General features: G+C 34.6%; 6 protein-coding genes and 1 long non-coding RNA gene across 13 annotated transcripts; 2 read left to right on the top strand and 5 right to left on the bottom strand.

Annotated features, from left to right (window-relative positions):
* Positions 1-15,732: 15,732 nt before the first annotated feature.
* LOC120150442 lies at positions 15,733-17,214 on the bottom strand. Its single transcript, XR_005518528.1, has 3 exons — positions 17,175-17,214; positions 15,973-16,108; positions 15,733-15,903 (listed from the first exon to the last, which is right to left on the bottom strand). It is a non-coding gene; the product is annotated as an uncharacterized LOC120150442 (long non-coding RNA).
* A 9,816-nt stretch (positions 17,215-27,030) lies between these two features.
* LOC120150382 (probable xyloglucan glycosyltransferase 5) lies at positions 27,031-30,106 on the top strand. Its single transcript, XM_039163069.1, has 5 exons — positions 27,031-27,921; positions 28,041-28,349; positions 28,442-28,732; positions 28,985-29,098; positions 29,183-30,106. Exons 1-5 carry the CDS (start codon positions 27,199-27,201, stop codon positions 29,813-29,815), a joined length of 2,070 nt encoding a protein of 689 aa, XP_039019000.1. The 5' UTR covers positions 27,031-27,198; the 3' UTR covers positions 29,816-30,106.
* Positions 30,107-31,994: 1,888 nt separating this feature from the next.
* LOC120150429 (serine/arginine-rich splicing factor RSZ22-like) lies at positions 31,995-34,075 on the bottom strand. Of its 2 annotated transcripts, none has more exons than XM_039163121.1 (6): positions 33,986-34,075; positions 33,748-33,863; positions 33,512-33,600; positions 32,635-32,851; positions 32,453-32,566; positions 31,995-32,270 (listed from the first exon to the last, which is right to left on the bottom strand). In XM_039163121.1, exons 2-6 carry the CDS (start codon positions 33,834-33,836, stop codon positions 32,243-32,245), a joined length of 537 nt encoding a protein of 178 aa, XP_039019052.1. In that variant the 5' UTR covers positions 33,837-33,863; positions 33,986-34,075; the 3' UTR covers positions 31,995-32,242. The 2 variants fall into 2 exon arrangements, with proteins under 2 accessions (XP_039019052.1, XP_039019059.1); XM_039163128.1 differs by having other exon boundaries at positions 32,453-32,557.
* Positions 34,076-35,223: 1,148 nt separating this feature from the next.
* Positions 35,224-42,456, bottom strand: LOC120149526 (early endosome antigen 1-like). Its single transcript, XM_039162283.1, has 8 exons — positions 38,776-42,456; positions 37,598-38,483; positions 37,165-37,508; positions 36,823-37,035; positions 36,246-36,387; positions 36,045-36,126; positions 35,800-35,914; positions 35,224-35,575 (listed from the first exon to the last, which is right to left on the bottom strand). The coding sequence occupies exons 1-7, from the start codon at positions 42,439-42,441 to the stop codon at positions 35,812-35,814; spliced, it is 5,436 nt and encodes a 1,811-aa protein (XP_039018214.1). The 5' UTR covers positions 42,442-42,456; the 3' UTR covers positions 35,224-35,575; positions 35,800-35,811.
* A 1,378-nt stretch (positions 42,457-43,834) lies between these two features.
* On the bottom strand, positions 43,835-46,205 carry LOC120150394. Of its 6 annotated transcripts, XM_039163112.1 has the most exons (5): positions 45,994-46,205; positions 45,307-45,441; positions 44,562-44,886; positions 44,283-44,519; positions 43,835-44,146 (listed from the first exon to the last, which is right to left on the bottom strand). In XM_039163112.1, exons 2-5 carry the CDS (start codon positions 45,355-45,357, stop codon positions 43,908-43,910), a joined length of 852 nt encoding a protein of 283 aa, XP_039019043.1. In that variant the 5' UTR covers positions 45,358-45,441; positions 45,994-46,205; the 3' UTR covers positions 43,835-43,907. The 6 variants fall into 6 exon arrangements, with proteins under 6 accessions (XP_039019043.1, XP_039019007.1, XP_039019035.1 ...); XM_039163076.1 differs by having other exon boundaries at positions 44,283-44,886; XM_039163104.1 differs by having other exon boundaries at positions 43,835-44,135; positions 44,287-44,886.
* Positions 46,206-53,725: 7,520 nt separating this feature from the next.
* Positions 53,726-54,730, top strand: LOC120150328. Its single transcript, XM_039163023.1, has 2 exons — positions 53,726-54,205; positions 54,320-54,730. Exons 1-2 carry the CDS (start codon positions 53,919-53,921, stop codon positions 54,672-54,674), a joined length of 642 nt encoding a protein of 213 aa, XP_039018954.1. The 5' UTR covers positions 53,726-53,918; the 3' UTR covers positions 54,675-54,730.
* A 1,589-nt stretch (positions 54,731-56,319) lies between these two features.
* On the bottom strand, positions 56,320-61,535 carry LOC120150308 (coatomer subunit beta-1-like). Its single transcript, XM_039162999.1, has 5 exons — positions 61,367-61,535; positions 58,375-60,436; positions 57,547-58,056; positions 57,145-57,230; positions 56,320-56,799 (listed from the first exon to the last, which is right to left on the bottom strand). The coding sequence occupies exons 2-5, from the start codon at positions 60,418-60,420 to the stop codon at positions 56,595-56,597; spliced, it is 2,847 nt and encodes a 948-aa protein (XP_039018930.1). The 5' UTR covers positions 60,421-60,436; positions 61,367-61,535; the 3' UTR covers positions 56,320-56,594.
* Between the last annotated feature and the right edge of the window lie 9,979 nt (positions 61,536-71,514).

The raw sequence follows: 71,514 nt of genomic DNA, 5'->3' as shown, positions 1-71,514 counted from the left end.
TTTTGTCTCGCCGGATCATTCAGTTGGGGCTCGACAGTTTTGACTTTGTTGTACAGGGAGATGTGTGGAGCCACTGACTACAGGCGTAATGCTATCGACGGATGTCTCCTACTGCTGCAGTCTTGGGTATGGTATCGATTGCCCTTTTTATGTCCCGTTGTGAAGAACTCATTCGTATTTCCACTACTTCTGAGGTAATTATAAAACTGATTTTGTATATTAATAATTTTATACAGCGTATAATAATTTTTTTCCTTGAATAGGTGGTCTACTAATAAGAAAAATCATCGGGAGCTACCTGATGATTTAGAAAAAATTAGGGTGCTAATCGATCAGAAGGCTGGCACACAAGTATGAATTTTAATGTTTAAAAATCGATTTTAGATTATAGTTATATAATTAGATTATTATTTTGATAAAAATTATATATTATTTGTTTTAGTTTGAATGGGTGCCATATTCTACTGATGATGTGAGGGCGGTGATCCCACCTGAGTTGAGGGGTCCATCAGATGTTTGGATGGCGATGGCCCCTCTGATCTGTTATGCGACCGTCGAGTGACACTCCACTGATCGTGTGCTCCGGCAGTTTGGTTGTTTTCAACCAATTCTGGAAGCACCTCGCAATATGGACGAGTTGTATAACTTAGATAGACACGACAAGACAGATACAGATTGGCTGGTGAGGCATCATGAGTGGGTCGTGTTGTGAGAGGATCGACATCGGCGCCTTCCCCATAGAGAGCCCATTTTTACTAACTTCTTGATGTATGCTGACAGTTATTATGAGTGGTTCAACAGTAACGAAAAACTGTTTCTGCTTCCCGAGGATGCACGAGGGCAGACCTTTCCGCGACGTCGACAGAGACGTGATCCGACACAGCACCATCGTCCCCCGACTTATGGACAGAGAGCAGGTGCTTCCGGTTCATCCTCAGCTGCACCAGCAGGACCTTCACAGCAGCCACCGCAACCATTTATGATGCTACAGCCATATATGATGTTGTCATTGCCTTCCATTACCAGATGCCGCCACCGCCGTCACAGATGACCCCTCCTGGAGGCTATTATGGGTCTATGTTTGTAGATCCGACTTGGGGTTCATATGCTGGATATTTGGCGGGTTCAGCCTCATCACCCATGGCCGCAGCACAGACATCTCCTGTACAGTTTTCACACTCAGCGATGTTTGGGTTTTCCCAGTTTTCACAGGCCGGTGGGATAGTCAGTCATACACCTTCAGGGTCCTTATTCTATGGAGGTGCTTTATCGTCATCAGCTCCTCATCAACCTAATGTATCTGCTAAGGACGACGACGACGACGACGACAATGGTGATGATGATGACATCGAGGAGTCAGAACCAGTGATACGAAGAAATCATCCTCGAGACCGACAGCCACCGCCCTGCGGAACACATTCGCGTCGCAGGCATCGATATATTTTTTTTATTATATTTGTATTTACTTTATTTTGTTAAATTGTAATTTTTTATTATTTCTCATTTAATACTTACTTTATTTTGTTAAATTTGTTGGACTTTTTTTAATGTATTTCAGTTAATTTTTTTTATTACCATTTAATATCAGTTATTGTAATTTGGTTATCATTTAATACTTATTATAAGTTTGTTGTATTTAAAATTATATTAAAATACCAATTTGGTTATCATTAACTTGAAGTAAATGCAAATTAAAGTACAAGAATTATTATTTGATAAACAAATACATCATTTCCTCATCAATTGTTACTTGATGACAACAGAAGTGAACATGTTTTTCTCGTGTGTCCTGGGTTTCTACAATGCCAAAATCTTCTGTCTTGTCTAGATCTTTCTAGAATATCCATATCGCAATGAATTCGATTAGATTTTAGACGACCAAGCTCCCTCAATAAACTCGAATTTGGTACAATCAGAAGCCAATCTTGAACCTCATCAGGGTCTTTGTTATTACCTATGGGGGAAACTCAAATTCATATACCTTAAAAACTTCAGATAGTAGGTATACGGGATCTACAAAATGGTTATAGTATTGACGTGTGTGCGAGCAAGCTGCTATCACATGAGAGCATGGATACTTCAGAGCTTGAAAAAACTCGTAGTCGCACGTTCTGTCCCTTAGATTTACTCTTAACGACACAGCTTCAATCCCTTGAAGAGGCCGCGGCAACTCTGTGACACGAAACATTTCATGCCTTCTAGAGAAGCTTGTTACAGACATTCCATTTGATGCAGCAATTTTTTTTCTGTAGATCTGCAACTAATCTAGGGTGATAGACATGACCGCCTTGCATCTAGGTTTGAGCTTGTCCCCCGAGCTTCGCAAAAAGTGCCCCTAAACAAAAATATGTAGTTTTTACCAAAGCCACTACATGTAAGTGACGTGCACCCTTTAAGGTTGAATTGATTGCCTCAGCCAAGTTGGTCATCATGTGTCCATATCGATATCCACCATCATATTTGTTCGTCCATATTTCTTTATCGATGAGACTGATGTAATCGTATCCTTCCTCGTTCTTCGCCTGCAAATCTTGAATCATTGATTCAAACGTTCGAGGAAGTAGTTCGTAACCTGATCAAAAAATGTATAACTTACTAACTTGCTTTCTTTGCAAAATTAAAATGATCAAAAAATGTATAACTTACTAACTTGGTTTCACTTACCCATGCGCACAATTAATTGACGCTCATCATTCTTCTTGTACCTTCCATGATAGTTCACAACAATGTGTCAGAGACAATACCTATGTTGGACAAAGGGTGGTTGTCACATTGGACCCAAAGACTCCATTGCTGCTTTGATCCCAGCTCTGCGATCTGAAATGACACAGATGTTTTCCCTCGTGATAACATGTGCACGCAAATTTCGGAGGAAAAAAGCCCAAGAATCTGTATCTTCTCCTTCGACAAGAGCAAAAGCAACTAGAAGAATGTTGCGATTGCCATCTTGGACAACTGCCAATAATAAAACTTGCTTGTATTTTCCATACAAGAAAATCTCGTCGATATGGACCACAGGCTTGCAGTATTTGGCAGCATTAACGCCTGTGGGTAACTCCAAAAAACTCAGTAGAATTGGCTTCGATCGCGAAGAACTCGATCATTATAGTATGCATAAGAGGTTTCAAAGTCCACAATTGTCCCAGGATTCAACGTCCGCACCAGCCTAAACCAACCTGGATGTTCATTGTAAGATGCATCCCATTCGCCATGAAGTTTGACAATGCATTTTGTTTTGCCAACCAAGCTTTTTTATAGGAGACAGTGTACCCATATTGCGATTGTATAGCTGAAATCAACACTGCAACAGTTATATGAGAGCTTGCTTTTACCATGGGCATGATGGCTTGGCATATCATTTCAGAGTCCAAGTTGGGATAATCTTGGTTGACCTCTCCATCACAACATGTGTGAGGACCGTTGTATACTGTTAGTTCTCATATGTTATTTTTCCTCTTCATTTTCGATACGCGAACCATCCAATTGCATCCGTTTTCGCGTCGGGCACAATAGTATACATATTTTTCGATCATCGATCGGTTGACTCTGGACTGAACAGAATTACGGATATTGTAATTTTTGATAGCCATCATCACTTCTTCTTTGCTTGAAAACTCCATGCCTAAAGATAACTCACCATTATTTATTGATGAGTAATATCTATAGTCACCGAGATGAGGCATATCCGCAAATTCTGGCCCATACATTGCACCATAATCAGCTTCATACATGTGTGCAGGAGGGTCAGTTTGTGTCACATTTCCTGGAACTTCATCTACATCATCATCATTGGAATTGAATTGCGGTGATTCTGGGTGAATGAATAGTCCAGTCTCAGCACCATCCGCACCAGGCTCACGAAGTGGTTCTTCTGGTGGAGATGATGGTTCCTCCATGCGCTCCACATTTAGGTCGAAGAACCTACTACTTTCATGTCTTCCCCTTGAACTAGAAGGCATATCGACATTGAGATCGAAAAAGCTCGCAGTCGAATGCCTCCCCCTAGAGCTTGAAGCCATCGTGTCAAATGGAAACTGTACAGATTGTTGCGTCGATGACATCTCCATATTAAGGTCAACAATGTCTTCCCCTTGAACTGGACGCGGTGTTGCCATACGGATTGTTCGTGGACCCACCTCGGTACATATCGTAAGGAGTTGCGGATGAATGTCTCCCCATTATGGCATTAAAATCATTACACATTACTGTAGTCGGGCTGTCAACTTGATCAACTTGTTCAGCCAGCCCATAGTGGGAGCTTAATGATTGACCCCGAACAACACGCACTTGAACAAAATGTGCATACATCTCAATAACGACGTCTGAATAATTACTTTGAGCTTCAACCATCATTTGAACATCATCATTGTTCGAAAGTTCGAACGATGTATAAGTTAATGGCAACAATGATGTTGGAAATCTGTACTGCAACGAAGACATTCTTCTACTACTTCCAACATGAATCTTCCTCGAAATCTTCGTTATCATCTCCTCAAGAGTTATGTTTCTCTTGAATGATATTTTAACAATCTCATTTGATACAAAAACAACGCCGGTTTCATCTTCTCGAATTTCACCATCACAATAAACAATGGCTGAAAGTCGCGTCATTCTTTGAGTTTAAAAGTGCGGCAATATTATATCTGCAAAAAAAATAACTGAAACAAACCTGATTAAATAAATTATATATGAACAAAAATATAACACAATAAATTTTTTACACATCAACGTAAATAATTTAAGTAATATAATATTATATTATTACCTGTACCGTAAAACTATTTCGACGTATGCTCCCGCTTTTCAATTTTACAAACATAAAAATTAATTGAAAATAATTAGTATAATATTTTTTCAAATAATGATAATAAACAATAAGTATAATTAAAAAATTATAACAAAATTACCTTATAACGAAAAATCGCACGAACTTCTAAATCAAATATGATAAGATTGCCTGAATTATTACTCGTTGACGGAATTGTTGTATTAATTTATAAGTTGAGAGGAGAGATGCCAGGAGATGTGAGAAACTTAACCTGCGGAGGATGGTATTTATAACCATATAAGGCGCGGTACCTACACCGCGTCATATGTAATTATTCATAAAAGATATAGCGCGGACCAGGGACCGCGTTAAATATAATTCTTGTACGTGGCGTATAGCGCGGATCAGGGGGCGCGCTATACACACGTGTAACCCATGTCAGCGTATAGCGCGGTACATGAGGCGTGTTATACCCCACGTGATGCCAAATCATCATATAACGCGGGACAGGGGGCGCGCTTTACTGCTACGAATGTTAGATCGAGAAATATAATCTGACCGATGTTAGATCTATAAATATACCGATCACCGGTATTTTTCGAGAAAAATACCATTGAAAACGCCAATTTTCCTGGAAAGAGAAAAAAAAATGTTGACTCGGGATTTGAGCTTCGTTAATTTAAATCCAACGACGGCCGAGGGCGGCCCAGTATCAGCAGAAAAACTAAAGTAACTCATTATTTATCTCTCAACCATACATTACTTACTTCCGCTCCGCTGACAGTATTGATAAAATCCCAATCCTTAGGATTTTGAATCGATTTATTTTAAATAGAGATATTTTTTTTTCCTTTCAAAAGAGAATCTGAGTGGTATAAAAATGTTCTTTTTTTGCAAGGAATACAAAACGATTATAAAATTTATTTATTTATTTTTATTGTATTAATTTATTGTTTTATTTATATAATTATTAGAAAATATAATATAAGAATATGTGTTTAAAATCTTTTATATCATATGTTATAAGTTTTCCGCAATCGTAGAAGATATGAAATTTAAAATATAAACAGAAATTAAGTAAAAATAGTACGATACGAGAATAAATTATTTTTCAATAATATAAAATAATTATAAGATTGTGTATTTTTAAAATATTCTTTTTATAACGTGTACACATTTACGCACACAACTTGTTTACACATATGTTAGAACTCAAAATGTTTAAAAAGAATAGTATTTCCTCTTAATAAGTTTAACATATAAAAAATAATAGTAATTTTTAATATTATAAAAATATAGTGATGGGTGCAAAAACAAAACGTGTCCGATTATAGTAAACCTTCGAACGACCAACAGACATTTTTTGTTGATAATATACCATGGGAAAACAATTAAGTTGAAGATTTTGTGGAAAATTGTAGGCTACGGCCAAGATATTCTAAAATTCGATCCAAAGTTGCTTAGAATTAGTGATGGGCATGAGTTCAGTTAATCCGACATGATCCGAAAATTTTACATTCTTCATCCGACTCGACCTGATCTGACCCGAAAAATATATACTTTTCGTCCAACCCGACATTTTGAGATAAAATTCGAACCCGGTCTGACCCGACCCGAAATAAAAAATATATTATTTTTATTCAATAAAAATAGTGATTTAATTGAAAATTAATATATAGAGGGGTATTATTGTAATTATTCTTAAATATATAAGGTAAAATTATTTTTTGGGTCGGGTCGGGTATTTTTCACCCTAAACCTGAATCCGACCCGTCCCAAATGTAGACACTCATTTTCGTCCATTTTTTAAATTTTATTTATATATATTATATAGTTTGAAATCATTTTGAAAACTATATAATATATGATTTTTTTAAAAAACATTTTGAAAATATAATATATAGTTTTTGAAAACATATTATATAGTTTTGAAAACATATATATTATATAGTTTTGAAAACATTTTGAAAACATATATATACTATATAGTTTTTTAAAATAACTATATAATTTTTTTTGAAAACATTTTTAAATATATATAGTTTGAAAATGCTTTTGAAAATATGTTATATAGTTTTAAAATATTTTTTTTTGGAAAACATATGTTGTATGGTTTTGAAAACAAGGTTTTTGAAAATAAATAATATATAATTTCAAAAATGATTTTTATTTATTTTTTATTTATTTATTGTTTTTTAATATATATATATATATATTTTATTTGATCAGGTCTAAAGTTGAGGTCTGAATAAAAGGGTCCAAGTCCAGAGTCCAACAAGCCCAACCGAGTGGCCTGACCCAGTAGACTCGGTTGGGCCCAAATGCATGAGGTTACACAGTAAATTAGGGTTTTTGGAACTCAAACGATTAGTGACGCATAGTCAAACCACGAAGAGTTACAAGCAACTAGAATCACACCGGCCGAGGGAATCGGGACTGATCCATCCCGATATCTCCGGCCAACGACGGGTCGGTTACCGTGTTAATCGGAACGAACGTGCACCGGTGGTGGGTATAAATACCCCGCCACCCATCATCGAGAGGATCATCAACAACGAGCCACAAGAACAAAGCAGGGAACACGAAAACCATCACAGAACTCACGAGAGAACCCATAAGCACAAAACAACCAGCACAGTGAACAGAGCCATCATCAAGTAAATCGAAACCAACAAAGAGCAAAAGTTATCGAGAGTTACAACCAAACACAAAGCCAACAGTAATCAAGCATAACAACCAACACCACGAAAAAAAACCCAAAAAAATAACAATAGAGGAGAAAAGGTAAAGGCATCGGAGATGAAGGATCGACGGGAAAACGAAATGTTCGTCGGGAAGGTAAAGAGTCGGGGTTTTTCTTTTAGATCTAGGCTGATTGTGGCCATTTTGTGGGAATCGAGTGGTGGATTTTGGTTGGGGACGTTGAGAACAACATTCAGGGTATTTTTGGTTTTCTCCAACCGCCGGCGGTGGCGGCCAGAGGCGACGACAGAATGCGGATAACCACCGGAAGAGTGGTCGGATCTTGACCGGGCTAGAGAGAGGCGAGAGAAATCTGATTTCTCTCATTTTTAGAGAGAGGATGAGAATAAAGAAATGAGGAAGAATAAGAGGACTTGGGCCTAATGGGGTATTTATACCCTCCCAAAACAACGTAGTTTTGGGGAGAGATGTGGTTGTAATTTCGCGCACAGGTGAATTTCGTGCATGGTCCCTGTAATTTTTGTTCTTCACATTTTGGCCACTAAATTGAATTTTCAGTATTTCAATTTGGATTTTGAATTTATTATTTTTTTCATTATAGTCCCTAATTCATGTTTCATTCGAAATGGCCCAGATATTTTTTGGCAGGTTTCAATTTAGCCACTATTCTTTTTTTTTCCTTTTTTTGACTCAACCACTGTTTGTTAAAATTTTACATTTTGATCATTTTTACTTATTTTTCGATTTCTTTGTTAAATCTTATTATTTTTAACGTTTTTACATTTCCATTTTTCCCAATATTTAACTTTTTTCTATTTTTTATTAAATTGTTTTTTTCTATTTTTTTTCTCTCTTTAATTTTATTTTTTTAACTTTTTTTAAATTGTTTTTTTACATTTTTCCAACCATTCAAAGGTAAGTAATTAGAATCTGGTTTTTAAATTTCAACTTAAATTTTTAATTTTCGTAATTAAAGATAACCGACAAATTAATTGGTACCGAAAGGGCGGTTCAAGGGTGTTAATCCTTCTTTGACCGTAATCGACTCCCGTACTCGACACATTTCTGGTAAAACACATATCAGGTAAGATAGAATCCAATCTACCTAAATTTCGTTTTAAAACGATCGGTGGCGACTCTAACCCAATCATTTTAAGTCGAAGCCCAATTCCGGGCCCAACCGAAAGACGGTTCCGACACCAAACATCAACTTAAAAAAACTCAACCCGGCCCGAATCCAATTTTTTTAAAAAAAATCTAACCTAATCGGGTCGGGTTCGAGTACTATACCCATCCTACTTAGAATGGGAGCAGACGAGGACAAAATGAAGAGGAGGAGAGATACTGGTAAATTATAAATCCGTGCAACCACAGAAAATCCATATAAAAAAACCAAATAAATATGCATGCTGGAATGAAATCCAAACCCACAAATACCGGATGTTACCCGTTCGGATCTACCTTTAGATTTCATTTGGCAGACAAATTTTTTGCTGTTGCCTATGCCTTGGACTTTCCCCATCTTTTCTACTCGTGTTACAAAACATTCATCTCATCGCTTTCTCAATTCTCGAAAGAAGAAACTACACTAACAGTGATTATATCATTAGTAAGATTATGCTTTTATCAACTGATTTCAAAGAATATTATTTAGCTACTGGGTTCATTAAGATATATCATTTTTTGTCATTTACAAACATTGAAAACTAAAAATATTATTTACTGATCACTGAGCAACCATGACATTTACAGTATATTGACTGCAATTCTGCAAAACATTAGTCCAATAATAAACATGTAAATTGTTAACAAGTTTAAATAACGAACACGTATTAACAAGTCAATAATCGTGATTGTTCCATTTTGTTAATTTCTTCAACTTGTTTTCTCTCACCTCTTTCTCATCATTGTGTCTATTAACATTAAGCACGTAAACAGCGAATAAACTGCATGAAAAAACACTCAGCTAATCTTCATGTCAAATCAAAGTGATGAAAATAAATAATGGAGGTCTAATATGCCCTAAGACCCAAACTCTTTGCACGTTATATATATATATATATATATATATTGTTAATTTACTCATGGCAAATATTACATGCATGAAAAGTCAACTCTGAAAATAAATTTATTTCTATAAAAATATGGAAAGTGAAAATAATGTTTTTCTTCACTAAAATCTTATTTTCCTTTTATATTAATATTCATAGATGCCAATTTTTTTCACTTATATGGTTTTATCTATATAATTTGAAATTGGTCACAAGAATAATTTTCATTTAAATTTCATATGATTTAGTTTAGAAGATTATACAAATAGTGTTAGAGTCCGTTATAAGAGATCACTTTGAGCCATAGCTGAGGGAAATGGCGGAACATAAGCTGGTCTAGAGGGGCTTGTCATCCTCAAAATTTATAAATTTAGACCAATAAAATTTTCAAAATATTTAATGTCCCCAACTTTTTTTTTATAAATTTGGATTAAATTTTAATTTTTTTTTAATGTTTTTAATTAAATATCCTCCTAATATTTTTAGAAATTCTCATTAAGTCTCTCAAATTTTAAAAAAATTAGTTAGACCCTATTTTTTGAAAAACTATAAACTAAACCCTTCAAAATTTTGAAAAATCTTAATTTAAACCTCTGACGTTTTTAAGGTTTTAAGTTGACCCTCACAAACTCTATCACTAAGTTCTATCATTGGTTTAGGGCCTCACTTTCTATTTTAATGTTTTTAAGGATGTCTATTTTTGTTTTCAATTTTATAAAATTTTCTTCAATTTCTACCTTAGTTATTAAGGACTTCTATTTTTCAAGTTTATAAAATAATCTTTACTCTCTACTTTTAGGATTGAGGGCCCTTGATTTTTTTAATTTTATAAAATGGCCTCACTTTCTACTTTTATAACGGAGGGCTCCTATTTTTTTTTTCCAATTCTATACAATTATATAAAATTATTCTCACTTTCTCTATCTCTCTCTCATGAATTCATTCAACTATTAGTCTTCTTCCATCTTAATCTAACAATAAACTAATATACTAGTCTTCATTTTTTATTTATTGTTCAAAATCAAGCTCCATATCATATTCACATTCAATTTTTTTATTCTCTCTTACTTATATTTAAGGTGTTTTCTTAACAAAACAATCAAAATAACGTTGTCGTCGCCATCTTTCGAGTGGGCTCGGAATTGGGCTTCGACTTGGATTAAACGAAATGGAGTCGCCACCGATCATTTATTTTAAAGCAAATGGGTTGATCAAATACCTTATTTCTTACCTGATCTGCGTTGTACCAGAAATGTGTCGGATTCGGGAGTCGGTTACGGTCAAGGAAGGATTAGCACCCTTGAACCGCCCTTTCGGTACCAATTAATTTGTCGGTTGTCTTTAATTACGAAAAATAAAAATAAAATTTAAATTTAAAAATTCAATCTAAATTAATTACCTTTGATTAATTAAAATTCCATTAAAAAAACAAAAATTTTAGTTAAGAAATAATAATTAAATAAATGAAAAATAATAATAAAAAAATATTAAATATTAAATAAATCAAAAGGGAAAGTTAAAAGTAATAAAATAAAACAAAAGTAATGAAATAAATGAAATAAAAAAAAAGTCCATAATAGATGAAGGACCATATGATGATTTTACCCAAAGTTCAAAACCATTGTGCTTATTTGGTTTCCACGTTCCCACACGAAGAATGCATTGAAATCAAAGCTCGCTCCAGCACGTACAAGTCGACTGCTTTGTCTTCTGGGAGCGTTGATGTAAAGCTAAGACCGAAGTCGATAAGGACGAGCTTATTAGTTCCATCTCTGATTAACATGTTTGACATGGTGAGGTCACCGTGAACAAGTCCACAGTCGTGGAGTTTGCCTATTGCGTCGCCAATTTGGGTGGCTATATGGGCTAAACATTCTTGAACAACGCCGTTTGACCCGAATCCGAGGAAAACATCTTTGACGAAAGGCCCTTCCACGTACTCGTAAGTCAGGGTATGGAGCACAGGATCGACAGCGTAAAGAACCGGAGTCAAAACGCCCAACCTTAATTCGATTTCAGTGCAGAGACTTCACTGCTGCTAACGTTAGAATCAGGTCCCCCTTGGTAATTCATCCTGTGTGGTGGCAAGCTTCGCCCTCCTCATTCGTGAAGGACAATTTTGATGCTCGTTATTCACATGCATAGCAACATGCATGGGCAGATGTTGGTATTAGACGTGAAAATGGTCTTATAATGGGTGGTTGTAAGAAGTGGAGAAAGTAGGAGAATTACTTTGGCGTTTCAAGTTGAGGCGATGGCGCTGAGGAGATGTTAGAGAAGCTCACATGGCGCTAAGGAGATGTTAGAGAAGCTCACAAGCCTTGTCCAAGATGCTTCTTTGTGCTCAGTTCTGATGTTCACCATACTCGAAACAAGCATTTCACGAGAAGAAGAAAAACAAGGCTTGATGTTTGCCATGTAAGAACCAAGAGCTGTTGTCGTAACTTCCTCTCTCTGTGTATCAAAGTGGATTTTTTTTAGAGAATAGGAATGGGAGTTTATTTCAGCCGAGATTGATCATTTTCCCCTCATTTTCTGATTTTTGTTCCCCTTACGATGATACTGAGCCTTGCTTTTATTTTGAGAATTAAAGAGGTTTAAAAAGTGATGAAAGTGGGAGTAGTGGCCAGCAAGTTCTTTAGTGGTGGGGTAGTGGTTTAGTGGAAATAGTGGGAGTTGTTGGGTAGTTGAGGGCTTGGACCGGTTCACGCGGGTTGCAGCTGGTTGACCGGTTCGTGTGTGCTGCTGGGCCACTTGTTCTTTACACAACGGGCTGCAGAACTCTTGTACTAGTTGTGGGCCTGCAACATGTAAAATAATAGAATAAATGATATGTAATATATGCTTGTTATAATATATGTACATAAATATTATAAATGTAACGCATATATAATTGGATGAAATGGGTTGTCTACAAACGTGTTGGACAAAATTTAATCATTTTCTATAATTTATTCATATAATAATAAATTGATTATTCAAAGTAATAGAATATACTTTTATTTTATATGACCTATTTTTAAGTTTTCGCTTAAGGCTCCAAAAATATCGGAGACGACTCTGGGTGTTATCAAAAGAGTTTTAATTTTTAAATAAAAATATGTAGGAACTAAACTTCAAACATTTAAAGAGTACAATGAGTAAGAACATAATTTTCCTCCTCCCCCCGAATTCTTTGCTTTTGGGGTTTATAAAAATGGGTTGAGTGGCCAGCACCACTCCGGGTTTCCTTGCCTACTATGGCCCTAACCCTAACGCTTCGACGTCACAAATAAGTCGCATGTCCTTATCAGTGTCTTTACCATGTTATAAAACAAAAGGCCTTTGCAAAAAGGGTCAAGGTTTGCATTGACGAGTGATGACCAAAGCAAGCAGAAACATTAATGGAACCATCTCTTTCTTTAAACGAGGCTGCCCCTCCTCTCTATAATGCAAGCCAAAGAAATAGTTTTTTTGGGTGATATTTAATTGTAAAAATATCAATTTAGAAATATATAATGGAGAAATATAGGTGGGAGAGCTATGGGAGTATATAGACGTTTGCGTCTTTTTCGAATCTTTTGCATTAAAAGATACCTTCCCCTTTCCATATGAAACAACTCTTAATTAATGAAGAAAACAAGGCATTAATTCTTAAAAATGACAAAGAACTTAAACAGGTTTCCTTGAACCAAATTAATTAGGTTGGTGTGTTACTAATTATTGCACCCGTAGCATGTGATTTTTCTTTTTGGTTAAGATTAATGATTTAATTACTTGAGATACACTTAATACAACAAATCTTAGAGGCCAAAACAGTGGGCTGCTTTTACTATACCTATATACATGGAGGAAACACTAACAAAGTTTTTCTATCGTTTCTCTGGATAATAGTGAGGGTGGACATGTATCTAGTCGGTTCTAAATTTTATTTAAGTTGAATATAATTTAAATATAATTTATTCTTTTACTTGTTATTCAATTTGACTCGAGTATAACCATATTCTAAAATAAAATTAGGTTCAATCCAAACTTTTTGTTTCCTAAAAAATCCCTAAATAATAAACATTCAAAGTTTAATATTCTCATCTTTTGAACACATTGCGAACTCTATAAGAATGTAAATTTGAACATGATTCAAATTAAAAGAAACAAATCAAATATTTATAAATGTCTGAATTTATATTATCTATTATCACCTCTATATGGTCTTCGAGTAAGGTTTTTTTCTCTCTAAAAGTATGTTATTATGTTTGGCATCACTACAGCAGAACTGGCTTTTTGCGGCGTTTGTTTTGACCTATAGCGACGTTTTTAAGCGTCACAAAAAGCACGTGCGACGTTATGACAAACGCCGCAAAAAATGTCGTTGCTAAAGTTTGCGACGTTTGTGAACCAAAAACGCCACAATATGTAACGATATATAGCGGCGGTTGTTCGACAAACTCCGCAACAAGTTCTGATCTTTAGCGGCGTTTGTCTTACAAACGCAGCAATAGGTTTTGACATTTAGCGGCGTTTTTATTGTACAAATGCCGCTAAAAATTTGGTATATAGCAGCGATTTTAGGATAAAACGCAGATAAAGATCTGGTATATAGCGACGTTTTTAGGATACAAATGCCGATGATGGTCTGGTATATAGCAGTGTTTTAGTATACAGACACCGATAAAAGTTGGTATATAACGGCGTTTGTAACAAAAAACGCCACTATAAGTGTTAATATTTTACGACATTTTTTTGATACAAACGCCGCTAAATGTATGATATATTGCATCATTTTTTGTAACAAACGCCGTTAAATAATACAGAATTTAACCAGTTAAAAAATTATTATCTATTACCCCAAATCTATTTTTTCAACCTGTTCCATTATCCAACAAATATAACGGCAATAACATCAAACTCTATACCCATAACAAGAAACATCAAATCCAATATAATAAATAAAAGTTTTCATTAACATAATATAAGTTCAGTTATTCAGTAACAATAACATAATGATAACATAAATGAGACTATGATGATGGATTTTGAGGTTAAGTTTTCTGTATCATATTCATCATATCATTGATTTGTTTTTCAAATTCTTCACATCTCTACTGATATGTTGCTTCTCTTTGTGTTGTCGTTACTTCCATTGCTTCATTTTCCGCTTTCATGTTAGCCATTTGTTGATCCATCTCAGCCAACAGTTATTTTAAACAACTAACTTCTAATTGAGAAGATTGAGACTGTGATGACATTTACTGTGATGAACTGGATCCAAAATATTTGGTGGAAGTAACAAATGATCATTGACAACACACCCGACCATATCTTTCAGGACCCAAAATGTCATTAATAGCTCAATTTTCAATGTCATCATCATTATGAAGACTGTGACTCGAACCAGTAACATGATATTCCGCCCTTTTCTCCTTCAATTTTTTCTAATAATAAGGTGAATAATTAATTAAAATAAAAAATGTCATTGTACAAATATAAATAAAGTCAGATCAATTTAAAACATGTACCCAATAACCGTACCATAATTTCTGAAGCTTCAGCACTCATAGGAGTTCCATCATTTTTCGTATGTCATGTCGAATAGTTGGATTCGTCCAACTTTAGAACCGGATGTATTTTCTTACAATATATCATAATATAATTACTATGAGTTACTATGTACATGGAATACAAAAAACAATGTCAATAATCTATAATACCTCCTCATTAGCTATACAAGCAAAACTCTTTAATCCAGTCGTGTGCGTAAACTTTTGATGTTGCCTACTAGCAACACCAACATGCTATCGGTCCTACAATGTCAAACAACCACTTTTAATGATGATTTATAATTCGTTACAATTATTTCTGAAAAATACATCATACCTGTTCTTTTTGTGAATTCCAAAATCTGACTGCATCTTCCTATTGGTACCTGAGCATTCCAGGTGGGACTGTTTGCAGCTTCTCTTCAAGGCTGAGATCATTCTTGAAGTATTTCTTCTTTAAGAAGCTCTTATGGTCCCTTCATCTCTTCCCTAACGCTTGCTTTACATAATTGTCAGAGACATGTAAAGAAAATTTCTCCTATACAACAAATAAGTGTGCACCGTAAGTATACGTTAGTATTGAATTTCTATAGAATATATACTAATAATGACATTATTACCTTAACAAAATCCAAAGCCTGATTTTTGTTACTATTAGGCATTTCACGCCATGACTCATAATTGATCGGTAACAGATTCGCATTACGTCCAACTATGCCTACGTAACCTGCTAGAAGACGTGCTTCTGGGCCAATAGGTTGACCGGCATCGTTTCTTAAAACTTTAACACGATGCTCATGAGGAAGTTGATATAATTCTTTCAAAGTTGTACGTCCTCAAGTCTTGCGCGTTCCAGCATTTTCAACTATATAAGAAATTATTAAATGTCAGTTTTGAAAATGAACAAAATAGTAAATAAATTTTCAAAGACTACCTTGCATTTCTACTTCTTCTTCAACAATTTCAAGAACTTCGGAAGACTCAAGTGCATTCCTTATTATTTCTTTCTTCATGGTCCTCAGAAGCTTGAAAAACCCGTAAATCAGTTATTTTTCTCATCGGCATGATATCTGTAATAAACAAACATGTGTAATAAAAAAACTAATTAATTAATTAATATATTGGAAGAGAAACCTTGTTAAAGGTTATAACATTATAAATAAATAAATGAAGAAATAAACTCGTACGACATTCTTATGTAATGTCAGTTGTCATAAATATCTTCATCAACGTCCTCTCGAACCCATTGAAATTGTGTTGTATTTATGATAATTTCATCTAAGTTTTGTGGTAGTAGAGGTAAACATTCTGATATTGTTTCAATTTCATCTCTACTTCCATCTCCGATGTCTATCATATCTCTAGGAGTATTTCGGAACACAACATACCAATCGTCATCCATTGGATCGTGACAATAAAATACTTGTTTCACTTGAGAAGAAAATACATATGATTCATCCATCAAACGCTGACCCGTATAAATTAATCGAGAGAAATTTACCATTGTAAACTCGAATTTATCTCTTTTTATGCATCTATTTACATCAACCCAGTCACACCGAAACAACACAACCTTTCGTTTTCCATAATAATCTAACTCAATAATGTCCGTAAGATTTCCATAATAATCGACCTCTCCCTCCTGCAGATTATTGTCCCTGACAGTAGCATAACTTGTAGTTGACGAAGTAACTACGAGTCCACAATTTTGTGTCCTCCTTAATCTTTCACGAGATTTCATGTGGAACCTGAACCCATTAATGAGGAAGGCATTATATCTTTTATCTATTCTATTCGGACCTTGAAAAAGTCATTTAACATCTTCACTAACTTCTCTCCCACTCCAAACCTATTACACATAAATGATGAATTAATTTGCATTGATGTTGATATAAAGAGCAATGCATATATTATTTATAAGTATTCCGTAATATTTAGTTGTTTACCGTCTGGCCTAACCATTCATGAAAAGTTTATGTGAATAACTTATGTAGCTCTCGATGATTTAATCTTCGGGAGCATGCACGAGATCTCAAGACTTCTTTAAACTCACTATAAAGTATATTATGTAGTTAAAAATTGATATATATATAAAATATTAAGAGATTTCATATAGCTTGGGTCTGAAAGGCTTACGTGCGAAAGGGATCTATTGAATCATGATGGAAAAAAACATATCGGTGTGCTTGAACCCAAGACGTGTCATCTAAGTGTGCAATTTCAACTTTCCCTAATGGTTGACCATATCTTCCAAACAAATAATGTTGAGGTAAGTCATCCGTACTTAACACATCATTTCGATTTGGTCTATTCCATCTTGTTTCAACATCTTCCAAATATCTAGAGCAAAATGTCATACATTCATCTGCCAAATACCCTTCAGCAATTGATCTTTCTGGATAACGCTTATTACGACAATAAGACTTAAACTTGCCCAAGAACCTATACACAAAACAGTACATATAAAAAACTTCAGTAATGATATGAAAAGTTACCTGCTCAGAATCTATACTAAAGATTTTGCAAGCTCTTCTGAAAAGTTCTGTTGTATTGTCTTGTAAAGAGTGAAACTTAATGTAAGCACAAAGAATCAAGGCATGCGGTTCAGAAATACAAAATCTTGAGAAATTGAACCAATTAAGAAATTAATAAGCGACGCATCATGTGAGTGCAGTACAGGGGAGAAATCTACAAACCATATCATGATTATATTATTGCTTTAATTGTGACAACATTTAAAGTCCTAAGACGTAAGCAAATTCTTATGAATTGTGCATTCCATCTACATGCAGTTCATTCATATGTCAATCACTGAGTCATTTGACAACAACAAAGGACTCAAATCAGAATTCCGCATGTAATCCAGGTAATGGATAGATGATAAAAATAACAATGGTTCAATATGACTAATTACTTCTGGAACTATGCTTTTATGTAAAGCCTTTCAGAATGATACATGAACATGCACCTTTCCTATAAGCTACCACGCTCTTTTTCGATTTTAAAATAATCATATTAATTGTTAGAAATGTTAATAATTAGAAAATAAATACACAAGAGAATGTGGGAATGTCAAAGGCTTTCTATTCTGGCAAATTAGACATTATAATATATATTGCCAGACTAGTATGATGCACTTTCTAAGACCAAAAGAGGAATAATTGGTTGATTAGATGAACTTACCTTTTTTGCTAATTTTTACTCCCAATGAATTCGTTTCCCGTGGAATAATAAGTCTTAACTGCAAGGGATACACATCTGACATGTCATCTTCAGCAGCGGAAAAACCTTTTCCGCATTTTGCTGCTACTTTAACATCACTGTGCCTACATGGAACAACAAAAGTAGAACTTGAGAGATATAAAAGGCACTTTTAGTTTCTAAGGTCTGGTATCACCGATAACTCAAACACGATAAGTGAATTCCAGGAATCGCATTTTAGAAATTGAAAAACTCTCTTTTCGTTCTAAAACTCATACAATCAAGTCGCAAATATCAGATGTGTAAAAAAAAAAAGGGGAACTCACCAGAGGTGGATCGGGTCTGAAGAGAAACCTCAAGCTAAATCATCGCCAAGAGAATTAAAGAGAAACAAAAGAGGTGTCTTAGGGTTTGGTCGTTGAAGAGAGAAGAAGAAGAAGAGAGACACCGTTTTGATTTTGGTCTAATTTGGGGTGAGGTTAGAATTTCAACAATTTCAATTTTTTATATATTATATTTTCTTTATTTATTTCTTGATTAGCAGTTGACATATTGGAGCGGTGGTCTCCAAACGGCACCGTTTCAGTTACCGTTGTTTTTTTTTGGATTAAAAGTTAGGGTTAAGTACCCAAATGATCACCGATTATAGGGTAATGTTTTATTAAGTTTTATGACTATTAAAAGTTATAAAATGATCTTCTGATTATAGAGGGTTACTTTATTAAGTCTCTCGACTATTAAAAGTTACAAAATGGTCACCCGACTATTCATTTTATTTTAATCTCGTTCTTTTCTGTCAAAAAATTGACGGTATTCTCAATTGAATGTTAACCTATTGATTGTGATATGATAAAATATAATCCTAAAATCTCAAACGACTATCATATTTCAGCCATCATGTTAACGTTCAGCTTAGATAACCATCAATTTTTTCAATGAAAATGACGAGTTTGGATTTGGGATTTTAGTTGTCGACCGAAGATTGTTGGAAGCGACGACGTTGGAGGAGAAGGATGCTAGGCGCAGTGAAGGAGAGCAGTGAATTAATCTATGGATACTGTAATTGGCGGGAGGGAAAGGAAAATCGTGATGGAAAAATGGCTAGGGCGAATGTTGAATTAAAACGGACATTACGGCGTTTAACAATACAAACGCCACTGAAGGGTAACCAATTGCAGCGTTTCTAATTATAAACGCAACTAATGTTAAAAAATCTGCGGCGTTTTTTGCCAAAACACCACTAATGTACGAATAATTTACGACGTTTGTTACTAAAACACAGCTATATGTGAACCATATTACGTCGTTTGTTACTAAAACGCCGCTATACGTGAACCATATTGCGGCATTTTTGTCAAAACGCTGCTAAAGTACTAATTTATTGCGGCGTTTATTAAAAAACGCCCCTATATGTCTAAATTTATGATGTTTAAATAAAAAAACATCTGCGACATTTTTTTGTCAAAACACCACTAATGATTTTAATAATTTGCGGCGTTTGTTACCAATATGTCGCTATATGTTAACCCTCTTGTGGCGTTTTTGTCAAAACGCCACTGTAGTACTAATCTGTTGCGGCGTTTATTAAAAAACGCCGTTATATGTCTAAAGTTAATGGCGTTCAAATACAAAACATTTGCGGCATTTTTTGACAAAACGCCACTAAAGTACGAATTATTTGTGCCATTTGTTACCAAAACATCGCTATATGTTAACCCTCTTGCGCCATTTTTGTCAAAACGCCGTTGTAGTACTAATATATTGCGGCGTTTATTAAAACACGCCGCTATATGTCTAAAGTTAATGGCGTTTAAATAAAAAACATTTAATGCGTTTTTTGACAAAATGACACTAAATTACGAATTATTTACGACGTTTGTTACCAAAATGATGCTTTATGTGAACCCTATTGCAGCGCTTTTTACAAAAAATGCCGCGAAAGTATTATTCTATTACGATGTTTATTAAAAAACGCCGCTATATACGAACTATAGATGAACCTATAGCGGCGTTTCTTGATACAAACGCTGCTAAATATATTGATTTATATAAGATTAATATTTTTTAAATATTTAATTTATGCTCTACATAACATAAATTTACTATCTTGTAGTTTAACCTAATTACCAACATCCATATATTTCAATTAAGCCATAAATTATGCATAAATATACTTAACAACAAAATACATTAAAATTTAGAAACATTAAAGTTATGCATAAACAGTCTTCATCATATTGTTCACTATAATATATTTAGTTCTGCTCCTTCGTGGGGAAAGGACGTAGGAAAGTTGTTTTCCTTGTTTGACGTCGCATCGTTAAGTTTTTCCTGTAAACTCTATGGAGAAATTGTTTCACCAAATAAATCCCCTACCTCCGGTTCACCAAGAAGACTCTTGCGCGCTTCAGTGCTTCACTTGAAACAGATAACGAACTTCCACCCTGAAACATTGATATGAATCAACTTGATTGAAGGTGTGTTGGGAAACAGTGAATCACTCCTATCATCGTTCTCAATAAGCTTCGAAGATCCTACATGCGTACGATTTATGAAATTTTAGTGACCATAGAAAAATAGTATATAGCGGCTTAAAGATTTATAGATTATTACCTTCAAGTAGGAGATCAGCCATGGAAGGGTATGGAGCAATAGAATTTCCTTTCGGGTCATCATCGAGTTTCGACGGTGAGACCGGACCGATAGCCTCCCACCGATAATTTGATCCATCGTCAGAGCAAAGACGCCACGTAGATATTCCTATGATAATTTCTCTTACTCAAGGCAACACCTGCTCCTTTTTTTCTCCAATACGTTAGCTTTAAGGGTTTCCCCATTTTCAGAATACCCACAAAAACAAAAATGAAAAATATCATTAATAATAAGAGGGATTAAACCTTGCAATTGTGTTATAGTTCGTCGATCAGATAGTCGATTTGGTCGCCAGGACATTCAAAAGACAACGTCGCTTGGAATCGTGCTCAGCTTGTTGTTGTACCAGAGAAGAATGTTTGAGAGAAGAAGAGTTGAAATGATTTTAGGGTTTAGGTAGGAGAAAAATAAGGACCGTATATTTAACATTTTGCGGTGTTTATAAAAAAATGCCATTATTGATTAACACTATTGTGACGTTTGTCTAAAAATGACGCGAAAGTATTAATTATTGCGGCGTTTGAGGTATAAACATCGCTACATTACCGTTATATTGCATCGTTTTAGGGAAAACGCCGCAAACTTTCTTCTCTATTGCGGCGTTTGTTGTTAAAACAACACTATATGTCCACTATATTGCAGCGTTTGTACATAAAATGCTACTAAAAATAACCATATTGCGGCGTTTATCAAAACACGCCGCTCTATTAATACTCAATAGCGGCGTTTGTATAAAAACGCCCATAAATGGCTAATCTTTTGCGGCATTTTTTTATAAAACGCCACTAAAAATAACTCTATACCGGCGTTTGTGCCATTAAAGCCGCTAAATTACCACTCTATTGCAGCATTTTTAAAAACACCGCTATATTTCAAAATATTGAGCACTTTTGTTGTAGTGCATATAGGATGAAAAAACGAGACAATAATTTTTTAATATAATAATTAAACTTCAAAATATAAAAATGGTCATAAATATTAATTACATGATTAATATTTTTTTTATCTTCCTATCAAACAGAATCTAGATCATAGTATAGAGAGTACAGGTTAAGCGTATAATATTCTCTCTATAAAACTACAAAGTTTGGAAATTCTCATTAGAATGAAGGGAGCATATAATATTCATGTCCCATTTCATTGTACACGAAGGGTACTAATTTTAGTATTAGACAGGTGGTAACCATGTGGGCACTTGACATGTGATAGTGGGTCGGTTACATTAAATATTTTAATTGTCCTACTTTATATATATATATATTTTAATTAATGACTGATATCCGATCTATTAATTGACTAATCCAGATCGGGTACTGCAAAGGCGAGAGCGACTCTACCGACCCAGTTTGCTCCATTCGCAAACGTCAGGATTCTAACCCTTAACCTTGCTTAAAGGACATAGTATCTCATCCCACTAGACCAACTGGTTGTTGGTGTCCTACCTTATATATTAAAAATCGAATAAAAACAACATTTTGGTCAATGCCTCAAACCAAGATAGCTTAATGCTAATACATGTAATTACGTAGTGCAGAAGAAATCATCCCACACTTTCCTCTTACCAAAGTTCAGTTCAGTATTGCGACCCATCTTAAGTAGACCCACATATATATTTCTTTGGGTTGCTTCTATTTGTCATCAGCTGAATGAAGCCCACACTTTGTCCATGAATATTTACGGAGGCTGATCGTTTTGTCATGAATATAATACGCCGTGTTGAGGAGGGAAAAGGTATAAACGACAACTAGAGACGAGTTGACGTTAAGTTTTTGGTCAATCTAATTTAATTTCAAAGTATATTTCCTTTATTCGAATTTGATTTAATTTAAGGACCTCATATGATTCTAAATGTTATTTAAATTTTAAGATAAATTTCTTATTTAATTTGACCTCACTTCATATAAATACAGTAGCAGATGCATATATGAGTCGCTGTATATATATATATATGTCCATCTTGAATTTTAAATTTAATTCATTAGATATATATTTTTAAATATGTACACACCCTAAAATTAATTTATGCTTACCTGAATTATTTTGTGTTCACCCTGAATTATTTTAAGACCACCAAATATTATTATAAACTATTTTTTTCAGGTTCAAAATTCATTCACCGTACCCGCATAAAATTAAAACTTAAAATCTAGATTGTGGAGACACAAATCCTCTTTACATCCCAAACCCAATATATTTTTTCTACCGAGTTACCCGAAAAGTTTATTTCCAACTAGATTAATTTGAAAAAATATATTCCAAATCGGGTAAAGTCACCCCCAATCCACCCAGACCTATGCTCATCTCTCATTTTCACTGTTCAATTGGAACTCAATCACCAACTCACCCACGACAAAAACATCTTACAGAAAATTATTGAACTAAAGTCGATGGTTTGAATTTTGGAGACAAAAAATTTACAAAAATAAAAGGAATTAACATTAGCATTAGAAACTAAGAAAAATGATAAATTTGAAGGAAATGAGCAAAGGATTGAAAGGTCAAACCTTCTTTTTTTTAGATTTTTCTGTGAACAACACCTCTAGCCGTGAATCTGTACAGTAAAAAACACGACAACGGCGAGTGGGCAAGGATACCCGAGATCATCTCGATCAGATGAAGGATCTTCGAGCTTTTTTACAGTAATGCCCGTGATTTTTAAAATTAGATATATGCAATTCTATATATATTTTTGAAAAATTAATTTGAGATTCGATTGTAACTAGAAAAAATATTATTGTACCCACGTGTATATTTACTTTTAAAGTTATCATTGGTTTTATCGGTTGTAACCTCAACAATGGAAAGAACATTCTCTATTATACACTTTATAAATAATCGACCGTGTAATCGTATAGGAGATGAAGGGCTTAATGATTGCTTAATTACTTTTATTGAGAAAAATATATTTGATAATGTAGACAATAAAAAAGATAATATAATAATATCACAATATGAAGCCTAGAAGGGAACACCTGTAAAATTTATTTTTAGCTTTTTTCAGTAAGAATTCGTATTATAATTAAAATATTATTAGTATTTTTATATTTAAAAAAATTGTGTTATTAATATATGTATGTGTCCACCTTCAAAGTTTTTAGATCTACCACTATATAAATATGTAAATATTATTTTTATTCAATAAAATAATAATTTATTAGAAAAATTATAGAGATATATATTATAATAATTATCTCTTAATATATAAAAAAATTATATTATTATCTTGGATCAAATTAGATCAAATAATTTTTATTATAAATTTGATCCAACCCAATATCATACTTTATAATATTCGATATGATTAGAACCTATTTTTTTTTTAAATTTGATCTTATCGAATCAAATTAATTCATAAGTCATAGAATGTAAATTAAAGGGTTAATTATACGAATAATCACTTATGTTTGTATTTTGTTCACTTTTGGTCTCTTTCGTTTTTATTTAATTAAGATATGGTCACTCCGAGTTAACTGATGTTAACAACAGTTAAATATTTTGATATAATCACACATTTAGACCATGTTATTTATTTATTCTCTCAATTTATTCATACTTTTAATAAAATAAAATAAATTTAATCCTCCAATCAAATGATGCCACATGTCATGCCAGTGTCACCATTCAATTGGATGACTAATTTTATTTTAATTTAATATATTTATTTCCACCAATCAAAGAGTGACATTGTCACTCTCTAGTTGAAAGAAAACATTGGAAAGCAAATTGGGGCAAAAAAGATTCAAACCTTGATCACTTAATAAACTAAACATGTATTCAACCATTAAGCCAAGACCATTGCTTGGTTTAAAGTAGACAACATGGTATATATATTTTGTACCTTAGTGTATAAATATTTAAATTCATAACATTTTATATATATAGACTTAAAAAATATTTTTATATTAACTTATTACATATATTTTATTATTAACTTAATTTAAAATATTTTATTTTTATTTTCATTTAAAAATATATATATTTTATGTTAAAATTTATTTAAAAGTATGACTATATTGAGAGAATATGTAAATAACAATGACCAAATGTGTGATTATACCAACTAGCACGTCACATATTCTGTTAATTGTTAACCACATTTAACCCGTGATGACCACATCGTAATTAAATAAAAACGAAAGTGACCATATCTTAATTGAATAAAAATGAAAGTTGTCATATCTTATGTTTTTTTTATATCAGTGATCAAAAGTGGACAAAATATAAACATAAGTGATGATCCATGTAGTTAACCTAAATTAAATTACCATCCGGGGAATGAGAGAGTCGTAGACGGTTTTTGGTTTTCATGCAGATCCCTAGGTTATGTGAAAAATATGCATCCCATGAGTGGTGCATTTATTGGCCAAGTAAGTAGAGCAAATGAGTATTCTTGTCCTGTGCTTTTGGTATGGTGTTGTCAGCAGTTCATATCTTTGCACTTATGGTTGTCATGTTTTCTTGTTTATTTGCAGGGTTTCTGCTCGCCAATCATGTCTTAGAACAATGAGAACCGAGGTCCAAAGGAACAATTTGAATTTATACCAGCAAAAGAATCAATTAATTCTCCTAGTCTTTCCGTTTCACTGTTAATTCGATTTTTTTTTATACTAGAATAAATGGTACCGTAAGAGGAAATCCTGGCAGGAAGAGTAGTCAGCTGATTTGGAGGTTCCAGAGTGTGACGAAGGTGTAAACGTAGCAGAAGAAGGTTGAAGTTAAACAATGTTGATCATCGGTTGTGAGCAAGATTTGCCAAGTAGCAATTAATTATATAATGGAAGATTGAGATGATATCGACATGACCAACTTCATCATCTGCAATGGGATGAAACGTCCCTTTCACCTCCAGGGCTTCAAGCTTTAGCCTTACTGCTCTCTTCCGCTGACTTCACAATTTACCGAGTACAAATTTACACAGATGCATTCGTGATGTATGCACGTACCATAAGTTTCATTGTGCCAAATAACTCAGTTTGACCAATTTAAAATCTACCGATTCTCTTGCTTTATGAACGTTTGCCGACATTTTTTTTGTTTAGTTTTGAAAGTGAATTGGAAGTGCGTTGTCCCTTTAATATCAAGTAGGGTACTGCGAGGGTGTGGCCATCTTCCTTTTTGTTATAACAATAAAAACAAATAAGGATGTACGAGAATTATTTAGAGAAATACCTAATAGCTGATAAAATTGTCTTTAATTGTTAATAATTTTATTAAAATTATCTTTTGCTGAAAAAAAAAATATATCAGAGTCTTCTCTAGCTACTAATAATTTTGTTAATTTCTTTGCTAACACCATTGATAATCACCTGTTTAATTTTGCTATTTTCACGATAATTAAACTACATGTATATCCATGTGTATCGAAGTAAGAATTGCAGATGTTGGAAATATATTTGCGAGGCTTGAAATGAAATGAAATGAATTGAAAAGGAAGAAATGGGCATATGTGTAAATTACTATAGCATAATTTCGCTTGTGTGATGAATGGACGAGGATGAAGGTGACAAACTTTATTAGTTTGATTTAATTGAGTGGGGGGGGGGTCTATTGCAAATATTAAACTGTGTTGCGCCAAAACAGATGGGCAAGAACCCCATCTTTCAATGCACAACCGACATTTGGGGTTAAAAATTTTCTATCTTTCCCCAAGAAAAAATAATGCCAAAAGCTTGATTAATATCACTCCCACAATAATTCATGATTTATTTTGTGCTTTTTTTATTAGACTACAAAAAACTAAACCCTGCTACTTCCTGATTTGATTCTTTATTAATTAATTAGTATTGTTCTGCAACAGAGTGTATAGTGTTTAGTCTCTAGTCAAACTGGAGAGTGGGTTTTTCGTGATGCAAGTGAAGTCCAATTTGGGTAACTTATTTACTCAATGTCTTTCTTTGGTAAATGCAGTTGGCAGATTCTTCGCCTGCTCTGCTGCATGAACTAAAAACACATTAACCACCGGGAGTAAATTCTTGGTATGGCAAGTGAACCTTAAAAATGGACCGGCTGAGCTCGGTTGGCTAATTTGTCCGAAAAAGAAACCCCACATGGTGTGGTGGTTTGTTTGGGGTTCTTACAGCTTACATATTAGTATTACACATTACAGCTGCGGATACCTTTCATCATTGTTAGTTGTCTTCTGTTCTGTCTTCTCGACTGGCCATTCCAATTACGTACGATTTCCTTTTTCTTCGCCCCATCTCACTTAGCTACATTTGATTTGGGTGATTTGTCTTGTTCAGTTCTTGATTATTTGAAATCTGGGTTTTGTTTCGTTTTGGTCACTTGCTCAAGTGAACAAAAAGGAATGGCTCCTGGATTAGATTTCTCAGACTGGTGGGCGAAGGATACGAGGAAAGGAACACCGGTGGTGGTGAAAATGGAGAACCCAAACTACTCGGTGGTGGAAATCGAGGACCCAGATGGTGCATTCAGGCCAGTGGAAAAGAGCAGAGGAAAAAATGCAAAGAAAGTGACTTGGGTTTTACTTCTCAGGGCTCATCGTGCTGTCGGTTGTGTCGCTTGGATCGCTACACTGTTCTGGGCATTGCTTGGAACCGTAAAGAAAAGGTTGATCTTTAGGCAAGATGTTGCCATGGCGACTGAAAAGTTGGGGAAAGGGAAACTGCTCTTCACAATCATTAAAGCCTTTCTGGTTACTTCCTTGATGATTCTGGCTTTTGAGATTGTTGCTTATTTCAATGGTTGGCAATATTTTAACAACCCCAATTTGCACATTCCGAGAACTAGTGATACCCAGGGACTGTTCCACTTGGCTTACGTTACTTGGTTGTGGTTCCGCGCTGATTACATTGCACCTTTAATTCAAGCCTTGTCTAAATTTTGTGTTGCTCTATTCCTCATCCAATCTGCAGATCGTTTGATACTTTGCTTAGGCTGCTTTTGGATTAAATACAAGAAGATTAAGCCCACAATGGAGGGGGATCCATTCAAGTTGGACGATGTCGAGGGATCTGGTTACCAGTACCCCATGGTTCTTGTTCAAATCCCAATGTGTAACGAGAGGGAGGTAATAAACTGAAATCCCTCCTCTGTTTTCATCTTTTCTGAAGAAAACATGTTCCAATTTTATCATTTATGTTCTTTTTTTCCTGATGTTGGTAGCTTTCTTCACTGACCTTGCACCAGGTATACGAGCAGTCTATCTCTGCTGTTTGCCAACTCGATTGGCCAAAGGACCGATTATTGATTCAGGTTCTCGATGATTCTGATGATGAAAGCATTCGGTGTTTAATTAAAGCTGAGGTTGCTACATGGAACCAAAGAGGTGTCAACATAATTTATCGACATCGGTTAGTAAGAACCGGTTACAAGGCTGGGAATCTGAAGTCTGCGATGAGCTGCGAGTACGTGAAGGCCTATGAGTTTGTAGCAATATTTGATGCAGATTTCCAACCTAACCCTGATTTTCTAAAGAAAACAGTTCCACATTTCAAGGTGAAGAGAAACCAGAATCATTATTGTTTAGGTCCCTTGCCTACAATCTGATTATCAGTCTTTTTATGTTGTATATTTCCCTTGTCTTGCAGGACAACCCCGAGTTAGGATTAGTTCAGGCTAGATGGGGTTTTGTGAACAAAGATGAGAACTTGTTGACTCGTCTTCAGAACATTAATTTATGTTTCCACTTTGAAGTTGAGCAGCAAGTAAATGGAGTATTTTTAAAGTTCTTTGGTTTTAATGGAACTGCTGGTGTTTGGAGAATTAAAGCTCTTGAGGAGTCTGGAGGCTGGCTTGAAAGGACTACTGTAGAGGACATGGACATAGCCGTTCGTGCTCATCTCAATGGTTGGAAGTTCATCTTCCTAAATGATGTCAAGGTATCCTCATTTTCCACCATTTTTATTTTTTCTGTTCTACACCGTTGCATGTTATACATTTACCAATCTGGCAAAACTGATTACTGAATTAATGTCGATCAAGATTCAAGAGTAAGCTACATACACTGTATAAACTATATGTTACGATACAGACTTCATTTAAAATATATGTTGCATTGGTTAACCTGGTCAGTCTGTTTATTGGAATCAAGAATGTCCTGAGAATAGCCACTTACTGAGTATAAACTTTAGGTCCTCTGTGAAGTTCCAGAGTCTTATGAAGCATACAGGAAGCAGCAACATCGATGGCATTCAGGACCAATGCACCTCTTCCGCTTATGCCTACCGGCAATCATAACTTCCAAGGTAGAATGTTACAACTTCCGATCTTTGGCAGCTATGGTTTTATTTTCAGTATACTGAAGTACCTTTAATACTGTAATTCTGCAGATAGCTGTATGGAAGAAAGCAAATTTAATACTCCTATTCTTTTTATTGAGGAAGCTTATCCTTCCCTTCTACTCCTTCACATTGTTTTGCATAATTCTTCCTCTAACCATGTTTGTACCCGAAGCCGAGCTTCCTGTTTGGGTCATTTGTTATGTACCTGTTTTCATGTCTTTCCTCAACATTCTTCCAGCCCCGAAATCGTTCCCTTTCATTGTTCCTTACCTTCTATTTGAGAACACCATGTCTGTGACCAAATTCAATGCAATGGTGTCTGGATTATTCAAGTTGGGCAGCTCCTACGAGTGGGTTGTCACCAAGAAGGCCGGCAGGTCATCAGAATCCGACTTATTGGCTGCTGCCGAGAGGGAATCAAAGACACCAAACCAGCTACAAATTGAGAGCGGAGCTTCTGAAAGCGAGCTCACTGAATTAAACCAATTAAAGGTGGATCCTGTGCGAGTTAAGAGGGTGAATAAGATATACAGGAAAGAACTCACACTGGCATTCCTCCTACTCACAGCCTCAGTTCGTAGCTTGTTAGCGGCACAAGGAGTACATTTCTATTTCCTGCTCTTCCAGGGGTTAACATTTCTCCTAGTCGGTCTAGATTTAATAGGAGAGCAGATGAGCTAAGGCTGCGTGGCATCCAGTTTTCAGTACCCAAAAATTTCATTTTCTACATTCTCATTGAGATGCGCGATATAGTTGTGTAGCCGTTTTCGTTTTCGTTTCCATTTTATGTTTTATTCTTACATTGGATAGTGTCCATTTATTCTTCCTTAGGTGTTGGAGCTTTGTCATAGGTATGATTGGTACGTCACCCTGATTCTTGCTTCAGTATGTTTGGCTCTAAAGATTCAATTCGTATTGTATTTGTAAAGCTGGAAAGCTCGAATAAGGCAAACGAATGAACTTGCGTCATGACTTTCTGCTTCCATATTTACGATAATACATGCAAAACATATCCATCGTGTACACTGTGCCACGTCTAATACATACCGAATAAACTACTCCATATTCTTCTTCCTCTGTGCTGGCCTCTAGGTTAATAATTTTTTGGTACTACCTAATCTGTCACTTATTAAAATCTATGTATCGATTTGATCACTTCGTCACTAAAAAATTACCTTCATTTTGTTTTTTTTAACATCTACCTTAAACACCGACGAACTCATTTTATTACAATCAATCACTTTATCAATTTAAATTTTTTTCAAAACCACTTTAAACCTCAACAAATCATACGTGCACAAATCAAATCAATTTTCTGAGATTTAAGATGTCTATTAGAAAATTCAAGCGGTGATAAATGTTCTTTTTCAAGTACAAACAATATACTTTGAAGTTAGCCTCATCCAACAATCATTGAAGATGATAAAAACTATAACTCCAAACCTCTAAATAGATTTTCGTGTCAATATAGATTAGTGATTAATGGGTATAGTTTGTCATATTTTTTCCAGTGTCGGTAAGCAAAGGAGATGAAACAAACCTATTGGGGGTGGGTGACTTCGTGGTGTCACAATCTCATCAGAAGGTACACACAGCTGGGGCCATGATATGAGTTGATTCTGGGCTCCAAGTTCACCAAATAGTTGGGTCTTTTCTTAACCATAGAAATCACGGGAAGAATCTCAAGTTTGATTCGGCATTCAACAGATAAAAGAACACCATCCAATTGCACTGCAGCCCGTTATAGAATGCCGATGCATAACTGACACGTTCATCGTTCTGTTCTACATAAAAATCACTCGACATTTCATGAACGAATGAAGAATACAATGGCGATTAAATATAAAATGCTGACTCTTAACCCTAACCATCACGATCATCGTTCCTACAACGTATGATAAAACTTTAGAAGTGATAATTTGCAACATTTAATACAATAAAATAAAAACCGGAATAATAAAAAACTAAATTATGAATTAGTGGCTGACTTCTACCCTTCAAAATTAATCAATATACTGAACAAACATTAAGCAATGATGCCATAGGCAACACAGTATATAGTCGGGTGGGAAAATCATGATTTCACTTGCGAGGATATTTCAGGCTCATCAGGTTGTGCAGCTAAAATCCAACAATCACAGAGAATCCCCCATTTAAGTACACCATATGGAAACCCCGACCCTCCAAGAAAATGAAAAAAAAAAGGGACAGTAAACAGACTCACGAATAATCGCCTGGATATAGATAAAGATGCTAGAAAAGTGGAAAACAAAATCAAGTTCAGCATCCAAACTTTCTGACCAAACATGTAGAAGACTTCAATTCATTTTTGCTTGTCAAGCTCAATGACAAAAACGTATTGAAATATAGTAAGTAAACACCTTGCATCTTCCAAAATCTTTCAAATTTTAGAAGTATGAAAGGAAATTAGATCTATAGATTACCAATCCCTCATGCAAGGACGCTAAAACATCAACTTCAGTAGAACAGATATAGGTACCTGCCAGAAGCATTTGAGGCAGCTCTACACCCATTTAAGCTAAAGTAAAGAAATGCCACTAGTGATGGAGGAAGGTTCATCAAGCAGAAGATTCATTCAAACAGAGGCAACAAAGATCATGTACTGAATATCCCATAGCCAGGCAACAGAGAAGTAAATCCCTTAGGTGAGGAAGCAGAAAAGTAATGAGGCAGACCCAGAAGATATCAAATTGACCCACAGTGATCAAGTATTGAAGATCTCATATCCGGGCAGCAAAGAAGTTAATCCTTTAGGTGTAGAAGCAGAAAAGTAAAGAGGCAGAACCAGAAGACACCTCAAAAAAAAAAGCATGAATATTTTAGCAGAGTTCTGGGAATGATCTCTCAATAACTTTTTAAAGGTAAGCTTAAACCTCTTTTTCCTTGGCATAAAATAGACTACGTTTTAGAATAGATAAAGCAGACAAAAGCATCATAAAACAAAAGAATGACAGAAAGGAACTTATCCAAATCCAAGAGGCTGAGGGCGTCGCTCAATTAAAAATAATAGCATTGATGTCCAAACAAACTAAACAAACTTAAGCCCACTCTCTTCAACAAAAGTTACATCCTTGAGCTACTTAGCTTCTACTCCTTCGGCGTTCCCCCACCATTTCTGCACCAAATTCGGTATTAATATATAAACATTTACCATAAATCCATAATCCAAAACCACAAAATTAAACAGAGATGGGCATGGCTTTGAGCATGAAAAAAACTGGAACTTTATTTATAAGTGAAAAATATTGCAATAAGAAAGCCTTTCCAGCTACTAGCAAAAAGTTCAAGGAAAATTACCCATTAGCATATGGCAATTCCTCACGACCACGATATGGTGGAGACTTGCTGTAGCCACGTCCATGAGGAGAGGGACTACGACGTCTTGGAGATTGGCCACGAGGACTGTAACTTCTGTTCCAAATTAGTAAGTATCAATCAATCAACACAATAGCAATCAATGTTTGCTTAGGGGGGCTTACCTGCGTCCATAGTTTGGGCTCCTACGATATCTAGGGCTGCGGCTACGACGTCTTCCTGAACCACCACGCGTGCGACATTCACGAGCAAAATGACCAGGCTCACCACACTCATAGCACTTCAAATCAGAACCACCAGAGCGTCCCGGGCCACCTCCACCTCCTCGTCCACCTTTTCCTCTAGAATTATGAGAAAGCTCAACTCTCCAGCCATTCTTACCTGATTCGAATTCCAAACACATTTGACTTTTAAAGTTGGTTAAGAAAGTTTATCTCAAATGATTAGCTAAGTTCATTTAAGATGCCGTTAAGAGAGGGAAAATAGAAGCTTCCTGTTTAGATGGTTGAAAAATGCAGAGAGCATGACTATGCCACCAAGTTCACGTTTTCTCAAATTAATGCATAAAACTAAACATTTTATAAAAAAAAATGCTTAAAACTAAACAGTAAAGTATGAAAAAAATGGAACAAAAAAGACGAAGATGACAAAATCAACTAGCAAGTATAATTTAGGAGGGACCCATCATATGAACCACAATATTAAAAATTACGGCTATAATTTGAAGCACGGTTGTGATCAAAACAGTGTACACGAATTTCCTCTGCCAAGGTATACAAGCAGCTGTAAGCATTAGAAAAGCACATTCTTCATAAAGCTCATATGCAAAAGTAGTAAACGAAAAAAGGAATACCAAAATCAAGATTTTCATAATAAATCCAAATTCATGTATATAAATAAAGAATAGAAGCTTGATAACTATGTGCTAGCTCCTAAGAAAGTCGTTTATTTATTTTAACAAAAGAGTCAAATTTGGCATATTTCAGTTTCAATTAGAAATCATTATCAAAACTATGAGGATGTGGTTGGAAATTGGAATACCATCTAATTCACGAATTGCGTCTTCAGCGTCCCGGTGATCATCAAATTCAATGAAAGCATAACCAGGTGGCCTTCGAGCAACCCATACACTGTAAAAAAAAAAACCCTTAGCAAATCAAAAGAAAACAATAGAAAGAACTAGGACAATTAATTCATACCCAAAGGTAGAGAAGTATCGCGTAATAACATAGCAGTTCAAAAATATTTAAAAAAAGGTAAGTTGCAAAACATTATACCTTCGAATAACCCCAAAGACACGAAACTCGTCTTCAAGATCCCGTTCCGAAACCCGTGGGTCAAGGTTACCCACGTACACGCGAGACATTGCTTTTAAGGGGGATTCAAAAGAAAGCTATAAAACATTTTCAACGTTATTCAAGTTTTAAGAACCAACAAAGAAACAAAGAGATTGTTTTGCAGATACTCTCTATTTATTAAATTTAGAAAATAGAAAGAAAGATGTGAAGTCGGAACCTGGTGAGTGCGCAGAGGGGGAAACAGCGGTAGTCGTCGAGGGAGATTAGGGCTTTTTTGTAGGGAGGATAGAGAACTGCTTTATGAAACGGCAAAGTTAATCAGCTTCAGAGAGAATTAGGATTAAGAAAAATGCGTACTTCCAAGGCTGGCCCGCTTCAGATTCAGTGGAAAGCCCATCTAAGAAAAATATCATTTGGATCCATTGCGGTGGGATTTTGGTAAAATTGACCAATAGGCCATGCAGATAAAAAAATTAGTCTATTAGCTTATTATTTGAATTTGTCACGTGATATTACGAATTTTAATAAAATATATATATTTATTAAAATTTATCACATCGGAATGAAAATTTTGAATAAAAAATATATTTTATTAAAACTCGTTATGTCGACATGACGAATTTAAAGTCATTATAGTAAATGTTACAAATCCCTAAATAATTTGCTCTGTGTAGTATTGGGCTAAATAATTAGCTTGCCTATGGTATTGGGTCAATTTTACTATGAGGTTTCTAGGTGTTTGAACAAAGCACTTACTGATTGAGTAATGGAATTTGAGAACCCATTCGAATCGAGATGCGATTGTATTAATAGTTTATGATTTTTAAGTTCGAGTCTAGTATCTAACTCTGTAAGATTTATATGTATCACATGTGAAAAATTATATACATATATTATATGTATCACATAAATTTCATATGTGATATCACATATGGCCTTGCTAAATCGTACAATTTACTCGACTCAAATTTCATAGATTCAATTCAACTTGAAAAATTTTAAATACAATTTGAATTACAAAATAAGACTCATCAGTTCAACTTATTTAAAACTTTTTTTTAACTTGATTCAATCTAATATTCACCTCTACCTAACACTTTATATTTATATATATATATATATATATTATATATGATCGTATAAGAGGAGGTGACTCAAGCTCTTATAAGGTGTAAAATTGTGGTTTCTAATATGCAGGTGCTTAGGAGATTCAAAAAATCATGCGGCTCTACCCACGGCAGCATCGTGAGTATGCACTGGAAAGAGACTCGAATTGGTAACATTCTGGTTCCAAAAGGTGTATGTATTTACTCTCTCTATACCTGTAATGCCTTGGTTAACGTTGCTAGTTTGTCTTCTTAATAGATTGAGAAGTGAGAGCCGAATGTACTGGAGCCCATCTGTTAATAAAGGTTAATGGGAACAAATTGCAAGTGATAACATATGCCAACTATATACATAGAAAGAACTACTTAAAAATTGCAGCATTTCTGTTTGTGTTGTACATCACTTAACTACAGTAAGCATCATACAACCTTCGGCTGGTTTAAACTGAATAATCCTCATACTATGTCCAAAATAATTGTAACAAGAATTTTTCTTTTCCTTATTGGACATAACCAAGCTACCTGAGAAGTGCATGCAAATAAAAACTGCTAAATCACAGTTGCCTGGTTGAGCTAAAATGAATCAATGGATCATGTTCAGAAGTTCGGGAAAATTGATATTGGAGCCAAGTATGCATTTCAAGGCAAAAACAATGTTTGGCTCTCCTTGCTAAACTTTTTTCACAAAATCAAATAGTAACCTGCACAAAAGCAAGGCCATAAACTCAAGTATTAGAAGCATGGTCTTGTAGTAAGAAACAGGACAGAAAATCGATAAACAAGATGAATGAGAATAACGCAAGTTCCATACAGGATTTACAGGTATATAACATTCAGATAGTGAAAACCGTGGATTTAAACTTGTCCACAAAGCACAATCATACAACTACATGAAATAACTACATATTGGTAAAGGGCCACTAACCACATTGACTTGTCAAAATACAAAAGCTGCCAACAATGTATGCAATACAGCCCAATAGATCATAATGCCAAGCCGTAAGAGCGGTTGTCGCATGAGCGCCCGATCACAAGAAACCCTGACACATTACATAAACATAGTTGATGAAAAGCTTCTTTTGGAGTGTAAATAAATAAATAAATCCCAGTCCAAATGAACTTTGCACTACTTTAGATGAAAACAAACTGAAAAGAAGAAATGACTCCTACCATAAGCCATCTATCTTATCGGTTATTGGTCTTGTAAACCTTGGAACAACCCTTGATGTGGTAAGTGATTTGAAACCATGAACTGAGGAAACAAAAATTAAAAAGCAAGGATTAAAAGACATAAGCATTTAATCAAAAGTTATCTTCACTTGAAGCAGAAATAAGTATAAATGATATACAAATTTAAATAGTAAAGGATACCTTTATCTTCGTCTTCGTCTTCTAACCTATTATTATCACCATCATCCGTGTCTATAGGAATAGAAACTTGATCAGTATTGACTTTACGCAAACTACGAACTTGGGATGCTGCAGAGGTCCCTGCTATTGCCCTCTTGTTTATCTACGCAGATAGTCAGCAAAATTAACGACTCAATACATATAAACATATTTATTCTGCTATTGATTATGCAAAAGCATAACTGATTAATGTGAACTGGAAAGATTAAAGTATATATCAACTTATAAAATTCATTATTATTTGTTAAAGTAACAGACTTCTTTAGAAGCAAAATTATCAAATTCTGATATATTTGCCGGATGAATTTTTATTCTATAGCTTGAAATCATTGCATCTATGATTGTTTCATGAAACCAGTCAAGATGTCTACCTCCCAGAGTAAAATGTGAGATGTTGATAAGAAAATAGAGAAACAGCAAACCGTGAGATAGAAAATAGATTTCATTGCTCGCATCCCAGTTTTTTCCATCACTAGCTTTTTTAAAGATCCTAATAGCGTGCTGTTCAAGAAAATTGCAAACTCACCAAATAACTTACCACAGGTTCAACCTCCAAGATTTCAGAGTTCAAACTAGCTGCCTGACCCACATCTCCCGTACCTGCAAGCAAATTTAACTGGGATTCCTTCTCATGCAAAGTCTTCTTGAGAGTTTCTTCTTTGCGTGTCAACTCATCCACTTTACTCCTTTCCCGCTTGCAACAACTCATCCCTATTTTTAGCAAACCCCCGAAGGTCCTCCAGTTCAGATATCATTGAGCTAATCCTCTTATGTATTATTTCCTTGTATTTAGGCACCTGACTATTCTTTGTATCAAAATGAGGATCAGGTAGACCAACCCGAGGAACAATTGATTCAAACCAAATCAGAAACTCATTTATATATCATCTGAGTTTTTTTTATTGCCTATTTGTGATGCGGCAAGAACATCATTGGTGCATCTTGTGACCTCTTGTCTTAAGAAGGAAATCTCATAATCCCGATCTTGTAGTTGTGATTGCAGCTGTTCAACCTGGGTAATAAGACATTCTGATAGAGCACGAAGCTCATCAAACTTGCTCACTGTGATGGAAAGCTTTTTCACAGCCTTTCCACGAGAAGCTTCAAGGTTCTGTAAATCTGTGTTCTTCTGTTGCAGTACTTTTTCCAGTTCCTCAATCTTCTTCATCAACTCTTCCATTTGGACCTCCTCCTCATCAAGTGCTTGCATAAGGGCTTCAATTTCTGTCAGTGGAGCATTCACAAATGAAGATTCCAAAACAAAATGAATATGCAAGGAAAATAGAAAGTAGCATTCAAACAATAAAACATGCCTTGGTCTTTCGATGATGATACATCTGTCAGTGATTTGACTCTATTCTGCAATTCCACTGTGTTGGCTTGCACATCCTGCAATTCTTTTACTCTCTGCTGCAGTGAAGTTTGTTCTTCCCTCGTTAGTTCCAGTTCTTTCTCCAAATCATACACCAGGGTTTTTGAGGATTGAAGATTTCGTGAGTAATTAGCGGCAGACGCTTCAGCTAACTTGATTTGATCAACAAGCTCCATGCACATCCTATCTTTCTGGATATCCTTCTCCTGAAGCTCTTTCTGCAAATTTGCTATGATTATTTTCATTTCCCTTTGGCTTCCTTCAGTAATTTCCGCTTTCATATTCAAAAAATCTTTCACTGTTGAAAAAAGCTTATCTGCCATAGTCTTGATATTTTCTTCAGAGGCAACACTATCTTGTCCACTGAAAGAAAGTACTCCAGCTGATATTACAGGCTTCGTGTTAGTCACCATATCTGCAGCAGCCAAATTCTTTCCTAACAGCTCGGCATTTTGATTTTCAATCTCCAAGACAGAATTAGAACATGCTTCATAAAACAAGGCAATGTTTCTTCTCAGCACAACAATCTCCAGGTCTTTCTCTTTCCCAACTGATTCTATATGCATAATGTTTCTCTTCATAGCTTCAAATGATTCTGTCATAGAATTTCGTTCTCTATACAAGATCCCCAGTACATTCCATATCCCATGACCTTTTTCTTGTAATGATTTTGACTGCACAATCAACTTCTCTTTCAGTGCAGTAATTTCAGTTCTCAAATCTTGCAGGTGATGCCAGATTAAACCACAAACTTCAACTATTGCATTGTCATCCAAAGGGTCCTGAATATTGACAGCTGGCCAAGTATCCACAAATTGAATGTTTTCCTGAAGAGGAAACCAAGAAATAAAATAAAATTAACAACCTATTCATGAAATACCCCAAAGAGACAACAAATGTGATTGTTTTTTTGGCCAATCAAAAGAATTTTTGTCCAATATAGTTTGCTTGCATGTAACTCGAGGAGAAAAAATGGTAGCAGTACGGGAAGTACAACCAACAATTGGTTAAAGAAGGAAAATACAAAAGGTCATGTGTTACCTTGTCCTGTAAATTACAAATTACCCCAAACTGAATGCACAAACTGAATGCACAAAGGAAAGACAGGTCATATGTTACCTTGTCCTGTAAATTACTCCGTGTACTGTACGGAAAGCCAGACACATCTTGGGAATCACCCCCTTCGACGCATAATTTAATGTTATCATCCAAATTTTGCAGAAATTCCAAGTCCTTTGAGAAAACATTAGACAATAGGTTATGAATATCATTGACACCCTTACTCAGAGCTTTTATACTAGATTGAAACATCATTAATTCAGAATATTGTTTCCTTCTTTCTTCAGAGTGATTTGTAGATAACTTTTCAAGACGTGAAAGAATTTCAACTTTTGCAGCCTCTGCGACTTCCTTTTCTTTAATGACTTCCGTAAGTTCACTGGAAAGATTTGCTACATCTTCCTGAAGAGTGTCGTTTCTCTCTTGCACTTCATTCAACTCCGCAAGCAGTAGCTCAGCAGCTCTCTTTGACTTCCGTGACTCTTGTTCGGAAGAAGCTGCAGCTGCACGCAAATCATGGCAGATTTTCTCAATTCGTCCCAACTTCTCTACTGGATCAAAGATATTAATTTCACCACCACCATCAATGTCAGCTATTGCATTTGATATCCTGCTCAAAATATGCCCTTTCTCCTCCAACATATGCTCAGTTTCTGACAGTTGATTCCTCAGGTACAAACTATCTGCTTCTAAGACTTTTATTCTTTCAGGGTAAACAGAGAAGTCCCTCATCTTCAATTCATAATCAGCCAGAGCATTTTCCCGGTGGCTGAGCTCAGATTTCATGCGTTCCAGCTCGACATTCATCTCTTCAATGGTTTTTTTCAGACTATCCCGCTGCTGCACCAAAGATTTCCCTTTTCTAACGGCAACATTTAATTTTTCTCTAAGAGAAGCTGACTTCTGCTCTTCTTGGTTAAGGAGCTCTTGCAATTCCTGCCTTTTTGTTTCAACTGCTTGAACTTCAAGAAGCAAAGATTGATGCTTTCCAAAGATTTCATCTCTTTCTTCCTTCACTTGCATCAATTCATGCAGCATTGCCTCCATCTCTTTCTTTAAAGAAGCTACATCCTCCTCGGTATTCAGTGTGTCTCTGCTTTGAGCTTCATCAAGGGTTGCATCACCTGGCTTGGTCTCCACAAGTTCAGGACTCACAGACTTGAGATTAGTGTAATTCTCTATAAGCTTCTTCAATAATCCTTCCAAGCATGCAGTACTACTACCACCTGAAACCGAATCTTCAGCAGCAGCGTCCTGTAATACATCAGAAACTAAGTGCTGCAATCTCCTTATCTCACCATCTATCTCAAAAAGATGTTCCCCCTCCTCAATCCTCTTAACCAATTCTTCTTGCAAACTAGTAACTCTAATCTGAAGTTTTTCATTCTCAACTTCAAAATAAGCTGCCTTTGCCAAAAGGTTATGATGATTAGAAGTTGTAGTCTCCAAACTTTCAGAAAACTGATCCCTCTCAAGCATAACTGATTGAAGGTCTGCCTCAAGACTAGATGCTCTCTTTTCTGATTCTTCCAAATCAGTAGCTAGTGACCCACAATAATTTTCAAGACTATCAATCTTCTTCTGCAAAGAATTTCTTTCATGCTTAGCATCTGAAAGAGCATCCCTCTCCAGCATAACTGATTGAAGGTCAGCCTCAAGACTAGATACTCTCTTTTCTGACTCTTCCAAATCAGCAGCTAGTGACCCACAATAATTTTCAAGATTATCAATCTTCTTCTGCAAAGAATTTTTTTCATGATTAGCTTCTGAAAGTGCCCCTCCTAACCATTCAATCTTTTCTTCAGGTTCCATGGACTGTAATTGTGAAGGCATATAGATTCCATCCAAAAGTTCCTCCCATTTTTGCACCAAGTGGTTCCTCTCAATTAAGGACTGTTCCAGCATTTCATTTTGTTCTGCCAACCCATAAAATTTGCTCTGAAGGTCCTCATATTTTCTTCTCAAGTCCTCCCCTAATGTTGAGCCCTGTTGTGCATCATCTTTCCAGGTATCCACAGAAAAAACACCTGCATCAGAATGTAAACCTCCAATCAAACTTTGTTGTTCCCAATCAGTGGGAGGCAAAGAATTACCAGCGGTGGACCTTGCTAGCCAATCAACCTTTTCAATAATATCTCTAGAATGAAAATGCTCAGGCAGATCCAGTTCTTCTAAAATTTCTTCAATTCTCTGCAGTACGGAGTCTTTGAGAAGAAACGATTCTCTTAATGCAGTAGCTGAATTGCGAATGTATGAAAGTTCAGATTCCAGAGCATCCACACGCTCACCTGCCTCTGAGTAAGTATGCAGTTTTATTTCTAATTCCTGAATCCGGGCATCTTTTGCTCGTAATTCCTGAGAGCATCTCTCTAGTTCAGCAGATGTCTCTGCAAGTGACTGCTTAAGAGCATCCCGCTGAACAACCAAACCTTTTCCCTTTGCCACAGCTATGCTGAGCTTTTCCCTAACAGAAGATACTCGCTGCTCTGACTGTTCAAGTTCACTTATTCTCTGCTGTAACTCAGAATGTGCAGTCACAAGGACTTCCTTTTCCTGGAGCAGGCTTTCTTTCAGTGTGAGGATTTCCAGTTCCTGCTGAAGCCTCAATGAATCTAACTGATGTAGCTTTTCCTCCAATTCAGTCAATTCAATCACCTTAGATCCAGACTCCTTTTTGCAATCACTCGCCTGCTTAACAAGTTCTTTGTATTTCTTAACAAGCGAATAAACTAACAATTCAAGGCTGGAAGCAGGCGCTTTATCTGATTCTGTTCCATAGTCTTCCAGTTCTACAACATTCGCAACATGCTCTATAAGCTTTTGAATGGCATTTGAATCAAGGAATTCTCTGCTCATTTCATTAATGTCTCTTATTCTATTCGTCAATTCTGAATTAAGCCGCTCATTAACAGACTGGGGTTGTAGCCTTTCACCCAAAACATTCTCCAGTTGTTCAATAAAGATTGTATACGTACTGTAATCTAAGAGATCAGGAAGCTCCTCAACTTGTGGGTTTATCCCAGCCTCACCCAATGCGCATGAATCAATCACAAGTTTCTTTAGGCCATTGTATATCTCCTGTAGCAGCATCCGTGTCAGAAATTCATTCGTCCTGAGCAAATCATTATTCTTCTCATTCACTTCTTTGTGTGAACTAGATATTGCATCATGACCTGCATTAGCAGTTTGTAGTTTCTCCTGCAGATCTTGAATTGACTTAATGGCAGAATTAACAGATGTTGCAACCTGGCTACTTGTATATAAAATATCATTGCTGTTATTTGAGAAGCTGGAGTTGGAAACCCTCCCAGCATACTCATCAAGCCTCCTGACTGTTTCAACAATCTGAGTAACCTGAGATTTCCATTCTAGTTCAAGTGTCAATGCCTTCTCAGCGGCTTCCTTCTGTGAGCGTTCTAACTGTTGAATCAAATCACAAGCCATCTCATCTGACCTTTTCTGTAGATCAGAAAAGCGACCCTGCATTTCTGTAAGTCTCAACTGATACTCACTCAATTTCTGAGAAAGCTCAGCATTTTCTGAACTACAGCCACTTTCTTGCTTCTTTAGAGCTTCATAAAGAAGCTCAAGTTCATTGTTCTTAGCTTCAATTAAAATTGCATGCTGCTTAGTAGCTTCATATAGAACCTCCAGCTTAACATTGCTTGCTTCAAGAGTATCACTGTATTCCTTCAAAAGCTTCATGTAGAGCCATGAGCTCCCCATATGTCAAATTAACAGATTTTCTACGATCCCTCTCTCCTCTATATAAGGAACTGGCATTATCAGCATCCTGAACCATAAGCTTAAGTACAGCCTTCAGATCTTCTGTCATCTCTTTAGTTGAAATAAACAGGTCCCCCAGCGATTGACATTCAATCAAACCTCTTTCCTCAACCACAGCTTCATCATGAGGCATCTTTGACTCGAAAGCTTGAATTAGTTTCGATACTCCGGGCACAGCTACTTTACTGCTGGACCGCTGTAATGACACTGAGTGGGAGTGCATCTGTTCAATTGCCTTTCCAAGGTTTTGAAATATTCTTTCAGCCTCCTCCAAGTGTTCCTTCAAGATTAGAAAACCAGAACAATCATCAAAGATTTCCTGCTCAAGCAGCTCTAGTGACAGCCCACCAGCATCAATAGGTAAGGCTTTCTCCAATACCACAGTGGATAATTCAGGATCTCGCTTCCAAGGGATCTGACAGCAATGTTCATTTTCAGTAGCATTTTCATGAACCCCACCACCCACTTCCAAATTTTCTACTTGAATCCCAGCTTCAACATTGTGGGTTTCCCTACTATCAATTTCTGCGATCCCAACCTTGTGTGCATCTAGACTGGCATTGAGTAAACTATTTTCCTCTATTAGTTTCTCAAGGCGTACTGTTACTTCTTTTAGCTCATCCTCAAGTTGTATGTGTTGCCCATGTTTTGTAGCTAACTGCTCCTGAAGAACATGCAGCTCAGAAGCAAGTCTCTTGTTCTCATGGAAAAAAAACTCCTTGTCCTCCTCGAGCTTCTTTCTCTCCTCTGTAACTAAAGTGAGGTTCCCATTTAAGTTGGACTTCTCATCTTGTGAAGCCTGAAGTTCAGACTTGCACTCTCCTAGCTCATCTACAAGGCATGCATTACTCTCACGAACCTTGTTGATGGAAGAGCGAAGCACAGATATCTCATCAATAAGCTGCAGATAACGTTGATCAGATTCCATACGAATATCAGACTGCTCAGCAAGCTGCAAGTACACTATATCTTTTGTGTAAGTTGTGAGATATAATTCCTCTTTCAATTTCTCAAATAAACCAGGATGGTAATATGGTGCTAAACTATCAGGCCCAACATCTGCAGTAGAAACTAATACTTGCAAGTTTAGTAGATGCCTATATTCATCTTCATCTAGACTTCTTATCACCTCTACCAGCTGAAATAGTCTGACTGGTGAACCATCTCTAAGAAGAGACATAGTCGTATCTGATAAACTTGCCCGTTTTGTCAGATGAGATCTTTCATGACTTTCATCCCGAGACACAAAGGACCCCTTAGGTAAATGTTGCTGTTTTTCTTCTAAAGTCTTGTCATCACCATAATCACCAGATGGAGAGCACATTTCTTGTTCTTCTTCAACATGTGAACAAGATATTACTTCTTCAGCATGTTTATTTATCAACTGATAATTAGCAGCCAAACTTTCATCTGCCTGGGGAACTGCTGGCTGCCGCAGTAGATAGAGATGCATCATCTCTACTGATGGATTGCTCTGCCTCACTGGATTGCCCCTCCACACTAGTTACTTCTGAAGTTGCCCCTTCAAGAGGTTTAACACAGTCAACATGCTCGGACAACGGAAGTTCACCATCAACTTCAAACGTTCTTTCACCACTTCTGTCAAATTGGTTCAACCCCAAACCATCAGCTTCCTGCATTGCCCCTACCCGCAACAAATAAGAACTTAATTATTCATCAAACCGTACATAACTCATCTGAAATTTACCCAATGCAATTGCCTAACACAGTGTATGAGAAAAGAAATTAAAAACTATGTACCAAGAGAAGAAGAACACAACCTACATCTGTACCTGATCTTCCCTTTGCTTGAGATAAGGATGTATCAGGAAAATCTTGTGAAAGCAGTGGATTGTGCCCTATTTCCTTGTTGGCATCTTCCAAATCTAGTTTAACCACTGTCCCTTCTATGGCAACAACTGAAGTAGATGTATGTGGCAAAATATCATGTTTTCTTCCCCCTTCAGAAGCCGATTTATCTGCAGTTGAGGAAGGTATTTCTGTGCTCATCATACTATTAACACACGGAGTACTTTCCCCTCCATTAGAGGCTGAAGAATCAACATCACGTTCACCGAGGGCTACAACCTCAGTGGGTACTCCAGCATTATGGGGTAATACAGTTTCAACATTTCCTGCAACAGATACAATAGGCTCTGGTGAAGAAACAACTGCAGTAGAATCAAGCCCAGAAGGCAGTAAACTCTCTGATGACTGTGACACAGCCAAGTCAACGGCAGTAGTTTCCCCTTCAGAGAACTGTGGCAGGACTGTTGGTTTGGAAACAGAACATGCTGCATCAGCATCAGCTTTGTTGGATTTTCTGGAAGACTTTCCTCGACTGCTACTTCCTTTACCATCCTTCTTCTGGCGAAATTGTTGAAGCTGAAAAAGATGACATTAAATTGTACATTAACCAAACCTACCTTAAAAACAGACAAAGAAGTTGCATATCATAAGCTAGAAACAAAATGCCTATACAAAGTAAATAAAGGAAACTGAAACACCAAAACTTAAAATCCTATCGAATGTTCAGAATACGAAAGACAAATTTGATTTTCTTCAGCTCTTTTCTTTTTTATTAAAAAAACTAAACTAAACATGGGTTGACGAAACACTAAGAATCAGTTTCCAGGGTGATAACAAATCAAAATCAGTAGTACCATGATGGTGAACAAGGGAATTCCTACCTCAAAGAAAAATATAATGATTGAAGAGAAAGAATATAACCAGACAACCAGTCTAGTTGGGAAAAAGGAGATCAAAGCCCAAAATCAAGGATGAATAAGTAAATATAATGGAAACCTTTTGACGTCCAGCGGCGAGCAGATCAGTACGATTATTGCTCTTGTCCATCCGATCCGCTCCGTTTTTGCTCCCTCTCTGATGACTCCCGAAATCAAAACCAAGACTCGATCACCATCAGGATCTCCCTCTTAACTACGCCCACAACAAACAATCTTGAATGAAAAGAACGAAAACAATTACTATCAATTTATATAAATATTGAATCCACCAATAGTGCAGTGTTCGACCATGTCAGTTGAAGTTTTTTGAAAGTACATACGTATGCGTGTAATTTTAATGGGAAACTTTTGCAAGATGAATAACTTTGTTTGTTTTTCTTTCTCTAACATTTCAAATAACCGAAAATAAAACAAAATCGTCAATCCCAATATTCAAAAAATAAGGAGCTAAAGATTCAAATCCTGAACCAGAAAATCACAAAGAAAAAAAATTTGATTGATGACCAAAAAAATGTTGAGAGATTTCAATAGCAATACCTGAAATTTCCGTGCTTCGCAAAATGAATTACTTAATAGCATTTTCTTTTTCTAACATTTTTTCAAGAAATCAAAAATAAAATAAAAGCCTATATAAATTCAAAAAAGAAAAACAAAAGATTCTAATCCTGAACCAGAGAATCATAAAAAAAAAGACAAATTTGATTGCCAACAAAAATAATTGTTGAAGGATTGCGAAAGCAAATACCTGGAATTGCCGCGATCTGGTCGATAACGTGGCGCCGTAACTGAGGTTTTCTGGTTCCGAATCTTGCTTCAGATTTCGTAAGTTATGCGAACTTATGCGGGTGCATGTAATTTGTGTTCGTATATTTTATTTTATTCTTTTTCCCACTTAGATCTAAAGCAAACTTCTGAATCCTTGTGTAGCTGAAATGTCATACTCCGATAACTTTCGCGGTTTGCTAACTTGCCTGCAATGTGTTTGTGTGCTGGATTCGGTTGATGTGAAAACCCAGATTGACGGCAATGGCCCAATAGAGCTAATATTCGGTTTTTGGGCTAACTTTTGTGATCGTGTCCAAATCATCCTCTTAATGAGCTTCGATCCCAAAATCTGAAGGTTAAAGGCCCATAGAGGATTGCATATTCGGATTAGGATAGTGTAGCATTAGATGAAAAGCCCCATACATGTCCCTACAAAAAGGATAGTATCAAAATCTAGTCTTAATATTTGACAGAATAATTATCTTGAATCTTAGTTTTCAAAATAATTAATTTATATTTAAAAAAAATATTAAACTAATACTAAATATAAAAAACTTTTATTTCTAAATGAAATGAAAAATTAATATTATTATTAGAAATCGGTAGAGAAACAATCAAACAAGTACCTATGCTACTTGAATTGCTCTCCTCGTAAACAATAAGGCTTTTAAGGTATTAACTGGAAGCAACTTTTGAGTGTATACACGTCGAGTTTCAACCAAATCAATCTTTTTATCGATTATTTATTATAAAATTTATTAATATTATTTATTAATTATCAATTGATTGAGCCATATAAGGTGTTAAGATTAAGCGGTTTCAATAAAGAGAATGTTGTTTTTCTTTAAAAATTCGGATTCCAACGACAGCGTCTATAGAATAATTAAAAAAATTATAAATAAATATTATATAATAAATTATAATAATCTCATACGGTTAAAAGATTAAAAGAAATATTATAATTATAAATCTCTATATATTTGATATAAACAATTAAATAATTAGAGACACTTCCTTAAACTATCTTCAACAACGTGCCCAACATCAAGCCCATTTAGTGTGATAATGTTCATATGCTTTAATCAAAAAAAATAATATCAAAATCAATTGATTAATATCATGGCCCATTTAGTGTGATATGTTCATATGCTATGTCAATGCTATGTCTATTTCTAAATTAATAACATTTGTAAATTTTATAATACTAAACAATTTAATAAATTTAGGTTTATAAATTTTTAAGATAAACTACTTATTTAGTCACCCATATATTTTTAACGATGGATGACTAAAATAAAAATAAATTGTAACATTAAATATAATTTTTTTAAATAAATAGTCAAATAAATAAAATAATAAATAAATGACTAAATAGATAATTTACTATAAATTTTATCTATTCGTTCTTCTTTTTATAAAAAAATGTTGGTTTTATTAAAAATAGAAAATATATAAAATTATAGTGAAGATTTACAAGTATAACTGTAAACATGTACTAAATTATAATTATGATAACTTTTTATAATTATTCTTAAATTATATAATAAACAATGAAGGAAAATATTAAAAAATCTAAAAAAATGAGAAAAAAATCCTTTCTGACAAAACACGGATCATGAAGCGTGGGTTCTGTCCGAGCTGACGCCACGGTGGAAAGGTGCAGATCATGAGGTGTGCCTTTATGTTCGAGCTGGTGTCACGTTGGAATGCGCGAATCATGAAGCGCGCATTTGCATCATGAAGCGCACCTTCCATTATTCACCTTGAATTACTGTGTACTCCATTATTACCCGAGCCTTAAATCTTGGCTATTCACCCATCCCCTATAAATACCCCTGAATGCAAGCATCAAACCACACCAAAATTACTTTCACATTCTTTCTTCTATCAATTCCTTATATCAAGCTAAATAAATTTTGTTATAGTTTTTAGAAAGTAAAATTATTTTTTATTATATTATATTTATTTTATATTTAATTATTTGATCAAATTTTATTGTACAAATTATTTTCTATTATTTTTTACAATTGTAAAATGGAAGGCGAGATCATATCTCGAGACATTTTTTTAGTATACTATTGATTTAAATTATTTTTAGTATTAGTTTATATTTTAGTTCGTATACTATTGATTTAATTAAGTGTATTTCCGTTTTTTTTTTTTTGCAGATATAGGACTCTCAATCTTTTAAACTCTCAAAATGAGGTGTATTTTAACTATTGTTTACTAAGATGGAGAAATTCGGGAAGATGAAATCGGCATTTTCTTCGCATCAAATCATTCTGTCAGAATATCCTTAAAGAGAAACATCACTCTTGAGGAGCTGATCACTAAAATTTCAAGGAAGATTCATGTTGGAAGTACTAGAAGACTGTTCTCACTTCAATATAGATTTCCAACTGCACTATTTATGTTAACTTATACAACGTTCGAACTCTACAACAATAATAATGTTGTTATGATGGTTTCTTAGAATCAAAATTCAGACGCTGATACAAAAATTTATGCCATATTTGTTAAAGTGTCTACGGTTCGTGGTATGTCATTATGCTCCTACTATAGGTTGGCTCAACAAGTTGATCAAGTTAACAACACAACTCAAGAAATATGTAATGATTTTAACTCGTTAATAGGAAATCCACATCCTGATACCTAATTTCATTTCTTAATTATTTTCATTTTTTATGGGGAACTTAACAGTAAGTACTACATTTGACACTCATGTTACGAATTATTATCTCAAACGTTTGAGTCCATGCTTCAAGATTACAAGGAAAAAACGAGCAACGGTACAATTACATCAGTCTCATCAATAAAGAAATATGGAAAAATGCATACGATGGTGGATATCGATATGGATACATGACGACCAACTTGGCTGAGGCTATCAATTCAACCTTAAAGGGGACGCTTCATTTACTAGTAACAACTTTGGTTAAAACGACTTATTTTCATTTGAGAGTCTTTTTTGCCAAGCTCGGGGGACAAGCTCTAACTTGGATGCAAAACAACTATACTTATCACCCAAGATTAGTTGTAGATCTATAAAAAGAATTGTTACATCAAATGAAATGTCTGTAACAAGCTTCTCTTGAACCCATGAATTATTTCGTGTCATATAAATGTCACGACCTCTTCAAGGGATTGAAGCTAACTCATTCAAAGTTAATCTACATGACAGGTGGTGTGACTGTGGGTTTTTTCAAGCTCTGAAGTATCCATGCTCCCATGTCATAGCAGCTTGCTCTTATATCCGTCAAGACTATAATTGTTTTATGGATCCCATATACCGACTTTCAGAAGTATTTAAGGTATATGGATTTGAGTTCCCCCAATAGGTAATGAGAAAGACCCAAATAAGGTTCAGAATTGGCTTCTGATTGTACCAGATCCATCATTGTTAAGTGAGGTAGGTCGTCCAAAATCCACTCGAATTCATTGTGATATGGATATTCGAGAGACGTCCAAAGAAAACAAAATATGTGAGCATTGTAAAGACATATGCCACAATAGGAAAAATGTTCATCTCTTTTATCATCATGTAACCGTTGACGATGTAATTGTTTATTATGACGTTTCAGTTTATGTTATTTTATTTTCGTTTACTTTTAATTAATGCATTACTCAAGTGATGGGCTACTCAAGTGAAAATTAAATAAAATCATTACAAACTACATAATAAAAACAATTAAATAGAAACATTAAATACAAACGTTACAATTCAAATAATTAAATAATAAAAACATTAAGAAACAAAATAAATAAAAAATCCATAATTAAATAAAAACATTAAGAAACAAAATAAATAAAAACAACACCACATGTCAAATAAGCAGCATATGAAGACCACGCTGGATCTATAAGCATGAGAGCATATCCTCCAAGAGGTGTCATAAAACCCTACGGTGGTGGCATCTAAAATGGTTGCGGTGCTATATGAAATGGTTACGAAATATATCCGGTATAGACAGTGGATGTTGTGATGATTTCAGAGTTGCAGCTGAAGACGAGCCAAAAGCGTCTACTCTCCATCCACGAGTTAAGGGACGATGATACTGTGACGGTGGATGCTTTCCTCGATGCCAATAAATGCTCTTGTCTTATGCTTCTTCAGAAAGTAGGAATGACTTCCCATTTGTGTTAAACCATTGATAATAATCATCCAAAACTGAATAATGATCGACATAAATCGGCTTCGTACGGGGAATACGTCCACGTCGATCCTCCCAGATCATTACCCACTCGTTGTGCTTCATCAGCCAGTTGACATCTTTTTTGCCCGTCTTTCAACGTTATGCATATTTTTTAGATTCTTAGGTGCTTCAGGAATAGATTGTACGAAACCAAATTGGTGGAGCACACGATCAGTATGATGCCACTCTACAATAACATAACATACCAGAGGGATTGTCTCCATCCATACATCTAATGGGTCATTCAAGTGAGGTGGGATGCAATGCCTCATTTATTCAGTACAATAAGGAGCCCATTGAAACTAAAACAAATATATATAATTCTTATCAAAATAATATTCTAATTATATAACGATAATTAAAGGTAAATAATAAAATTTAAATACATACCTCTGTACCAGCCTTTTGATCAATGAGTAGCTGAATTTCTTCCAATTCGTCTGGTATATCACGATGATTTTTCTTTATACATGACCACCTATTCAATGTAAAAAAATTCATTATATACTTAAAAATTACTTATATACGAACTAGGTATTGAAATTACCTCAACAATAATGAGAAGACTAACGAGTTATTCACGACCAAACATAAAAAGGACATGCGATACCACACCCATGACTGCAAAAGAATGAGACATCCACCGATAGCATTTTTCGATAATCAGTTGTCTGACACATTTCTCTATACAGAGATGTCAAAATTGCAGAGCCCCAACTAAATGAACCGGCAACTTGAAAATCTGCGAGGTGACGCAGCCACATAGAATGAACTTGGTTGCAAAATTTATGAGGTATCAAGATCCCTCTTATGGGTTATAATATGCAAGCCCGGGCAAAAATTTTAGTCTATTCCTCGAAACAGACTTTGTTCAACTGTCGAAAATTTGTAGCCAACCATGATAACTGTATTCGACCACCGTTGAAATTAGATAGGATACATCTAAGATACTCCTCGCACAAGGAATGTTAATCACCATCCGCCACACCAGAAATAACATCATCATCTATCGGAAGCTCCAGATATATGAAAACATCTTCCAGCGTAATAGTGCACTCCCCATATGTAAGATGAAATGTGTGTCTCTAGACCCCATTTCTCAATTAGTATAGAAATGAGTTTGGGTTCAAGGTTACAATGTCCTTCATATTTCGCTATGTCACTGAATCCAACCGTAGCTAAATACGGCCAGACACGACTCGATATCTCTAACTTAACATTACAAATAAATGGATCTAATATATGATAATTCACCTAATTAAATAAATAGTATACGAAAAATATAAATTAATACTAAAAAAATAATTAAATAAAACATTCATAATAAATAAAAATAACAAAATGTAAAATTATTATCGTATCGACAAAATAACTCGAGATATGATTCTTATATAAACATAGCAATCCACCAGTCATTTTATAACCGTAAAATGTAATAAAAATTAATACAATAAAATATAATAAAATAATAAACTATTAAATGATTATAGTATAATAGAAAAATTTTAACTTCTAAAAATGATAATTATACTTTCTTAAAACTTGATAGAATGATAGATAGAAGGAAAAAATATAATATTTACGTTTGTGGTGTGAGTGTTGAAAGGGTAGGGGTATTTATAGGAGAAGGGGAAGGCATACGGATGTTTGGCCGATATTTATGGCAAACGGTTGGATTTAAATGAAAAGTGTGAATCATGATTCATGCCTTTTTCTAACTCAGACAGAATCCCGCGAAGGCGCGCTTCATGATCCGCGCCTTCTAACGTGGCGCTAACTAGAACAGAATCCCGTGAAGGCGCGTCTCATGATTTGCACCTTTCCGCCATGATACCAGATTAGACAGAACTCCGCAAAGACACGCTTCATAATCCACACTTTATTAAAAAAATGTGTTAAATTAGTAATATTTAAAGAAAGAATGCCTTAAAAAAATGTGTTAAATTAGTAATATTTAAAGAAAGAATGCCTTATAAATAATATTCCGTTGGTAGGATAATTTTTTTTTAAGTAAAAACGCTAAAAAAAACAACGATAAAATAGATTATTCATATTGTTTAAAGAAAAGGAATAGGTTTGGTAACGGCTAAGCCTAGGTAGGGGTAATTAAGATGACTGGGGAGCCATGGGTAACTTCTCAAATTGACCTACCTCCGTCCAATTATAAAATCTATTAAATTAAGTGATCAAACCCAAGCCTTAGAATATCTGTCTGCCAATAGGGAAAAGTGGGAAATTCTATATTGCCATAAATGTTTTCGGTCATTTTTTATTAGTTTTATTATATAAATAATAATAAATTTAATAATATTTTTTTAATCGTATATTAAAATTATCACACGTGAGTATTTTTAGGAAAAAGTCCAGCATCGGTAAGATTATTATGATTATTATATTTCCGGTTCTTGTCCAATTTCTTTCTAGTTGATGCTACCTAGTATCCATTTATCATCCGCCCCTTTATAAAAATTAACTAATGCAAATAATTTAATTGACAGTCAAATTCTTGAAATTGGTGTGGGCCTGGGGATGATTCTTCAAAGTTTATTAAGTTATTATGTGATAATTATCGTGGACAATAATGTGCCTAATAATCAATGGCACTGATCTTTTGCAATTCCGATAAAAATCAGTTTTTATTGGGTACAAATTCAACCCACCACGTATATTTTATAAACATCCTATCTTGCAATAAAAAAATTAATTTTATACCATGACAATAATCTAGACTATCAATTATTTAGTCAATTGAGCAATCTAAATTTTATTTTGGGATATACTATATTTATTATAGTATAGGCCAACTCATTAGGAGAATGGTTGTCCCTTGTTCTCATATGGGGTAAGGGGAGGTAAGATAGTAGGCTATCCCAACACTAGGTTAAGAGCAGTTTTCGTAGGAGACCTCCGAATTATGAAATGCCTTCCATGAGACTCGATCCCACGACCTCAAAGTTAAGAACCTTGTGCTCTACCAACTGACCTCAAGGATAGAATAACAAATTCTAAAATAAAATATTTTTATCAAAACTCATAATATAAAGTGACAAATTTTAAAAATATAATTTTTTATTAGAATTTGTTTAAGAAGTTTCAATAAAAAAAATTATAACTTGACAGCCCAACGTGATGAGTTTTAAATTAGTGTAGACTTTATTTCATACAAATTGATAACATATATTCCTTTTATCTACCGAAGATACGACATAGGGCGAAAGGAGTAAACATAAGTTTCCATTAATAACAAATAATACGGTTTTAATTCCAAGATAAGACGTTGAAAGGTGTATATTAAGAAGGTGTCAAACCGCGTTCTAAGTTCATAGCCTCCCCTATCTCGCCGGCGGCAGATATTAACGTTAAACCTTGCCCCTTCCTTTCTGTATAACATATGGTTGCCAAATACGTATACACTATATATAGTATAACATCGTACAAATGAAAAGCCATTTTTATATTTTATCCAACCTAACCAAATCTTATTTTAATCCTATCCCTGATCGTGTTCTCTCTCTCTCTCTCTGCAACTGGCTAGGAGCTGAAGAGCTTTGCTTCCATCTTAAGAATTGACAACCAAAATAATGGAGGGAGTATAAATAAATACCTTTCTCCTTGTTGGTCCCCTGAGGGCACTTCATTGTTTTATCCTTCTCGTCTTTTTGTTTCTCTGAGGACAAAAAGGGTTGAAGAAGTGGATTTTGAGGGGGGAGAAATGGAGGTTCTTGTGGACCCCACGTTCGACATGGAGGCCGCTGCCTCGGCGGCGGTTACGGCGACTTTTGTTAGAGAGCGGAAGCCTGATAAGAAGAATAAAGGCTCCTCCTCTTGCTTTTTTCTCAAGGAGGATGTCGCCGGGTTGCCGGACGTATCACCGGAGAGTTCGTCGTCGATCGGATCGTCGGGAGGCAGCGACGATGAAGAGGAAGACGGCGTAGTTTCATTTAGGGCAAGTGGAAGCTTGGGATGGTTGGGTTCTCTAGAGGATTCTCTTCCGATCAAGTTAGCATCTCTCCCCGTCTTCTCTTTTGATTTTTAAAACTTTTCGCCCGCTTAATTAAACAATCTGTTAGATGAAATATCTTAAACTCAAATTGGATCTAATCTTTTTGATAGGAGGGGATTGTCGAATCACTATGTGGGAAAATCAAAGTCATTCGGGAATCTGTTAGATGTAAGCACAGTAAAAGAAGTGGAAAAAGCAGAGAATCCATTCAACAAAAGGAGGATTTTGCTTGCAAACAAATGGTGCAGGTCCAGGAATTCATCTTTCTATTCATGGCAAAACCCCAACTCCATGCCTCTTCTTGCTCTGAACGAAGACGATGAAGAAACGCCATCAACATCGTCAAATGACGATAATCCACCAACAACAAAATCTGAATCGCAGCAAAGCGAACTCAAGGTCACTAACAAGTCACAGAGTTGTTTTTCTTTAACAGGTCTACGAGTACAAGATGAGCCTCAATAACACTTTTCTTTTTGAAACATCAAGATATATGCTTTAGGGTTTAGATTATTATTCCTTATGTTGTTTGCTGTTGCCCCTTTTTTTCTTTATTTCACTCGAAGAAAAACAAAATTTTAAGTAACTTAATATATAAAGAGTTAACGGCACAAGAAGTCCCCACACTATGACACATTATAAATTAACCCCTAAACGTTAAACTATTTTATATCAATCTTTAACTATTACCCACATTTCAAATTAATCTTTAAACTTTAAAATATTTTATACCAATCCTAAACTATGAATAACATTTCATTTTGATCATTTCGTTAACATGTCACCTAAAAAATTAATCTATTTTTAAAGATCATGAGAATTTTTTTTACAAGGTTACATATTCAATTTTGAAAATTTTCAAAAGAATAGTAAACATAATAATATATTAATGGAAGGATCAGAATGAAATGATATTGGTATTTTGATGATAGCTATAAAATATTTTAAAGCTTAAGGACTAATTTAAAATGAGGGTTGTAATTTGATGATTAATATTAAATATTCAAAAGTCTGGAGACAAATTTAAAATAAAATTTATAGTTTGTGGACATATTGTACAATTATAGTTTGATGATTAAAATGGTTTTTGCAAATAAAAATCACATTTACTATATTATATTAGTTTTTTTTTAGATTTCGAAAGGACTGACACGTTGGAATATAAATTATATATTGATGGGTATGGATGTATGCACATGTCATGTTCATACGTTATGATTAAAGACTGTCAAGTCCTTGTGTGTTTGGAGGTTGTATGCTATTAAATGGATGACATTTCCCTTCGTCCATTTACAGAAGGAAACCTCAAATGGACCAATTTTCTTTTTAAATATTAATTCTTATACTATAAAAATATAAGAGTTTAATTCATATTTGACCACTGAATTTCCCAGTTTTATCACGTTAGCCATTGAACTTACAAATTATTAACACCATGCTCAACACTAGGAAAGGTCAATCCAGCCCTGCTAAAGCCATGGCAACGAACATATATAGACTCTCAACATGAGGAGCCAACTCGAGCCAATCAGACAACCAACTTGTCAAAATCATCGAACACATCCAATAAAAACCAAGGTAATCAAGTGGATACGTTCAATGACCAAATATGCATTTAACCTTCATTATAATTACAATGAAGTAGTATCTTATTACAATTTGTGAGAATAAGGTGAAATTATTTTCGAGAATAATGACCACGCGATTATATATGCAGTTGATTATCAATTCCTATGAACCTACATTTTGCGGATGAAGAAACCTGAACTTTCATAAGGTGAAATTTTGGAAGCGGCATTACCAGAGAACCATTCTGGAAGATGTGCTTTCCGACTTTTCACCGTGGTTACAGTGGATAGTGTTATTTATCTAATGCCTTTATTTATGGTTGTTTCCAAGTGAGACTTGAAAATCACAACAAATATAGGGAAACAACGAGCGGACAGAAAAGAGATAACACGCACACGCTGCAAGCAAAAGAAAACGGAACCGGAAAAGCAGAAACCGCAAAGTTAAGGCTGATTTAATACCAAGGAAAGCTCCGAATTCAGTACTACCATTATTTTTTTTTTAAATCCACAAAAAGGAATCCTGTTTTAACATTGACAAAAAGCCTATCTTTTTTTCTAATCAATGTTCATTGACCCAAACTGTAGAAATTTGTAACTCCGAATACAAAAGTGTCAGACTCTCAAAGCCGGTAACTTCCCCTAGACACAGAACACAACAAAGATGAAGACGTCCATCTTCTAAAATAAGAGCAAATTACCTGCATTTTTAGATCAGAATTTTCTTTTTGCATTTCAAAGGAGATTGAGACAGGCAGCGGCTGACAAACTAAGACAAGAATGACTTTCAGTATTGGTGGAACAAATGGTGTCACGATCAACCACTTCCCTTTTGTTTTAGAGTGATCTTATCCCCAAGACTCAGAGCAATACCCTGGGTCTTGCTCCTTATTCTGATGTACCCACTAAGCTTTCCATCTGCTTGTTTCTCAATACTCAAGTTTACCAAGGCATCCTCCCCAAACACACTTTTTGCATACAAGTTAGCGGCTAGGAATCCACACTCATCGTCTAGCGCAGATCTGAAACACATTCCAGCCAACAAAAGGATTGACATAAAAGAATGCATTAATAAAAATACAGATGGAATAGATTTACAACAGGGTTCAACTGCAAATTCTAAGAAATTTGTTTTGAGTCGCAAGTCAAAAAACCATAAAATAGATGCATTCTGAAAGCCAATATGATATTAATTTGTTATTTTGCAAATTAAGCATGAAAGATTCGTTTTCAGAACGAAGTGACATGTAAATCATATAGCACACTGTCGAATTAAAATTGTAAAATCTACATCATATGCAGAAACCATTAACTCATCGGTTTGTTTTGTAATTCTATGTATATTTCTCAGTGAAGTTAAAACTTACACTGGAGTGAGACACTTCATGTTGGTTGACATGATAATATGTTCAAGGAATACCTTCTCATCTTGGATTACTGTGTTAACAGCAACCTGAATCACAAAAATCAATAGTGAAAAATAATATTGACACAACAATGGGGATAGAAATTGTTAGCTTAGTCCTAGGAGAACGTATGATATATAAAGTGAACTCAATTAGCGGTGAGAGGGGAATAAGAGGTACAAACACTATGCAAGGGACATGAACTACATATAAAATCGAACTAAGATAATTGCATTCCGATTAGCATACTGAACACATTATATTAAAGCATAGTATGGTATCAATGTTGGCTAGATATTTAAAGGAATGAGGGTCGCTGCTGAGGATGCAAGCTGATAATAACAGAAATAGTTCAACAAATACCTTGTTTTCCCATTCAAATTCAGCCCACATAGTTCTGAATGCAGCATCAGTACATACAGCGGGAGAAATATAATCCATGATATCAATATGAATGTCATTAAGAACAACAACGGTTCTTTCGAGCACATTTGATGTCTCATAAACAATGTTGCCAAATATGACTCCAGTCTCAGTTGACGAGACCTTGATGTTGGCCTTTATTTGTTTACTAGATTCAGGAGCTAGGGTATAATTTTGCGGACGCTCCACAAGTTTCAGATCACCCATAGTTGCCAACTCCAAGCACAAATTCTGAAGAGTTTCCTTGGTCCGATTGATAACTGTGATATCAAGAACAATATCATAGTGATGGACAGTGACATAGGCTTCTGCATATACTGGATCACTAAATCCAGTAAGTTGAAGAATGCGGTTGAGCTTATTTGCATCATCAGTATCGTTGACAAACTCTCCAGTTGCACGTTTTAAATCATCTTGAACCTCATCCTCCAACTCCAGCTGACTCATACCCTGGAAGTCCCAAAAAAATCAGAAACAAAAAATTCCAGAAACAAATACGTAAATTCATGACAAAAATCCAAGAATCAATAACCATAAGATGTACAAAAACAAGGTGATAAGGCAATAAATTCTAGCCGAACAAACAAAATACAGCTATACAAGCTTAAGAAAAACAAGGTGATAAGGCAATAAATTCTATCCAAACAAACAAAATACAACTATACAAGCTTAAAAAATGCATACATGACTAAATATGGTACAATAAACTTGGGATAAACCAAGATGTTAAACATACTCATAAGATAATGACAAATAAAAAGCTCTCACCTTCCTACTCTTCAAATGGTAGAAATCAATAAGGTCATCTGGTTGTGCATGAGAAACCTGAGCCTTTGCCTTTAATTCCTCAGTTTCCTGCAGCTGTTTCTCTGATAGCATTTTCACAAAACTCTGACGACAAGATTGCAACCATATTTTCCTGATGTCATCACCAGTATTGCACAACAATCTTATGCACAGAACAATCCTATCATAAGAATCATTATCAATTGGGTGTGGAAGAACAGGAGATTGTCCTAATTGCAGCATAGAGACAATGATCAGCAATGCTTGTGTGGTTGCTTTGTTAGCTTCAACTTTTGATGGCTGTACCTCCTGCAATCTCAGAACAAGTTTAGTCAGTGTGCAAGCAACAACTGCCCCGAGGAAAAAATCGCCAGTGAGGAGAAGAGATCTGAGATTCCCAGAAGCCAATGATCCCTGAACAACTTTAGGAGCAGAGAAAGCTGTTTCAGAGGCAGCACTTTGGGTTGCATAAGTACCATCAGCAAGAATAGCCGGTCTCCTTGAGGAAACAGTAATGGAGTTTGCTTGCGGAGTTTTTTTAGAAGCATCAGTACCTTCTCCTTCCTCAGAAACAGAGTAGAAAGGTAGCTCTCCGAGGCAATGCTTGATGGTTGCTATGCCACTTTCAACTTCAGAAAGAGATAGGCAATACTCTCCGACAATCCAAAGAGCACACGAGCAAACCCGTGCAGCTCGGATCTGATAGAATGTATCCAATAGCCTTGTTATGATGGACACCCTAAGCTTAGGGTTGGTCTCAATTATTTCTCGAACAAAAACCACAACATCAATAGCTGAAGGAACATTATTGTCACCCAAGAAATCCATAAGCAGATGCACAACTGTGCTCGCAACTTCTGGGAACTTGATTGCACAGGAATGAATAGCTTGAATTAGCATTTGTCTGTATTCTCCATTCTTCTCAAGCTCTCCACTTTGAGTCTTCACAACTTCCTTCTTCAACATAAGAACAACCTCATTGATGTTTCGTGGAGTTATTAACTCAAGAACAATATCAAGCGTCTTCCTCTGGATGTCAAGATTTGGACTTGAAAGTGCCCTAAGAACATCCATGATCAAATCAACCATAATATCTCTATGAGAAGACTTGATCTCATTCAGCCGGTCAAGTACAATAAGCTTCACATTATTGTCGCTTTGAGAAAGAAGAAGCTGACAGTAAGTGTTGGCAGCAGCTCTAATAGCAGTGGGAGCAGACGACAAAGAAACAAGTGTGCTAGCACACTCATAAATAACTGCAGTTGATGGGGCATTCAATAAAGATATAATAATCTTAATATACTTCCCTTTCTCCGAACGATTTGTTCTGCAAACCTTACGGATCAGATCCAAGACAACCATCTGAAGCAGTTCACCCCATTCAGAAACCCTATCGACATGGGTCAGGAGGTAATTAATGGCTCGATCTTGTGCACAAGTAAATAGCATAAGAAATGCATTTCGCTTGGCAGATGCATCCTGCTCCGTTGAAAGGACCTTCTCAATCATTTCAGGTGCATCAACCAAGAGCTGCTCACCTTGTGGAAGCTTATATATCGACATGACAGCTAATATAGCATTCCTCCTAATAAATGGGTGCCGATGCTCTAGATTTTGCAAAACTGAAGGGATTAGTGGCTCAATAATCTCTGTCTCATTCAAGCGACAGAGAAACCGCAAGGTAACACCACGGATATATTCATTTGGATGTTGAAGATTGTTCCTCAAATTTTGGCATATCAATATCATTTCAGGTAATACCCTCCCTTTTGTATCAGTTTTCTCAATTATCTCCAAATACAGAAGCAAAAGCTTTTGGACTGTGTGGTCCTCTGAAGGCAAAACGTATCTGACAATGGTGATAAAGAGCTGGGGAAGGGTTTCACCATTCAGTAAAAGCATTATTGCTTTCTTCATAGCATCAACCTTTGCAGGAACATCATTTCCTTCAAGTGCTTCTTTAATCTCATTAGCGATTGCAGGTGTGCCTTTGTCAAAGTGAATAAGAAGAGTACAGGACTTCTCCATTTCTAGCAAGTTTTCTGGCAACACAAAGAAAAATTAAAATATTATAATATTAAAATATTCAACCAAAAATATGGTAGAAAATTAGGATTCTAAAAGCTAGGAGTTAAATAAATATATCTCAGTACAAAAAATATGCCTGTGAAATAACAATTTTAACATTGCACTCACAAATCAACCAGAAGGTCTTAAATTAGGTAGCTCTGACAGAGAGAGCCATTTTGAACAAAGAAGAATGACTACTTCAAAGGTCATAATATTGGTTGAAACAGAAATGATAAATCAGTTCCATGATAATGGTATATCATTATTAAAGAATTTGCCAACAAGACTTGTATAACCAATAACATTCACTCGTTAATGTACAGTTTAGGGGAAATATGGTTTGAATCTCGTACAAAAAGCTTCATTTGGTACATACTTTTCGATGGATTGCCCATGCTAAACGGACTATCAAACTAAGTCATTCCTATTAGACATAAATAGTATCTATATCTACAACTCTAGAGCTGCATAAAAAATTGTGGTTATTTCAGCTTAATTATAAACAAATAATCATTGTAGATCTGCCCGGAGAGCAAGAAAGAAACAAGATTCAATCATTTTTGTCTCGTTAATTCCAATACTAATACTGATTTCACCAGATGAAGTCAAAACAAAACGATTTTAACAAACATATACGCTATCACAGCATTAGCACAACGAAAAGAAAAGTGTGACAGCCAAATCAGATTCAAATCCACAAAGCACATTTAAATTCCCAGATTATAAGTTATTACCGTGAAGGATTCAATCATAAAATCCATTTCGAAATCGTAAACCTAAATCGAAAAATTCCACTAAAAATAATATATTAAACGAAAAACAAAGGCCGCGAAATCAAGTAGAAAGTAAATCAATATATCTGGAAATTGTGTAATAATGGGAGAAAGAGAAAGAGAAACGAACCTGAGCGATCAGATCATTCGAGAAGGGAAACCGGTTGGTGAAAGTGAAGCAGGTTTTTATTTCAAGGTTAAGAGATTGGGGAAATTACAGAATTCAAAATGAGGGATTCGATTTTTCTTTTTTCCTCCTTTTTCTAGAAATCGAGGGGAAATGAAGAAGTCATACGCTCTCAGCCTCACAGATCTAAAAGACCATCTAATTTCGCACCATGACGTGAGTTTATAAATGGAGGTAGGAAGGAAAGATTTTCATTGGGTAATTATCAATTTAGTTGGTGTTTGTTTTCGGAGGTAAAATATCTGAAGTATGTAGATCACATCTGTAGGTATCTACAGTAGAAGATGTGGATCAAAAGTCTACGGTCTACAAGAATATGACTGTTTGGTTTTTAACGTCTGTAGACTGTTAAAATAAATTTAAATATAAATAAACTGATTTTTTAAACTATACTCAAATAACCATTTTTGCTATTAATTTTTTAAAAATTAATAAATGTCATTAAATTTAATGAATTATTACAAAATAGTCACTATTATGTTGTAATAAATTATAAAAGTTTGATAATATAATAATTATTTTATAGTATTTAGATAAATTTATTAATAAATTTAATAAGTATTTTATAATTTTTTAAACTTTATTGACGAAAATGATCATTTATATATAACTCAACGATATCTAATATACTTTATTTGAAAAAATATATTAAATAAATATTATATGAATTTTATTATTATAAATTATTACATCTACGGACTATTAGATTTTGGTTTTAATATTATATATCATTTTAAAAATTATTATTAAATCAATCGATAATGAAATCAATTTGATTTTAATTTAATCTGTTCGTTTCAGTTTAAGTAATTGTAAAAAAATTATATTTTAATTCTCAATTATTATCGATTCACAAATATATCAATTCTCGATTTTATAATATCATTTAAATCATCTTAATTTATTCGAGTTGTACAATCCGATTCTAGTAACATCAAAAAATATATATAATATATACTTCATATAATATACATCAATTAGTATTTTTCTATTTAGAAAAAATATATTATTTGTTTTTTTATTTATTTATTCTGTATAAAGGGATTTTCGTACTTTACCAGAATTAAATGATAAGTATCAGATTTTTCAATAGTGTGAATATTTTTTTTATTAAAACAATTATTTTATCTTTTAATGCTAATAATTGTATGTCCCCATGATTTTCTAAGTTTTTATATAAAAAAAAGTTTACTAAGTTTAATTGGATAATATTTTTTACTAAGTTTAATATATATTTTCAAATAAAGTATATTAGATATCTTTGAGTTATATACAAATGATCATTCTCGTCAATAAAGTTTAAAAAATTATAAAATACTTATTAAATTTATGAAAAGATAATAAAATTATTAATAAATTTATCTAAATACTATCAAATAATTATTATATTATCGAACTTTTATAATTTATTACAACATTATAGTGAATATTTTATAACAATTCATTAAATTTAATGACATTTTATAATTTTTAAAAAATTAATAGCAAAAATGGTTCTTTGAAGAGGTTAGAAGAGCTTTGAAGACATAAGTCTACGTCTGTGCCAAGAAGAGGACGCGCAGACGTTAGAAGAGCTTTTGTCTTCTAAAAATCAAACGGTCTGCGAAGCCCAATGTCTGCACGTGGTCTGCGCGGCGCAAACATAAGAGTTTTGAAGACCTTAAACAGTGAAAACAAACACCACCTTAATATACGAAGAAGGAAATGTCGTATAAAAAATATTAATATTTTTTTTAAATTTCTGTTAAAAAAATCTATTTAAAATATTATTTTTATCCGAAAATACTAATTTCGCTATCTAATTTTTGGTAGAAAAAAATAATATTTTAGGTAGCATTTAATATTAACATTTTCGATAGAAAAAAATAATGTTTTATGTAACGCTTTACTAAAAATGTTAAAAAATATTAACATTTCTTTAGTTGTATATTAAAGCTGTCATACCTTAGATATTCCCATTTTTATTCGATCTTGCTTTTCTTTTTCAGGGTATGCCTTTGCTCTTTTTCCTAATAAGTTATATAGTACAAATTTAATTTTAAATTATAATGGTAATTTTTAAGAAAACAATATATTTTAAAATATGTTATTTTAGTAAAAAAATCATGGATTAATTTAGGGCAAAAATCATAGGATAATGCATAGGGAAATGTTATTTCCCCAAATATTCTACCCAACATTTTATTTAACCAAATAGGGCGTTTTCTAAAATGATCTTTGAAGACGTGTAGGGTTCCATGCGACTTGGAGAAGACACCAAAATTGCTACACGTCTTCAACGTGAAGACCCCAAGATTTCCTCACGTCTTCAGCTTGTATGGGAGCATTTGAAGACCCCAGGAGTTCTACACTTCTTCAAGGTGAAGACTAGATGATTGCCATACGTCTTCAGCAGGAATCTCTTCTCAATCGTGTGCTTTATGCAAAGCTACCTTAATGCAGCTGCTGTCTATGTCTCGTTTGATCCAATTGCTTTAAAGTATGTGATGCTCGTGAAGTGAATCACTGTTGGTGCAGTGAATTATTGATGCTTAATCAATGAATTATTGGTGATGGTATTATATATGGGAGAGGGAAAGCTTGTTTACACTTACCTTGTGGAAGAAGAAAGATAAAATAGTATTGTTGAATGGGAAGGATTCGAAAGGCAGTGTTGAAATAAAGTAGAGAGTAATTTTCTTGAGTAAGTATTCAAATGATTTATATATATTTTTTTATATATTTTACCTCGTAGTATTCTGTTAAATGATATTGTTGAGTTCATTTGCAGATTAAAGAGTGAGTAAAAAGTTGTTTCGATATAGTTTTGTAAATCAAGTTGGGGGAAGAAGTTTTCAAGTAAGTACGAATAAATTTGATTTAAATTATTATTATTTCAGTTTTGTAATATTTTTAGTTTTTATTTGACTTCTGAATCACTAGTATAAATTTTTAATAGTATTGATTTAGAATTTAGATTACAAATTATCAAACAGTTAGATAATTTTGCCTTATTAATTATTGAAAATAATATTAAAATTTTTAATTATTATTTAAATAATAGCAATAGCAAAATATTGTTAGAATCTTTTTTTGTTCTATATATATATCATATGTAGGGAAAATGAGCAACAAATTCTTCATGATTGTCCATTATAATGGACAAATTATAGAGAATGAGGCTGGTGTTGTTTTTCAATCTAAATACCTATAAATATAATGTTTAAAAGAGACATCACATTTATAGAAATGAATGAGATGATAGAAAGAAAAATACGAGCTATAATTTATGGGTTGAGGTACAGGCTTATGATATATTTCAATCTAGCCGCATATGTTACAATACCAATTGAAGATGATGTTGATATTAGAACCATGATTGAAGTACATGGCTCCACAAATATATCAGTTATTAAGTTATTTGTTGAGGTGCATAAGATATTTAATGTTCATGGTTTGTAAAAAAATGTGGTTGGAAATTCATATCAAATGACTTTCGGAAGTGAGTTTGAGGACCCGACATATAGATTGATAAATAAATTTATGTCGATGTTGGAAAGTGCAAATGAAGTCAGTGGAACATCGACAGCAGCAAAGTATGGGGCAAGAAGCATACATCTTATAGAATTGACTGTTGATATTGACACTGAAAATCGTTGAGGAGAATCACATGATGATTCCAGCGATGATGAAGAAACTGAGGAACCTGATTTTGTCAACGATGACACCGTTTTCGATGGTGGTGAAGATGATTTGGCCAATGATAAATATCTGACATCGTATCAACCTATTCCTCACATGTACAAGATAAATTATGATGTTATGAGGGCACCTGAATTCCCAGAGATGCCACATTTAACTTCAGGCTACGTAACTAAGTCATCTGAAAACTCGGGTGAATTATCTTTTGGAAAGCAATTTAGAGGAAAAAATGAAGCTATATTGGCGATTAAAGAGTATTGTATAAAATGCTATGTATATTACAAGGTTACAAAGTTAAACTAGAAAACTTTGTATATAAAGTGTGTTAAATATGGTCCCGAGTGGAAGTGGCTGATCAGAGTGTCCAAAATGCCAAGACAAGATGCTTGGGTCATTACAAGGTACAATGACCCTCACACATGTTTACAAAACTTCATCGAACAAGACCACCGACTATTAGATTCCGATGTAATATATCAATATGTGAAGGTGTTGGTTGAACAAAATCCAAGGATCCCTTGTTCAATGTTAGTTGCATCTATTCGAGACCAATTCAGATACAATGTAAAATACAAACCAATTTGGTATGCAAAGAAGAAGGCAAGGAGATTGATATATGGCAATTGTGATATATCATACAATGAGCTACCGGATTTGTTACAAGCTATGAAACGTTTCATCCCATGAACCATAGTGAAATATCAAATCATGCCTGCATACAACCTAGAAGGTCAACTTCTTCAAGGGAAGAGAATATTCCATAGACTTTTTTGGGCATTCAAGCCATGTATAGAAGGATTTCCATTTTGCAATCGTATGATCCAAGTAGATGGCACGTCATTGTACGAGCAATATAAACATATACTATTGATATTTGTTGCACAAGATGGTCAACGAAATATCGTTCCAATAGTATTCGCAATTGTTGAAGGAGAGACAGTAGAGGCTTGAGATTTCTTTTTGACCAATCTACGTAAGTATGTCGTTCGATAAGATGGAATGTCCTTGATATTTGATCAAGGAATAGACCTTTTGGTGTTAATTGAATGACCAAGAAGTCGATGGATACATCCGCATGCATATCTTGCATATTGAATTCGCCATATTGGTAAGAACTATATCGAAAAGTTTCATAACGACCACATTCGTAGCGAGATAATCAGTATGGATAAGTTTTATTTTCAACATATGTATCCATTTGTTTGTGTTTTTTTTTAAATTGAAGTTAACACAATATATATTATAAAATAAGATATGAACTAAGCCAACCAAATTTTGATAAGAGGTTGGAGAATTTGAAGTGGGCTTATGATAAGTGTATTTGTAACTGGGCTTCGGAAATCGCTTGAGAAAAATGGTTGCAAGCATATGATTACGGTCGACGATACGAACACAAGATAACAAACCTTGCTTAGGCGATTAATTCAATACTAAAAGGTACACGTCATCTCCCAATAGCGAGTGTGGTGAAAGAGACATACTTTAGGTTGGCTAAAGTTTGGTCCGATAAAGGGAAGGGGATTGAGTGTCTGATCAACAATAGTCAAATTTGGGCTTTTAAAGTGGCGGAAGCAATGCAAGTGAATGAGCGATTGGCAACATCAATGTTTGTTCATGACTTCGATCGAATTGAACATACTTTTACTATCATTACATGCATATGTCATAAAAAAGGAGGAGAGCGTGAAACATTTAGAGTTGATTTAAGACAAAGATGGTGTGATTATTGTCGCTTTCAAGCATGGACTTATATGTGTGCTCATGCAGTCGTTGCATGTATGCATACTGGAACAAACACATACACCTATGTTGACGAGTGCTTCCATTTGCAATGGATATTAAATATCTACAACTATGAGCTCAAACAGATTCCAAATAAACCATATTGGCATAAACATGAGCACGATGAATAGTTGTCAAACCCAATACTTTGTAGAAGTCCAAAGGGTCGACCTGAGTCCACTCATATCCATACCAGTATGGATATTTATATTAGAGAGAAATGTCAAGAAAAAAGATGTGGATTATATCAAAGTGAATGTCATTTGAAAAAAATTATCTGAACCTACCATGACACAGGGCTTAATAATATTTAGATTTCTTGCATATTTGTATTTGAATAAATGCTTGTAAATATTATTTAATGATTTAATGTCTAATAATAATGATGACTTAATAATGATGATTTAATAATAATATGATTTGATAATGTGAATAATGATGATTTAATAATGTTAATAATGATGATTTAATAAAAAAATTAAGGCATGCAATTATTTAAATAAAAAAGCTGCTACATGCTTCTCCACAAGGCTGACGCATGCTGAAAAACAAGGCTGACGCATGCTGAAAAACAAGGCTACATGCATGCAGCTCCCTTGCCCGATGCAACTCTCCCACGTGAATGCTTCCCATGAAGCTCTCTCACGTCAATCACAATGCATGTGTCATGTGAATGCAATTATGAATTAGAGAAAAAAAGGCTAAAAAAAACAAAAGCTGAAGAAAAGTTGCTGGTACACGTCAATCACAATGCTCCCCCTACATGAATGATGTTGCATGCATGCATTCAAAAATCAAATTAAAAAATATTTTATTAATTTTTAAAATATTTAAATAATTAAAATTTCAATAATTCAAATTAAAAAATGTTTTGTAAAATTTCAATAAATCAAATTTTCAGAAAAGCTAACAAATTTTATTTAATAATAGATTCCCATACAAAGATCAAGGAAACATTTATAATTCTTGCAGATGACGAGGTGTTGTTGAATAATAATGTCGATGGGCTCTTCAAATTCGTTATGGTCGTTGTGGTTGTTCGGTAGTCTGATCATCATAGTAAATCTGCTCATTTACCGAGGGTATATTCTCTGGTGTTGTAAATTCTTGTCGGCCACTTTGCTCTCCCATCTCTGGTGTATGAAAAATAGTCGTATTTGACATCATAGATGTCATGTCATCACAATCAACTGTCAATACAAACATGGGATCATAGATGAGTGTTTGGGGAGGTGGAATAAACCCAGGTCTGTAGGCAGTAAGAATCGAATCATAAAAAGCTTGATGAATTGATGAGTCGTCTCCTACCATCATATTACTCATTTCCCATATTATCGGAATCGATCTTTGATTCATATTCTCGTCCCACGGCTTCCATGTTGATCGTGTTTCTCCTTAATCATTAAACGCTTGATCCATTGGCACTGTTTCCGCTTCATGTTGAGCTGAACTCCCACACCCACTCCCACTCAGTCTAGATTTTATGCTTTTGCTAAATTTTTTCTTATATTGTATAAATCTCCTCCTTTCTATGGATGTTGTCAAATACAAGTTCCCATTAACCCAATAATGGTAAGCCAAATTTATAAACACTTTATAAAATTCATAAACACTTTTAAATTTGTTTTTGACATTTTGAACATTAAAATTTATTTTTACAAACTTAAAATTCTTGAATCAAATAAAATATTAACTTTACAAAATTTTCAATTTAGTCCTTTGTTATGTCAAAATCATTTAATTACATTTATCAAAAAGAGATCAATTAGGTTTTACAATGATGAACTTCTCTCGATTAATTCACACTGGTCTACAATTGGTGGACGAGCCATATGTATTTTCTTCTCGAGTCAAACAAGTTTTTTATTGCCACATCCAATGAATGAGGGTTGACATGTTGTACTTTGTAATACCCCCAGAGAGTTGATATACATTGAGTATGGAAGTAGAGATGACATTGAAACAAGATTATAAACTTTTCCTTTTGTCACGCAAAATTTAGATGAAACTATCACTAGTACTAGTTCACAATTCCAATGGGTTCGGGATGACATGGATGGATATATTTATGAAAATTGATATGACATAACAATGTAGTAATATTTTATATGTTAATTTATTAATTTATAATATATCCATTAATAATATTCTTATAACTAGTTACTAATATTGTTATTTGTTTATTGCATATATTATGCATAGGAGGAAATTAAGTGATATGCGGATTGTCCGAGCTCATCAAGAGGAGGAAGAAACAAATAATGAAGAATTGATTGGTGGTGGATCTTTTAAAGTTCCGAATTTAGTTGAAGAAACTGTAGAAATTGAAGGTAATGTTTGATACTTTGTTTAAATAGTGGTTGATTTTTTTATTGACTTAATTTTGAAAAATTATAATAAATTATTTCTTATGTAGCTGAAAAATGGTCAAAGGTGCAAGACTAGTGGTTTCACGATAATAAAGGAATTATACGAACTTCCTCTTGGGGATCGTGTGAAAGTTTCGAGTAACGATGTCGGCCAACCTATTGAGATAGAAACACGTGTTCTAGCTACTTACTTAGATGTGATTACACTCAATGCTAATCTTCTACCGATCAATTTTAATTGATAAATGTCAAAAAAAAATCATTCTAATAAAGACTAGCGGTTTCACGATAATAAACAATCCTCTTACAATGAAAATAGTATAATGTTGAGTTAATCGATTGACGGAATCGGTCAAGAGGGGGGTGAATTGGCAATAAAAATTTTGGTGGAAGCTTTTGCAGAAAATTGAAAGAAATTGCACAGCGATTAAGAGTGGTTCGACTTTCTCAACCAAAGTCTACGTCCACTACCTTAGCTATCCACACTAAGGATTTTCCACAAATTCACTAATTTGTCTTTCTTTTGAGGACAAAGAGTAACCTTACAAACTCAAGAATTATACCCCAAATTCTTGAGAACACTCTCTCCCAAAGAGAACAATACAAATTTGCAAACTTACAAGGAAATCCTCACAAGGTAGATTGTTTGCACAATTCTAGAACAAAGAAAAGAACACTCAAGAATGAATACAATTGAACACAATAAGTGTTCTTGAAAGCAAAATGAATATTGAATGAAAAATAGGCTTGAAATGCTCAAACTTGAGGTTTGATGCTTTCTCTTTGATTCTCTCTTGATTCTAGTTGCTTGATGTTTCTTGTTCTTGATCAATGGCTTCTAAGCTTGCTTAAATACACCTTAAATCACTTCTGAACGTTGGGGATCATTAATGAAGATAATATAGCCGTTTTAGTGTGAAATCAATTAATAAAATCGGTACCCCATAGGGGGAATCAGTTCCCTAAGTGTAAAATTCAAATATTTCGACCGTTGAACAGTGGGGGGAATCGGTACCCCCTGGGGGGAATCGGTTCCCTCCGAGCATACTAGAATTCTCGGAGCCAAACCATTCAGGGGGAATTGGTACCCTCTGAGCAATCTGGAATTTTTGGCTTTGAAATGGTTCGAAATATTTTGTAAAATCGTTTTGAAATTATTTTAAGATTAAAACTTAATTTTACACTTGAGTAAGGATTAAAAATGACATTTGAAAGATTTGGAGTAATAGTTTGATATTTGAATAATTATATCGAATATACTTAGAAAATCTTTTTGGAAAATCTTAAAATTCATTTAACTTAATTTGTTATATCGAAATATCAAAATGTTTTCAACAATCTCCCCCTTTTTGATATAACAAAACATTTTAGTAATTTTAAGATTTTGAAATCAAAAACGACGTTTTTGAAAAATTACTACCCCTTACTTTAACACTTCTCCCATTTAACCCTTACTTTAACACTTCTCCCATTTAACACTTCTCCCCCCTTTTTGTTAAATCAAAAAGACTCGTAAAATATTTTAAACAAGGTTTTTTGAAATCATTTAGCCAATTTGATTATAGTTTAAGCTGCTAAGATCACAATCAAGAGAAACGTTAGCCATTAGTTTCATAATCAATATTCATAATTAATGTGACATGGCAAAATTGGTCATATATCTAACATGATGTAAATGATGCAATGAAGTAAACCAAATATATAAATTCAAACATTCAAACAAATCCAAAGTCTAACAATCCACAAAATCAAACATTCCAAAATATTCAAAATGTTGAAACAATAATCTTTTAGTTCAAAGTTCTAAAGCTAAACACAGAATCAAACATCCGGATCGGGAGGAGGAAAACGAGCTCGCATAGCAGCCATCTCATGTGAGAGTGCATAAATACGTTCATTCATCGAACCGTTGTTTGTGCGCATCTCTCGGAGAATTTCTAATTATTGAGCTCCCATTGTGGATAAATGAGACTCTATAGAAGTAAATCGCGAATCCATGGTAGCATATCGAAAATCGAATGTCTCCATAAAAGATTGAAAATATGAAGGCATTTGATACGTTTGTTGTGCTTGCTCCTCGGGCTGTTCAGGCTCATCTTCGGCTTCATCGATGTCTTGCATTAATTGTTCAAGCTCGAGATCATCGTCAGCTTCTGGTGGAGCTCGTGAAGAACTAGCTCCCGGAGTATTTTCAGAAGATCGAACCCATTCACCGGTTTCCTTATCGTTTATCCACCCCGCTCTCGTTAAGGAAAGAAGA

Source organism: Hibiscus syriacus, unplaced genomic scaffold, assembly GCF_006381635.1.
Source record: "Hibiscus syriacus cultivar Baekdansim isolate YM2019G1 unplaced genomic scaffold, ASM638163v2 tig00002793_pilon, whole genome shotgun sequence".
Taxonomy (NCBI): domain Eukaryota; kingdom Viridiplantae; phylum Streptophyta; class Magnoliopsida; order Malvales; family Malvaceae; genus Hibiscus; species Hibiscus syriacus.
The sequence above is the reverse complement of the archived record's forward strand: the minus strand, read 5'-3'. Positions and strand labels throughout refer to the sequence as shown.

Excerpts from the sequence above, each read along its gene's own strand:
- LOC120150394 (XM_039163076.1), bottom strand. The coding sequence starts at position 45,357 with ATGGACAAGAGCAATAATCGTACTGATCTGCTCGCCGCTGGACGTCAA. Across the intron at positions 44,887-45,306 it reads TCGCCGCTGGACGTCAAAAG|CTTCAACAATTTCGCCAGAA; the intron begins GTTTCCATTATA and ends CATCTTTTTCAG. Across the intron at positions 44,147-44,282 it reads AAGATCAGGTACAGATGTAG|GGGCAATGCAGGAAGCTGAT; the intron begins GTTGTGTTCTTC and ends TGTTGCGGGTAG.
- LOC120150429 (XM_039163121.1), bottom strand. The coding sequence starts at position 33,836 with ATGTCTCGCGTGTACGTGGGTAACCTTGACCCACGGGTTTCGGAACGG. Across the intron at positions 33,601-33,747 it reads GTCTTTGGGGTTATTCGAAG|TGTATGGGTTGCTCGAAGGC; the intron begins GTATAATGTTTT and ends TTTTTTTTACAG. Across the intron at positions 32,852-33,511 it reads CGCAATTCGTGAATTAGATG|GTAAGAATGGCTGGAGAGTT; the intron begins GTATTCCAATTT and ends AATTCGAATCAG.
- LOC120150382 (XM_039163069.1), top strand. The coding sequence starts at position 27,199 with ATGGCTCCTGGATTAGATTTCTCAGACTGGTGGGCGAAGGATACGAGG. Across the intron at positions 28,733-28,984 it reads TCTTCCTAAATGATGTCAAG|GTCCTCTGTGAAGTTCCAGA; the intron begins GTATCCTCATTT and ends TATAAACTTTAG. Across the intron at positions 29,099-29,182 it reads CGGCAATCATAACTTCCAAG|ATAGCTGTATGGAAGAAAGC; the intron begins GTAGAATGTTAC and ends GTAATTCTGCAG.
- LOC120149526 (XM_039162283.1), bottom strand. The coding sequence starts at position 42,441 with ATGGGGAGCTCATGGCTCTACATGAAGCTTTTGAAGGAATACAGTGAT. Across the intron at positions 38,484-38,775 it reads GGAGTAATTTACAGGACAAG|GAAAACATTCAATTTGTGGA; the intron begins GTAACATATGAC and ends TTTCCTCTTCAG. Across the intron at positions 37,036-37,164 it reads AAAAAAACTCAGATGATATA|TATCTGAACTGGAGGACCTT; the intron begins TAAATGAGTTTC and ends TTAGCTCAATGA.
- LOC120150308 (XM_039162999.1), bottom strand. The coding sequence starts at position 60,420 with ATGGAGAAGTCCTGTACTCTTCTTATTCACTTTGACAAAGGCACACCT. Across the intron at positions 58,057-58,374 it reads ACCATTTGAAGAGTAGGAAG|GGTATGAGTCAGCTGGAGTT; the intron begins GTGAGAGCTTTT and ends TGGGACTTCCAG. Across the intron at positions 57,231-57,546 it reads AATTTGAATGGGAAAACAAG|GTTGCTGTTAACACAGTAAT; the intron begins GTATTTGTTGAA and ends TTTGTGATTCAG.
- LOC120150328 (XM_039163023.1), top strand. The coding sequence starts at position 53,919 with ATGGAGGTTCTTGTGGACCCCACGTTCGACATGGAGGCCGCTGCCTCG. Across the intron at positions 54,206-54,319 it reads GAGGATTCTCTTCCGATCAA|GAGGGGATTGTCGAATCACT; the intron begins GTTAGCATCTCT and ends TCTTTTTGATAG.